This window comes from Humulus lupulus, chromosome 6 (genome assembly GCF_963169125.1).
Source record: "Humulus lupulus chromosome 6, drHumLupu1.1, whole genome shotgun sequence".
NCBI lineage: Eukaryota > Viridiplantae > Streptophyta > Magnoliopsida > Rosales > Cannabaceae > Humulus > Humulus lupulus.
Genome location: NC_084798.1, coordinates 158709999 through 158782087, shown reverse-complemented (window position 1 = coordinate 158782087; position 72089 = coordinate 158709999). Strand labels below are relative to the sequence as shown.

The 72089-nt window shown below is 35.7% G+C and overlaps 1 protein-coding gene across 3 annotated transcripts; it reads left to right on the top strand.

Annotated features, from left to right (window-relative positions):
* Positions 1-44550: 44550 nt before the first annotated feature.
* Positions 44551-47475, top strand: LOC133782648 (probable disease resistance protein At1g52660). Of its 3 annotated transcripts, XR_009870645.1 has the most exons (4): positions 44551-44709; positions 44850-44900; positions 45120-46367; positions 46913-47475. XR_009870645.1 is itself a non-coding variant. In XM_062221981.1 (2 exons), the coding sequence occupies exon 2, from the start codon at positions 45163-45165 to the stop codon at positions 46315-46317; it is 1155 nt and encodes a 384-aa protein (XP_062077965.1). In that variant the 5' UTR covers positions 44758-44900; positions 45120-45162; the 3' UTR covers positions 46318-46530. The 3 variants fall into 3 exon arrangements, 1 of the variants encoding a protein (XP_062077965.1); XR_009870644.1 differs by lacking the exon at positions 44551-44709 and having other exon boundaries at positions 44758-44900; XM_062221981.1 differs by lacking the exons at positions 44551-44709; positions 46913-47475 and having other exon boundaries at positions 44758-44900; positions 45120-46530.
* The last annotated feature ends 24614 nt before the right edge of the window (positions 47476-72089 follow it).

Below are 72089 nucleotides of genomic sequence, written 5' to 3'. Positions count from 1 at the left end.
GAACGTGAAAATGGAATTTCTGGAATCAGCGTGGATGGATTCTCTTCGCCCTCGAGCAGTTGGGCCAAGAGTTCATCTTCGATAGGTCTTTCTCCCCCCAAGGGTCTTGCATATGAACTGCAAACAGACAATGGAGGAGATAAGACACAATCCGCGAAGTAGTGGGAGGAATTGGGATAACGTTGCTTGTGCCTAAATAACCAGCAGCCTCCTAGTCCTACACTAACTTCAACGTGGGTAGTTTAAAAGACGGATAGAAACAAAAAGGAAAGAAAAATGTTTTCTGAAAAGAACTTTTTCGACTCCTGAAGGGCGGGAAAAAATTTCGGTTTTTTCACCTGGCTTAAAGGTTGAATCTTTCGTCAACCTAACGTCCTAAATCAGAGATTCTATATATCAAGGTATCGACCTAACCTATACAAGGCATAAAAACACACTTTTACCTAGCAATAGATGGCTTATACCAAGAAACTCTTAAAACCCTATTCAAGAACGCAGAGGTCACAGAGTACAGAAATGGCATGCATGGCGTAATAGAAAGCTTAGAGAATGAAGTTCTTACCTGGGCGAAAATGGAGAGTTGGAGAAAGATGGAAACTTGAATCAGAAGACCTGCGGCAAGACGTCGGACTGGTTTTCGAAGCTCTGAAATCTGGTGCAAGTTCTTGAAAATATTGACAAAGGTGATGGGTAAAAATTTCTTAAAAGAGAAGAAAAGCCTATTTATAGGGATCGAAGGGACAGCCAAAAGGCAGTAATCATCACTTCCCACTTTCAAAACGTGGGGAAGTGTATAAGCCGTCAAATTTCCTTTTTGGAAACCGAAAAGGCTTGATTAGACATAATTATATCACGGTTTTCGAAAATGCACGGGGATTCTGACAAACATCATGGGAATATGAACGGTTGTTCCCTTAAGTTTCTTTATTGCTGGTTGCACTAAAAAAACTTGGGGGGCAAATGTTATCCCAAAAATCAAGAAGTGAATGACTTGGCAGGCATTAATTACACGTGGCTGACATCTGGCATAATCTGTGCTCGACTATCGACCAGGAAGATATTCAGTATCATGCGATCGGTTTCTTTATACGACCAGCCTAGTCATATGCACATAATACGCGGAGGAGATCTTAGGCAGTTATGATGGAATCCGAAATTATCTCCCATGATTTCCTGAGTATCCGATTATTTAGGAAATAATATCTGTAACAAATCAATGTAAATCTTCCCTGAGCTTATAAATAGAAGAAGAGGGCTCAGGGAAGGGGGGTCTTTTTTTCCTTTTCTTTTCTGACTTCTAGATCACTTGAGATTAGAATTATCAAAGGAGTCATATTGTATTGTTCTTCAGAGGTTGGTGAAACTCATTGAACCCTAGTTCTTTGATCACTCCTTTGGATCTTACATCAATAACAATCTAAGTGGACGTAGGTTATTACCAGATCCTAGGGTCGAACCACTATAAAATATTGTGTTCTTATTATTTTCGTCATCACGTTCTTTTCAACGCATTCATCCACGTCAAGCGTATTTTGACTCCGTGTCAGTTGCCCAAAATCAAGGTCAACAAGTATGTTGATAGTTGATAGTAGATTATATTATATTATATGTTTAAATTAAGTTTAATTAAATTTTATTTAAGTTATAAAATATATGATTTTATTATTTTTAAATAATTATCATTGTAAAATATCTCAAAAATATCCTATTTTAATTTGTTTAATTATTTATCTATTAAATTTTATTTAAGTTTAAGTCATGCTTACATTCTACAATTAAATATAAGAATATTCTGTTAAATATAAGAATATTCCATTAAAGTTAGCGGAAATGAAATAAAAACTGTTAAAACCAAGAACTTTTGTTATCTTCACACTTTTTATATAGAAGATACACACACACATATATATATATATAAACTTGGTACATTTGCTTAATTTTAAAGTTGTAAACATGCTTATTCAACACATGTATTTTTTTTTATTATCATATAAATTTTAAATAAATAAACAATATCATAAAAATAAATAAAAGATATTTAATATAATGTATGACATAAATGTATTAAAGAAATGAAAATGGACTTTTAATGCATATAAGGGGATTGTATTTAAAAAAAAATGAGTAATGATATGTGCATCCAAAATATACACTCAAACATTACACACAGTGATGTGGCAGTTTAGTCTAGCCAATCAAATTTATTAAAACTGGGACTCACTGTTTTAAAAAGCAGTGACACGTCACTGTGTGTAATGTTTTGGTGCTTATTTTGGGTGCACATATCATTACTCTTAAAAAATACACTATCACTATATGAGTCTCATTTTGGTCCTACTATTTATCGTAGTACCCAAAATACCCCTGCCATTTGTTCCGACTCTCTCTCTCTCGGTCTCTCTATATTCCCTCTCATTCTCGGTCCCGAACCAAAAAAACTCTCAAAACCCACATTTGAATCCGTCGCAACCCAACGAAATCGGAGAAGAGAAGCATTGTCGGAGAAGGTCTTCAGAACTAGCACTTGAACATCAGACTGGAAGCACCCAGAGGCAACCAAACAACTCCAATGTAGGCGAAACAACTCCCAAGTACGTGAATGTGAGGGTTTTCTTTTTAATCTGCAATGTCTGGTTTTTTGTTGATGTTTTGTTCATATGATAGATTGGGGCTGGGTAATTAAGAAATCTGAGTTTTTTTTTCAAAAATTTTGACCTGCCTCGATAGATCTTGATATATTATGATTTTTCCTTGCCTCGATAGGCCTCAATGAAAAAAAAAAGTGTATAATAAACTCATATGATATCCATAAAAATATCAGGCATAAATTATTTTTTTCTTTTTTCTTTTTTCTTTTTAATTTTCTCCTTGTATTTATTAAATAAATACTAATATATAGTCTTTTAAAAATAAATTAATATCTTTTCAAAAATAAATAATTAATTAAATTTACACTAACTTTTTAAATAAGAAAAGTTAATTTTCTTAGGTAGATCTTAAAAAAATTGTGTGACTCAAAATATATATTTTAATTAAAAAACTACATCATTATTCATTTAAAAAGTACAGAAAAAAATGAAAAATAATAAACAATAAACAATTAATAGAAAAAAGTTAAAATAATTTTTTAATTCTCAAAAAATATATACACAGTTTTTTATAATTTGTATGGTTTATATAAATACATATTTAAAGTATTTTTGTTTTGTTCAGTTTTTTCTCTTCGGGAAAGGTTTTTTTTTTTTCTTTTTTTTTTTATCCAAACAGAGTTTTATATATGTATATGGTATTGCACTTAGCAGGCTATTTGCATGTCCATAACAATTCTTATAGTTCTTTTTTTTATCAAAAGTAGAAGGTGAGGGGGCTCTGGCTCACATATTGCCTTGTGCTGCTTAGTAGAGTAGCACTGAAGTGTGTGGCAACCAAGCTTTTATCTGATCGAGTTATGATCAAGTTCATGGTTGAATAGTTTTTCGTTTTTTGCTCTCAAAATAATGAAATTTATCAGAACTCGATCAAATAAATACTTATATCAATATTCTCTACAAATATTATATTTAACACAACGTTGGCATAGATATATATTTACATGGCTACATGACATATATATAAAATACAATAATATTTTAAAAGAAATTAAATAATAGAAATAAAATAAGAATAGAAAAATCATAGTGTAGATAGTAGTATACATCCATCAACTTTTTATAGTTTCTAATGTATCTAGCAATGTCCTTTGGTAAATTTTATGAAGAAAAAAAAGCTTCAATCACTTGATAAAAAACAAACTATCACACAAATTTATAAAAAAAAAAATTATATGTATGCCTTTATTATTTTTCAAATAAATATGATTTAATTATTTAAATTATCATAAATCTTTAAAATATCATATTTTAATTAATTTATTTTTGTTTAAATTTATGTTTATATATTATATGTTTAATATAATATTAAGTTTAAGTAATATTAAATTTTATTTAAATTATAAAATGTATGGTTTATTATTTTTCAATAATTATCATTGTAAAATATCTCAAAAATATCCAATTTTAATTTGTTTAATTATTTATTTATTTAAGTTTATGTCATGTTTACAATCTACCGTTAAATATAAGAATATTCTATTAAATATAAGAATATTCTGTTAAAGTTAAAAAAATCGTTAAAACTAAGAATTTCCGTTATCTACACATATGTTATAAAGAAGAGATATATTGTTAGAAAATATATATTATTCAATGGAAATGGTAAAACCAAAGATACAACATCTATGAATAGACAAGATAGTAAATAAATAAGTGTTACAACTCTATTGCAACAATACAAATAAATAAAAATAGAATATGATAGATATATTGATAATACAACTCAAAACATAACAATACAAATAAATATATAAGATAGAAGCAAAAAATAAAAGAGGTGGAAGGACAAAATAATAAGAAGAACAATAGATAAACTCTCACACTCACACAACCAATAAACTCTCACACTCACACAACCAAAGTGTAGAATAGTGATGATCACCAATTTGAATAAGGTTCAAGACCTTTGTCCAAAAGCTTATTTCCCTTATTCTTTAAGCACTAATGGATATCTCAAGGAAATAACTCTCTGGAATTATCAAGCTTCTATAGTGTATTTTCCAGCCAAGTGCTTTGTTGATGGAAAATTGTGTATCTTACAAGTGAGAATTAGGCTCCTATTTATAGAGTTTTGAGATACCCTTTGAATTTCAAATTCCACCAACCCCATGGTTGTTACCAATATGTTTAATTGGATATTTATGGAATTAAAAAAAATGAGTTTTGGGAGTTACATGTGGTGTTAGAACCGTTCAAGATGGAAAAAAGAAGTTGGAGTTGGCTGTCAGCATCCTTGGCCGCGTCCAGAGATGTTCCGGGTCGTGACCACTGACCCTCATGCTGCGACTAGGGATAATCAGTGGCCGCGGCCACAGTCAATTTTAGCCTCTAAAAATTCAGTTTTCCCAAAATGTCTCAAACCCTTTCCCACATGATTTTGTAACCTCCATACACCTAATGAGAGTTAAAAACATATCTCCAACAACCATATTACATAATGACTCAATGAAATTCAAACACCAATGTGTAACTCTCAATCTACACATTATTGGATAATATTTGGGAGTTACAAATTTGTAACTGATTTTGTAACTCCAAAATATGTTACATTTCAGCACACACGTGTGTCTAATTTTGTAACTCTCAATAATATGTTACAATGTATGACAAATCACATTTATGTGACAAATTATTTAATCTAACATTATATTATTTAAAATAAAATAATATATATCATGCATCGAAATGTGTAAGATTGTTGTATGCTTTTCATATATATTCCTTGTGCGAAGCACTAGATACACTTTAGAATTTTCTTGACGCGTATTTGGAATCTTTATAATGTTGTATATCTCTTCTATATAAAAAGTATGTAGATAACAGAAATTCTTAGTTTTAACAATTTTTTATTTTTTTTCCGTTAACTTTAACAAAATATTCTTATATTTAACATAATATTCCGATATTTAACACTAGATTGTAAGCATGACTTAAACTTAAATAAAATTTAATAAATAAACAAATAAACAAATTAAAATAGGATATTTTTTAGATATTGACTTAAACTTAAATAAAATTAAATAAATAAATAATTAAACAAATTAAAATATAATATTTTTGAGATATTTTACAATGATAATTATTTAAAAATAATAAAACCATACATTTTTAAAAAAAGTTCAACTTAAAAAAAATAATTAAAATAAACTAATTTACAAAGTAGCTAAGTTTACCATCGCTAGCTCGACTTAGTGCTTCATTCATCAACATATATCGGGTCAATGAGGTGAATCACAACAACTTGTTCTTTCTCCATTGATTCGATATATGGTTTTAATCTCTGACCATTCTCCTCGAAAGACTTTCCGGTACTTGGACTTACAACTTCGATCGCTCCATGAGGAAAAGCCTTGGTGACAGTGAACGGACCTAACCATCGAGACTTCAACTTCCCAGGAAAATTTTAAGGCAATAGTGATACATGAGAACTTTCTGACCTTCCACAAAACTCTTTTGAAGAATATGTTTGTCATGAAAAGCTTTGGTTTTCTCCTTGTAGATTCTTGAGCTCTCATATGTTTCATTACATATTTCTTCTAGCTCATGCAATTGAAGCATTCGTTATTGTCCTGCAGTAACCATGTCCATGTTGCACTTCTTCACAGCCCACCAAGCCTTATGCTCCATCTCTACCGGTAGATGGCAAGACTTTCCATACACCAACCGATACAGTGACATACTGATAGGTGTTTTATATGTCGTACGATAAGCCCACAAGGCATCATCAAGCCTTGTACTCCAATCTTTCCTGTTTGAATTTACGGTCTTCTCAAGAATCAATTTGATTTCATGATTATAAACCTCCACTTGCCCGTTGGCTTGTAAATTATAAGCAACTGTCACCTTGTGAGTTACACTATAGCGTTGAAACAATGCTTCTATACTCTTGTTACAAAAATGAGTGCCTCGATCACTAAGTATAGCCTTGGGTACCAAAGCGCACAAAAATGTTGGAGCGAATGAAATCCACCACTGTTTTTGAATTATTTGTTCTATTTGCAATTGCTTCTACCCATTTAGACACATAATCCACTGCTAAAGGAATGTATTCATAGCTAAAAGAATATGAGAACGGGCCCATTAAATCCATACCCCAAACATAAAAAATCTCAAGAATTAAATTAGGAGTTTGAGGCATTTGATCCTTGGTCGTTATGTTACCAACTCGTTGACAACGATCACATGTCTTACAATAAGTATAAGAATCTTTGAAAATTGTGGGCCAATAGAAACCGTTGTCAAATATCTTACGAGTTGTCCTCTTGGGTTCGAAGTGTCCACCACAAGCATACGCGTGACAAAAAGCAATGATGGAATGAAATTCAGACTCAGGGACACACCTTCGAATGATTTGATATGTACAATGCTTCCAAAGATAAGGTTCGTCCCATATGTAGTGGCGAGCATCATGCTTGATTTTATTCCATTGTGCTTGTGTGAGATCACTTGGTAACTCCTTTGACGCAAGGTAGTTGACAATGTCGGCATACCAAGGAATAACTTCTTGCATGGTGAGAACTTGCTCATTAGGAAATTTTTCATCCATGGGCAAATTATCTTCATCTCGAATAAGACGACTCAAGTGGTCTGCCACCAAATTCTCCAAGTCAAACTCTTGATGAAGTAGAATCCATTGAATCAGTCGAGGCTTGGCTTCTTTCTTTGCCAATAAATAGCGAAGAGCAGCATGGTTGCATAAGCAATCACTTTAATTCTAATCAAATATGACCGAAACTTTTCCAAGGCAAAAATGACCACCAAGATCTATTTTTCAGTGGTGGAATAATTAAGTTGAGCATCATTAAGAGTGTGAGAAGCATAGTATTTAACATGAGGAAGCCTGTCATCTCACTACCCAAGAACAGCACCCATGACATAGTTACTTGCATCACACATAAGTTCAAAAGGCAACTCCCAATTCGGTGGCTAAATTATAGGAGCTGTAGTCAAAGACTCTTTTAATAAATTGAAAGCCACTAAACACTTTTCATTAAACTCAGACTTTACATCTTTTTGAAGAAGGTTGCATAGTGGTGTGGAGATTTTAGAGAAATCCTTGATAAATCTCCGATAGAACCTGACATGCCCAAGGAATGATCTCACTTCTTTCACACTAGTCGGAGGTGGTAGAGAACGAATTAAATCAATCTTTGCCTTCAACCTCTATTCCCTTGACTAAAATCACATGACCCAAAACTATACCTTAATTTACCATAAAATGATATTTTTCCCAATTAAGCACAAGGTTAGTTTCAATACACCGCTGGAGTACCAAAGTGAGATTATGAAGGCATCGATCAAAAGAGTCACCATAAACACTAAAATCATTCATAAAAATCTCAATGATGTTTTCAATATATTCTGAAAAAATGCTCATCATATATCGCTGAAAAATGGCAGGAGCATTACATAACCCAAATGGCATACATCGAAAAGCGAATGTACCAAAAGGGCATGTGAATGTTGTCTTCTCTTGATCTTCAGGAGCAATAACAATATGATTATATCCCGAATAACCGTCAAGAAAACAATAATAAGGATGACCTGCTAACCTCTCAAGCATTTGATCAATGAAAGGTAATGGAAAGTAATATTTACGAGTTGCCGCATTCAACTTGCGGTAGTCTATACAAACCCACCACCCAGTTTGCATTCTTGTTGGCACCGACTCGTTTTCTTCGTTCTTTACCACTGTGATTTCAGACTTCTTTGGCACTAACTGAACTGGACTCACCCATTGACTGTCTGAAATTGAGTAAATAATACCCACACTAAGGAGCTTCAGTATCTCCTTTTTCACAACCTCCATCATAGGGGGATTTAATCTCTGTTGTGCCTCACGTGTTGGTTTAGACCATTCTTCAAGTAAAATTCGGTGCATGCACATAGAAGGGATAATCCCCTTAATATCAGCAATAGACCACCCAATGGCTGTTTTATAATCCCGAAGCACTCTTATCAATTTTTCTTCTTGAAATTGGTTAAGATTTCTTGCAATTATAACTGGAAGTGTCTCGTTCTTCCCCAAGTAAACATATCTGAGATGCTCCGGAAGTGGCTTCAATTCAAGTGTGGGAGCTTGAACAATTGATGGCTGCAATTTCTCATTAGAAATCGATAAATACATAAATGAAACCTTCTTAAAAGTCTTGTCAAAACCACTATTGAGTGCGGTTATGACATCCATGATCTCATCAGAAAAATCTTCATCGGTCAACACAAGATGCTCTCTCAATGCAACCTCCAAGCAGTCTTCATTATGCAAATCTAAGACTCGTTGAGAAAGGATATCCAACACATCAAGAGAGTAAACAACATGTACATCACTTGGATACCTCATAGCCTCAAAAATATTGAATCGAATTGTCTCCCCATCAAATTCCATGGTCAATGTACCGTCATGCACATCAATCTTGGTTCTTGCAGTTTTCATGAATGCTCTTCCCAATAAAATTGGAGTGGAGTATGGAATGGATTCATCTTCCATATCAAGAACATAGAAATATGCTGGAAACACCAATTTATTCACTTGAACTAAAACATCTTCTATTACACCCCTAGGATAAGCATTCGACCTATCAGCAAGTTGAATAATCACCCCTGTTTCTTCAAGTGGACCGAGATTCAATGAAGCATAAATGGAGAATGGCATGACATTTCTAGAGGCTCCAAAATCCAACATACAAAGCTCAATTCTTTTATTACCAATAGTGCAAGGGATAGTAAAAGTACTAGGATCCTTACACTTTGGTGGAAGCTTCTTTTGAAGAACTGCATAAACATTGTCCCCCACACTAACTTTTCATTACCCCTCAACTTACGCTTATTAGTAAAAAATTCTTTCAATAACTTGGCATAGCGCGACACTTGTTTAATAGGGTCAAGAAGAGGATTATTCACTTCTACCTTGCAGAGTGTATCAAGAATTTCCTTGTCAACCTCTTCCTTTTTAGTCTGTTTGGGAAAGGAGGTGGGGTGACAAAAGTAGGCTTAGGGGTTGGTTGTGTAGGGTTAGTTGGCTTTGGAGGCACATCTTCATCAACCGAGTAATCAACTTGTGGCTTGGATGACAATTTACTAGGCATTGGAGGACTAGATGGATCATGTTGCTTCCCGCTTCTCAAAGTTACTGCACTAGCATTCTCCTTGGGATTCATCTCAGGTTGTGAAGGCAATTTATTAGACATATGAGCTTCCAACCTGGTATATGATGTTGTTAGGAGTGTGTCCTAAAAGCATGTAAAGACATTTGTTTTTTTTAATGAATAAATAAATACAATAGTTTATTATTATTGTTATATTTAGATTGTTAAATTATTGTTTGAATAATTTTGAAAATATCAGAAAAATTCCATATTCATTATTGAGAATGTGATCTTGTATTAGTACGAGAGAATTAAGATCACATGAATGAATAAAAATAGTCAACAACAACAAATTAAAGTTATGGAATTCTTTAATTGGAGTTGTAAGTACGGTTTACTGAGTATCATAATGATACAAATAATCTAGATTCGGATTATTGATGTGGAAAGACATCTCGGTAAAGGTGCTTTATATAATATGATTATATATGACATGGACCGATATGAATTAGAGTCTTTATCCAAAAACCATTTAACAATAAAGACTTGTAATTCATATCATAATTGATGATCATTTATAGATCAATCTAAATCCTGAGTGTTCATGAACTCCTGTTCATGTTTATTAAATCTTTTGATTCATTCGTTAAGGTCTCTTCAAAGAATGAGGCTAATGACTTTTGTTTTGGAGATTTAATATCATGGATGGCTGGGAACATGTATCAACAATACGGAATCTAATCTTTCCTAACGGATCGTATATTAGTTCCCTTAAGGGTTAATTATCGAACTGAATGATTTTGAGCTCAAATCTATAATTAGATTATAGATTAATTATTCACTAGTGAATTAATGGTACTTAAGGAATAATAAGTAAATTAGAAAGGTTACATGGTAATTCTTCCATTCTAATTTATGAACTAATTAATTAGAGGGTTGAACTATTGTAAGATGCTTATATCAATGGACGACTTAAGAAAAAGATTTCTGTAAAAGTATATCTATAACATAAAGAGTGCAATTCTGAATTTATAGTGGAGTAATATCATAATTAATAAATTAACTATTATAATTAAAGAGTTTAATTATTTAGTTTCAATTTATTGGAGCTTAATGTTATAGGTCCATGGTCCCCGAAATGGCTCAAACAATCACTGTCATAGGCAAATACAAAAAATGGGCAATAATGACTTATGTGATAAGTAAAATATTTTTCTATGTATCAAACATAATTATTGTTTAATTATGTGTAATTAATTAATTAATTATTTGATTTAACAAAAATATAATTAATTTTAAATTAATTTATTTTTGGGATTTTTGGTATTTAAATAATAATAAAAATTGGGAAAAATCACATGCCATCACAGGCATGTGGTACACGTGTGGCACAGTGCACAGGCACTGTGCTACACGCATAAGAGAGTTTACTCAGTCTCTTGATTCCACAATTTTAGTTATTTAAATATTAAATAAATAATGAGATATTTTAATATGATTAAAATATTATTATTTAAACAAAAATCTGATAACTGGTCAGTTATTTTGAATTTGTTTAAAATAACAAATATTTTAATATATTGGATATTATTAAATATTGGATAACATTTTTTCACAGAACGTAACTTTTCAGGGATAGAAAACTATCTAGGAATCTCTCTCAGAGAAAGATAGCAGTGACAAAAACTAAAGTCATTGTTCTTCACAAAACCTAGGTCCAAACTTTATCAGATCTCATGTGTTGAGAACATCTGATAAATAGTTATTGCCTATTATTTGTATAGCGAGCCCACACTCGTTCTTTGTGTGCCTGAGAACATTTTGGAAGATCTTGGTGTGAGATCTCAAGGAATTTAGCCATACGAAAAGATAGCAGCAAGGAAGGACCTGAGGTAATTTTTCTGTTCATGTCCTTGATTCAATATATATATATGCATGTGAAGAAGTAGATCTAGAAATCTTATGGGATTAAACTAACAATTTGATTGTTTTTCCGCTGCGTATAATCTCTGATTTGATCAATAAAGACCAACAGATGTTGCTAGTTGTCCCACCTGATTCTCCAAACTTTTGATGGAAGCTTGGGTAGTTTGCTGGAACTAAAGAGTATTTGTAGCAATTGCATTGATTAAATCTTCAGTAGAGAGTTTGGCACTTGATCGTGGAGCAGTTTGCGGTGCTTGTGATGGTCTAGGTACAAAATTATGTTGAGACCACTGTTGAAAAGTGAAATCAGGTGGTCTCGTAGATGTAGACCGTGGAGTAACTTCTTGTTGATTCCCATAACGAAGATTTTGATGATCACGCCAGCCAGGATTATAAATTTGTGAAAAAGGTTCATAGTACATCTAGCGTAATTGACCTGGGAAATTTCTTACAACATTAATACCCTCAGTCTCTCCCTTAAATAGAGTAGGGCAAGTATCAATAGCATGCCCCACAACCTGACATATTCCACATGGCCGCACCTGTTGGCCTAAAGCAAGTTGTTGTACCACTGCAGTTAATTGAGCCAATTGTTGACCAAGCTGATTAGCATTAGAAGTGCTCACTTCATTAACTGATTTGGGTGGTGGATTAGGATCTTGGCAAATGTCAAACTATTGTGAGTTGGCAGCCATATTAGAAATCTATTGGCGAATGCCACAAATTTCCTTCCTTATACTACCAACCTTAGATGTTGGGAAGTAACGATCCAAGAACATTGTATTCATTTCATTCCAGGTATTAACAGTTCCAGGAGGAAGGTAATATAGCCATTCCTTTGCACCGCCCTTCAAAGAAAATGGAAACGATCTTAATTTAATTTGCTCTTCAGTTACTAACGTTGGTTTCATACTAGAGCAGACTATGTGAAACTCTGTCAGATGTTTATTCAGAACCTCTCCTGGTAGCCCATGAAAAGATGGTAATAAATGTATGAGGGCCAACTTGAGTTCAAAGTTAACGTCCAACGCCGGATATTGAATACACAGAGGTTGATGGTCTAGATTCGGCACCGCCAACTCTTTCAACGTCCTTTCCTGAGCCATCTGAAACTTAACTGATGTTTCAGAGTCAGAATTGTCGTCAGATGGTAATGGTATTTGTACTGGATTGACTTTCTTTGAAGGTTGAAAGAGTGGATTGTCTGTGATAGTCCTTGAAGAGCGGGACGACGATGTCTCAAGATATTGCTTTATGGCTTGTAGTCTTTCATGAGTATCGTCACCAAACATATACACCTGCAATCAAAAAAATTAAACGAGTGAGTATGTAGTTAATTAAATTGAATAATAAAAAAAACTTACAATAGTCATTGGCAACAATGCCAAAAATTTGATGTGTGTCGTATACCACAACAAATTTAATAATTATTTTTCTTTCAATACTTCCAATTATTTTAGTATAAGAGCAAGCACAGGTCAAACTCATGAGGACTATCGTTCACTTTATTATTCAATAATTAGCACTAAGACTTAAAAGGGAGATTTAGATTTCGAACTCAAAATAAAATAACATAAACTACAAAGCAAATAAATATTGATATTATGATATTAAAGAACAGTTAAAGGTTAATCTCCACCCTCAACAATCATTCTCAATCACTAATAATAAATATTATTCAAATTTCTCAATTAAACTATTAACCCTGCAGATAACGTTGAAGTAGACAATTATCCCAGTCTCTCTATTACAAGTAATCAAGGCGAAGCGCTCAATAATTAACTCTTTTAGCTAAGCAATAAATCTATGAAGCTTACATTCTATTTAACTTAGGTAATGCATTAAGTTCTATGGAGATAAGTTAATGTAGGCAATAAATTAATGAAGCATATAATTCATTTAACCTAGGTTCTATTTTTCATCACAATCAACAATTCTTTTGACATTACCATCAATTGCAATTTATCACATACACTTAGAATCCTAAACTATTAGGTGATTAGTAATTCTAAGATGACAATTGAATAATGTAAAATCTTAATTAGTTGGCCACCTAACAAGAAAACACAAAATTCATAACATTCAATTGGAAAGATAGAAATAATTTAATATTGAGAGAAATTAAAGAATAATACTCATTATCAATAATCAAGAATTCATGTCTTGGGTTTTGAATTAACCCTTAACCTAAAAAAAACCTACTCCATAATAGTAATCATAATCATAAACATAATTATAATTAAAATTAAAGAGATTAAGGGAAGAAAAGAAACTAGATTGATGAACAATAGTATTGTAGTGTTGTAGTCTTCTCTCCAGCCCTTTCTCAGTCATTTTCTCTAAAAAAAATCGTGATAAAACTTAATCTCAAATTAACCCTAATAATCTTTTATAGTCTCATTTAAATTATATTTAAAATGTAATTAAAAATATGAATATAGTGTCGCAGGCCGCGGCCTGAATTTCTGTGTGTCACGGCCTAAAACAGAATATGAACAAAATTGGTCACACAGGTCGCGGCCTGAAAAATCTGGGCAACGGCCCAACGTCGCTTTTATACACAGCAGGCAGCAGCCTAAAAAATCTGGGCAGTGACCCGTTTGGAACATAAAATTTGAAACGTCAATTCCAATTAAAGTATCGCAGCCTGAATTTTATGGGTCACGACCTATCTTCAATTTCTTCAATTCTCGACCTTAGATAGCTTGTATGCTACCGCCATTCAACATTTCAATCCCGAAAGCCTGGAATGCTCCTAAAACTTCATTTTAACCTCATCTCATCGAGTCTTTTTCAATCTATGATTCATAAACTACACTTGCCATCAAAATGCCAAATTTATCATCATAAAATACAATGTAGAAAATACGTTGTAGAGTCACGAAATTAAGTTAAAACTACTAAAAAATGCTATCACAACACCAGCCAAGCACAGAAAAACTTATCAAATATTAATACAAAAATGACATTATCAGTTTTATAACTTAAATAAAATTTAAGTAAACTTAAATTTAAACTTCACGTATTAGAATAATATCATATTAAATATATAATATAATATAATCTACTATCAACTAGCAACAAACTTAACTTTAAACTCCACGTATAATATTAATATTATATGAAACATATAATATGTAATCTCTTGTTGTCACTGCCGAATTCAAAAAACTAGAACAAACATAAACTTAAACAAAAATTAATTAATTAATCAAAATAGTTGATGCATGTATGCTACTCTACACTATGACTTTTTCTATTCTTATTTTTATTTTTATTATTAATTTCTTTTTAAATATTATTGTAATTTATACACATATGTCATGTAGCCATGTAAATATATAACTATGTCAATGTTGTATTTAGATGTCATATATGTAGAGATTATTGATATAAATATTTATATATACTATAGAACTATAATTCATTCTATTATATATATATATTTTATAAAAAAAAAGTGAATGAATTTTTATTAAAATTATAGACAATATTTTTCCCTAATTTTTTTAATACATTTATGTCATACATTATATTAAACATCTTTTATTTATTTTTATGATATTTTTTATTCATTTAAAATTTATATGATAATTAAAAAATATAATAAAAATAAATACATGTTTGAATAAACATATTTACAACTTTAAAATTAAGTAAACGTGCATTGGATGTTGCTTCTACCTAGTATATATCTCTTCTATATAATAAGTGTGTAGATAACGGAAATTCTTGGTTTTAACAATTTTTTTTTTTTTTAAGGTTAACTTTAACGGAATATTCTTATATTTAACAAAATATTCGTATATTTAACAGTAGTTTCTAAACAATTAAACTTAAATAAAATAAAATAAATAATTAAAAAAAATTAAAATAGAATATTTTTGAGATATTTTACAATGATAATTATTTTAAAATAATTAATAATTAAATAAATTAAAAATAAGATATTTTAAAGATATTTTACAATAATAATTATTTTTAAATAATAAATAATTAAACAAATTAAAATATGATATTTTTTAGATGTTTTACAATGATAAATATTTAAAAATAATAAAATCATATGTTTTATAACTTAAATAAACATTTAATTAAACTTAAACTCACTTATTAAAATAATATCATATTAAATATATAATATAATCTACTGTGAATTAGCAACAAATTATTTTTTAAAAAAAAACTAGAAAGAAACTTAAATTTAAAATCCACCTATAATATTTAATATTACATTAAACATATAATATATAATCTCTTATTGTCACTCCCAAATTCGTAAATTAGAACAAACATAAACTTAAATAAAAATAAATAAATTATTTAATTAAAATAAGATATTTATTTCAAAATTTATATGACATTAATATAAATTTAATAAAAATAATTAATAAATCCTATAAATAAAACTAAACAAACGTGGATATTGCACGTTGCAGCTTGTATCTAGTATATATATAAATGTGTGTAAAAATATCCACTTTTAAATGTTTATTAGTTTTGAGGGATTAATTAAAGTTACATACATAAGTTATACCTTGTCCTTAACATGTGCATTTTAATGTTCTGTGCAGGCATGCACTTCGGTTTAACCAAAAAGAACAAGAGATATGAAAATTAGTGCCATTATTAATGCCACACACATTGAAAAATGAAAACCCTTGTACATACTTTAATCTAATATTCTCCATCATTAAAATATATCTATGGACATATATATATATTAATGAGTTGAAACATTAATCAAATTTATGAAGAAAAAAATATGTAATTCAACCTAGCTATTTGACTGTATACACTTTTAATGAAAAAAATTATTCAACTACTTTGTAAGCAATGTGAATTTTTTTCAAGTTGATATTTTATAACCCACTTTAAAGTCAATAATCTTTAAAATAAAGATACTATGTGCAACCAAAAATAGTGTCGGATGGGAATAATAAAGTAGGTGTGCTATAAAAATAGACTAATTAGAACATGAAATATTAGCTTGTGTATAAGACATCGGTCGTATTCTCATACTTGTGAGTTATAGTCGATTATATACTTGGATAGTTTATTTCTCTAACATTAATTCAAGGGATAGTCTTGGAACTCATTTTCCTTTTTGTATAATATATGAACTATATGTATGGTATCACATTAAGAAAGAGGAAATAAATTGGATACATTACTAAAATATGGTTAAATTTAAAAAAAAAAAAAAAAAGAATTGGTCAAATAGTGTGCCAAACGAAGTGCCAAGCACATGTTAAAAGTTGTGTTAAAGTTGATACACAATATAACATGATACATATTTTGCATCACTATAAATACTACGTTTTTTTTATTTGTTTTTATGTCATTTTTATTATTTTAATATTATTTTTTTATAATTAGCATTAAATGCTAGACTTTTTATCATATTATTTTATTATTATTATTTTTAACTATTAATAATAAAATAAAAAGGATTTTTTTTTTATATTTTCAATAAATATCAAATGAGTACTAATGAAAAATTAATTATTGTATCAGTTTTTTCAATTGTGTATTGGAACTTAATACTAAAAATTATAACAAATATATTATATATTAATTTTTTTTACCAAATATAGCATAATATTTTCATATCTCATTAGAGATTGTCTAACAATATGTGATTAGAGTAGAATAGAGCTATAAACAAAAATAATTTTGCATGATATTATTATAAGATTAAAAATCTCGTAAAATAATAAACTTTGGTACCCGTACGTAGTTTTTACGTTGATTATAGATGAATTTTTCATGCTAGCTAGTCAAGAAGATTATTGAATTGACCTAAAGTTAATATTAAACTTACTTCATCATTGTAGTAGTGAAATAAGAATCTGTGTCCATATATATAATTAATAACATTAATTACAACGCCCAAGAACATAAATAATATGGCCTATATATATATAGTAGCTGGTGTAGTAAATTATAACTGTATTAATTAAATCAGCCGTCTAAAAAATAAAATAAAATACATCTGAAAATAAATAAATAACTATATGTACTATTGTACCTAGTTAAACATATATAAGTCAAAAGTTGAGACTTGATCACTTCTTCTGTTATATCTCTCCTAGCTAGTCTAAATCTACAAGCCCCGACAAAAATTATATACAATTTTAAAATATTGTATCTCTTTGCTGCCTTCTTGATAATTATTTTTCTCTATCTACCGTCTTTGATATTTTTTTTATTTGTCAATTATTTAATTGTTTATTTTTTAAATTTATTTTGCACTTTAATTTAATTTTAATAATTCTAAGTAAAATAATATCTTATAATTTAGACAGCTAGTTAAAAATTTAGACAAGTAGTCGAAAAATTCAAATAGTTGATCGAAAATTTTAGACAGATAATCGACAAATTTAGACAACTGAATTTTAGATGAATGTCATTATTTTGTAAAAAATTATAAAAAAATAAATCAGAGTGTAAAATCACTAAAAAAAAATTGACTATTTTCACCAATTTTTCATTTAATTTATACTTTTTTTTTCTCAGCTGGAAAATATATTACTGTTTTCCATTGAAAAAGAAAAGGAAAAATAAAAATAGTCCCTTTCTTCGGGAGTGAAACTTTTCCCTGAAATGAAACTAAAGTAATTATTAAGTATGTATGCATGTGTTATATGAAAATACTAGTCAAAAGTACTATACAAACAGCCTTACAGATATATATGAATCGTAATATATGTTCTATATCACTTGCTTTAGGCTTTTTCAATTAAAGTCCACGTAGGTTTCACATCTATACGATCATTGTTTAGTTCATTCTTTTATTTTATATTATATGCTTAATTTGGTCTAAGGTTTATCTCATTGTTACTCTTGATGATCTTGATTTTAACGAAATTTTTTTACAATATATTTTTATATAATTGGCTAGTGAAATCTGACCCAATTGATAGGTCCAAACCCATGATTATGTATGCATGTGTTGGCGTCCAATATTTCTCCAGAAACAAGATTAGGATGATGACAAGGGCTCAAAAATATCAGTGTACTCACAACAATTATTAATTCTATTTATTTTTTCTTTTTATCAAAACGTTTATTAAATAATATAATAAGGTTTTTGTTAATTTGGTCCGACAGTTTGGACCTAACTAATCTATACATATATCGATCCAAGTAGTCGTAAGATAATACCTAACACTTGACTTTTGCTTAGTAGGAGTCTCTTAAATTATGAAGAAGAAAACAGTACTGAGAGGAATTTGACACTAAATTCCAACTACTTAATTTAAAGCAAGGAATTTAAAGAAGTTGTCAAAATAAGGAGCTCTCTTATAAATATATGACTCAAATAGCCATCCTACAATATATTTCAACTATTATTTTTTAGTGGATTTTGGGTTGGAAAAGTGTATACAGCTGTAATCTATAGAGAACTTGGGCAGTTGTTTATTATTAATTTTAAGCGTGTGGATGGAATTCATGGAAACTCATAGGAACTTTCTTTCAGTCCTTTGGAATGATTACAATATACTATAGCTCTCGTCTAGTGGAGTGTGTCTCATTATATTTTGACACAAAGCTAAGTTTAGGGAGGGAGTTTTGATAATTATAATAATTATTATTATAATAGGAACGAATATTTGTTTTTTTTCCGTAAGGTTTTTGACAGTATATACTAAGAAAAGATAAAAACTTAAAAATTCATCAAAAAAATAAATGGTAAATAAAACATAGAAAGAAATATACAAACATATTAAAAAAAATAACAAGAAGAATCTACAATACAACTTCAAATAAAAGGTAGCAACAAAACAATACTAGATACGAACCAAAATAGAGGATGGAAATTCACGGCTATCACTGATTACTGTTCACCCAACACCATAAAATGGGTACCACTATAGTATTGATTAAAATAATCACTATTTGTAGATATTTTTAGTAGTTTTGGTACATAAATAAACCGCAACTATTTTTTTTACATAATAGTATATAATATAGTTACAGGAGACCTCTCACAAATTTTCAAGAAAATCTAAATAGTTTAAGATGTCGAAATCAAGGTTGAAACAGCTTATTGCATGCATGTTTGTTTTAATATTTATGAGTGTGTGTATTAGGTTGTTTAAATCATGATTTTGTCTTAAATTATCCTGAATTTCTTGAAAATTTGAAAGTAGCCTCTTCTAATTACATTAAACGTCATCATATAAAAAAAAATAGAATTACAACTTATCCATAAACAAAAAACACTAAAAGAGAAGTTTACATAAATACTGGAAAAAGTAGATGAGTTTTTATATTTATTGGCAAAAAAGAAATGCTACAAAATATGGTGAATTTTTTTAAAAAAAAATCAATTGAAACATGGGAATCCCATAAAATATAAAAAATAAATTATCATATTTTTATACAAAACTTTCTCACACTTTCTCATTCTCTCATTTCTCTCTCACATTTGACTCTTCTCATTTTCTCATTTCTCAATCTCTCATTCCCCCACTTGGCTCTTTCTTCTCAGCCCTCCGCCGAAGACACACCTCCGCCCTCCGCCAGAGACGCAGCCCCCCACCCCCGGACGATGATGCAGCTCCACCGCCCTTTGGTTCTTCTTCTTCTTCTTCTTCTTCTTCTTCTTCTTCTGCTGCTGCTGCTATTGGTTTTAATGTTATTATTTTGGTTGTTCTTATTGCTCTTATTCTTTTTCACATTTGATTTTGCATTTAAATCTAATTTTTCACTTTAGATATGCATTTTTTTCTTCCATCCCTAACTGTATCTGGTTATCATCACGAGTTGTTTAGATCTTATTTTCTTTCTAGGTCTAGATAAGTAACCAGTTACCATCGTATCTGATTTTTTTTTTCAAACCTAGCTGTAACCAGCTACGATTATCATCATTTTAGATTTTTTGTTTGGATCCTATTTGTTTTCAGGTCTGGCTAGGTAATCGGTTACCATCGCAACTAGTTTTTTTCATATATATTTTTTTTCAAACCTAATTGTAACTAGTTACCTTCATGATCAATTTAGTTTATTTTTTTTATATCAGTTTTTTTCTCCAAATCTCACTAAGTTACTAGTTACAATTCAACTCGTATTTTGATAATAGTACATTACTAAAAAATCAAAATTATTTTTATAGTTGTAACCAGTTACTACAACATCACTTAAAAAAAATAAAACTGATTTTTATAGATATAACTAGTTATCACACATCACTAAAAAAAATTTAACAGTGGCAAATTATCACTACCACAAAAAAAATTCAAAATTGTTCTGATAGTGGTAACTAGTTACAGCGGAAAAAATGTTAATTGAAGAAGATAAAAAATAGAAGAAAACAAGAAAACAAAACGTTTTTTAATGTCTGAACAAACAATAAATTAAAAACAATACCTACAATTACTGAAATACCCTCACAAAAATTCAAAATTAGCCAAAATAATCTTATATAATTAAATATGGTAAAACTAATAAATTATTACACAAATATGGGAAAACAAATCCCATAAAATATACGAAAACATAAAATACCATATAAAATGCACAAAAAAATGTTATATTTATCAAAGTTTAAAATTTTTTCCCATATTTCATGAAAATCCCTCATACTAAAAATATATGTGGGCAGTGATTTAAACAGGGCCGACCCTAAGCTAAGGCGGGTTAGGCCTGTGCCTAGGGCCCCCTTTGCCCAATGGCTCATTTTTTAAAAATTCTTTTGAAAAATACCATAGCCATTTAGAAACTTCATACAAAAAGAGTCTCTAACCGTTAATATTTCCTAAGGCTCAATCCTATTCAAGGCCAACTCTGGATTTAAAACAATCCCTAGTGTGATTAAATTTTAAATCAAGTATTGTCATCTAGCAACACTTGAAATAAGTTAGATTGAATAAACTTATTACACTATTTAAGTGTGCAACAAATTTCATATTTTATTATTATTATTATTATTATTATTATTATTATTTTCTAAATAAGGAGATTGTTGGCACTTGTATATGTGTGTGGCTACACTACATCCATGATTACCATAACGTAGGGCACATTCATACAAGTCTTTATTCCTTCCTAGTATTCCCAGTAATTTAGGATACTTCTTCTTCTTCTTCTTTTTTAAGGGAAGGATACTCCTAATTAAGTACACATTATTACCACCATATATGTCACATTCACTAACAATTTACTCAACTGTCTCTTAACTTTCCAATGTTAAGACTATGAACTTCGATTACATTACTATCTTCCCAACACCAACATATAATACACATTTCGGAGTGTGTCTACAGAGAAAGTATTGGCTTGTTATTTCATGTGAATTATTGGGACAAATTAATTAATTTGGGAAAATGTTTTAATATATATATATATATATAACATTATCGCTATTAATAAAATAAATACAGATGTTTTTAGTGTATCAATATGTCACATTGTAATAAGTGATATACATTTATTTAGAAATTTGTTGGCCACCTTCAATTTAAACTCATTACCAAGTTGATTTCCATAAATACTTAAATAGTAAAATAATGACATATAATATTTTGTACACAAAAAATAAGTGAGAGCATTTTTGTCTTTTTTAAAAAAAATAACTTAAAATAGGAAATTAATAGCAACAAAATCAATACAAGAAAAACATTTTAATTTGCTAGACTCGCCCTCAAAAATCACATAATAAGAAAGTATAGCATTTCATAAAAATGTTAATAGTTATGAGATATTAAGATATTAAGATATTTAAACATAATTGATCATATTTAAGTTTGATAGCATTTTTTTTACATAACTTTAGTAGTAATTTAAAAATGCCACTAGGATTTCTATATATATTTTTTAAGGGGAATTAGAATTTCTATTTTAAAGCATTTTAGTCATTTGTATAAATTTTAGTTGCACAATTTTAAGATGTCGCAATAGATAAATTTTAGTGGGCTTTTGAAAATATAGAAGAGTCCATGCTAAGCACAGAATAAGTAACTATTAATTCTCAACACAGTTTAGATTTTAGGGGAATTTTCATTTTTATGGTATTTTATACCAAAATTTGGGTCAAATTTTGCAAAAATATAGAGACCCAAAATTTAAGGGAAAATTTAACTGAAAACACGAAATTCTTGGGAATTAAATGACAGAAAAAAATAATAATAAACAAACTGTTATAAATATTATATATATGGATGTCTATAATAATGAAGAATCAATAGGTTACCTAAAGTATTATATCAACATTAATTCTTGATTGTATTCAGAGTAGTTACCGATTTCTTTAGGGCTTGTGTATCTGTATAAATAGGGGTCCTTCCTCTATTGAAATAACATACAAGAGTTTAACTCTCTCTTTTCATCTCTCTATTTCTCTGTCAATTTCTTTTCTTTATATTTTACATTTCAGTATTCTTAATAGTTTTATAACACGTTATCAGCACGGATCTCTAACTATCATTATTTGTAAGTTCAAATTCTTATCATAAATCTTTAGTCTTAATCATTCGTTGAATCTGAACTAGATGATTCAATCTTCAACCACCATCTTGTGTTAATAACAAAATTCATTATCAAGCCTCTAGTCGTCATGGTTTATTGAGGTAAAAATATTTTATTGTGAATGTATGTTTATATGATTACCATACTATATATATATATTGATCATAAAAAAATGTATATGTGAGTTGTTATTTTACCATTGTTATAGTAATAGATGGTTTAATGTCTTGTTATCGTAAATATGATTATATTCATATGTATGTGTTCTTACTATCTCACATATTTAATATTGATTTCTCTATAGTATTTATTTTATAGTTATTTACAAATGATTAGATTAGAATTTGTAAAGTTCCAATGTCTATGGCATATTGAAAAAAAATTATAGATCCTTGAGATAATTATCTCTTCCATATATCCTAAAGATTATACAAAAGTAATATTATTCATTAAGATATATAAAAGAAACATAACTGCTAAAGAGTTGTGATATTTTAGCGAAATTCTCTGAAGTGAATATTTCACATATTTGTCAATCATATGAAATTTATGAACACAATTAAAAAAAAACATTGAAATGTATTATGATTGATGCAGTTGGTGACTGATTTTTTCAAGTTCCAAAAATTTTAAGAAAATTGCATCAAAACATTAAAATATAAAATAATGATAAACAAGATTGAAAAAACAAATATGAAGAGAATAAACTAATTCAGGTGTAACTACCTTTGATATTGACAATAAAGAAGTTAACATGTATGAAGAGAATAGTTGACATATGAGTGTTTATTGTACAATAAAGAAGTTAACATGTATATCAATTTTGTTTACATTTAAATATTATTCCCTAAAGAGAATGATAAATTTCATTTTAAAGAGTATTGATATTATTAGTCATGTTATTATATATGCAATACCAATATGTTATTATTAGTCATGTTATTATATATGTCTTGCGAGAAGCAAGTATGGTCTTTTCAATGTTATTTTTTGAAGTGAATGATTCATTACTTATGTCAATTATTCATTGCACATTCCTAGAAGTGAATATCTAATTATTAGTATTATAGTGAACTTTGTCATTGATTAAAATGTAATTTAACTTTACATTCCTCAAAGTATTATTAAGTCACAAAGATTATTTGAAAAGATTCTTGAAGAAACATTAACACAATATATTGCTAGCTAAAGTTAAACATATTTTATATACTAGTTGTACAATTTCTATATAATTGTGAATGTGGCAAAAAATGACTTATAATATGTACCGGTTGTACATTTAATTATATAATATATCAAGTCATAAGAATAATGAATGATTTATTTCATTAATAAATTTGACCACTTGTTGGAAAGAAATGAAAAAGAAAAATAAGTGATATATTCATATTATGATTATATCTATTTGGCTACAACAAACATGATTATTATCATTGTGCATTAACTTGAATGAATACTAACTTTAGATTTGAAAAATAATTGTGCTTTTAAGTAAGCACACCATTGGATAGATAAAATTGTTAAATATAATGTTGTTGAACATAATATATTACAAAAATCAAATGGAGAAATTTGATTCTTGAAGAATCAATGCTATTATATATTTTGAAGGATATTAAAATTATTTCATTATCTAGTATATAAACAAAAATGAAACTTTTATAGCAGCTATATATATGTTGAAAATTTTAGTGAAATACAAAGTATAATGAACTTCAGAAAGTATAGTGAACTTGAAGTTTATTAATTGAATTATTAATCATATGCAATGAAATGTATAAATTTCCCTAAATTTAGATGAAGAACCAAAATATTCTTTTTATTATTAATTCTTATATGGTGCTCATGAAAATATGTATATATATTTTGCATATGGGAAGTGAAAATAAATTTGAATATCTTACATTTTTAAAAGAAAAATATATATATTTCAACTAGTTTTCAAATGTTCTGTTTATAAATATTTTAACTTGTTTAGTTTTATTGTTAAATTTTTTACTTCATATATATCATTTATAAAAGTGCCACTCATTAGAATGTTAGTGTATTCATTTCTCAAATTTTTTCATAATTATTTATAAGTTGAAATTATATTTCTTCTTAAAATTATTTTGCTATATAGTTATATATATTTTTTTGTCCAAAATGTATGAGAAAAAAATTTATATTATTTTGATAATGAGTATTTAATTATATTCACTTTGCATTCTTGAATCATTGTTGGATTTTTATTGCATAATTTCTTATCGATGTGATAAGGTCGTATGATCATGAACTTACAAGAATTATAAGATTGTATATTTTCAACTATACACATATATATATATATGACTCATTCTTGAAAATGAAATATGTTCGTAATTGGGATTTTATTGAACTTGAAGTTCAATGACCCAATAATATATATGAGTTTGAACAAATATTAATTTATTGTGATATATTGAAATCCCTACAAGTTGTATTATTTTTTTTAAAATATTCTCTCGATCAGGGGGAGATAAATGCAGTTGGATAAATGAATATTTTGAAAAATGATCCTTGCACAAAATAAGAACTAGAAGTTCAAAATGATAAAATCATACATATATGTATGCCAACTACAAATCAATATTATTTAAATTAAGTCAGAGTGAGTCTAATAACACTTGAAGCGTAAGTGAATAAAGTAAAAATTATGAAAACAAATGTTCATTTGGTTCGTCCTGAAGATGTTGTAAGTAAGAGACACTCATGAAGATACCTTAATGTTATAAAGTATTGATAATTTGAACATTAAATATGAATTCCGTTTTTAGTAATTACCAAATTAATTAAACCATGTGAATTAATTAAAGTGCAGCATGGTAATTAAATGTTTAAACAGATTTCAGTACTGTCGGGACAGAATCCAAACTTGCCACGACAGAAACTGAACACAATAAAAAGACAGTGCAAAAACAATAAAGAACGCAATGAATTTTTACAAGGTTCAGACACCCTTTCGGATAACCTACTCCTTGGGGCCACGCCCAGAGAATAAAATCAATTAATAAAGAATCACAAGTACAAAATATTGACTTAAACAAAACAAGACTCCCTCTTGAGATTTGTCGCAACTTTGTTGTACTTCTCTTCACTAATCTGATCTTGATTGAAACGCTCAACTCCTTGAACTCCCTTCAATGGCCAGCGAGTGCTTGCATCCTCCCGATCCAAGGCTTGTCAAAATCTTCTCCTGAAGACTATAAAAGTTGTGTTCAAATTACAATGTGTATTCACTCATGAACATGGTATAAACTCACCACAAAAAACTAAATACTCTTTTTTTCACATGATCACGTGAATACTATGATCTTGAATACAAATAAGGAACTCTCACAAATATTACAATACACTCACAAATTATGTACCTAAGAGTTCACTTTTTCTCAAAGTCTTAGAGACCTATTTATAGAGTCAATTTCGTATCATAAAAGCTGAGAATGAATCTCATAATAAAGGCAATAATATTTGAAGATATTCTTAATTGATGAAGAATTGCCTTTTTTAGAAGATGCTGATCCGACGGATATGATTTTGGTGGAGACAGCTAATACATGTGCTAGATCAAAATGCTTAAGATAGAAATAATAATTAATGACAGCAAAGATTCAGTTTCCTGAATTTTATAATCTTGAGCTGCACGAAAATATACAGTCAAATATTCCATAAATGACTTTGAGTAAGTACTGAATATTTGCAAGATATAACTTCCCTATATAATCAAATTGTGATAATATAAAGCTAAATAAGGAAGCTAAATAATCCGAAAATCACAAGAAAGGGAAAGTGAATTCCAAAAATCACAATAAAGGGAAACAAAAATTGATCTTTTAATTAAAAAGATAAAAATATGCCAATTTTAGGATTTACAAAATAAACATGGTACTCCTAAAGAGACTCCTTAAAGAAGTTATAGGCATAACAAAGTTGATAATAATTAAAGCCCTTGAAGTGGTTATATAGGTACCTATAAATAATATACATGTTTGACAAGTATGTTGAAAATAATAAGATCTCTTTAAGTTACGTCAATATGGGAGGAAATTATCATATTATGAATTATTGTCGACAATACAAAATATTTGCATATGCAATAAACTAATATGAGATAGCAAGGATCATGATATTAAACGGGTCGAGAATTATCGATGTATATATAATTTTGGCAAAAATCATATGACGCAATCCAGGTAGTATAAATTTACTCACATAAAGTTAAGTAAAACCTGTAAGGGTAAAAATAAATATTTGTACAAGAAAAGGTAATTCTAATGAGAATTTTGTATATTTGCACACAAATGAATTATTGTACAAAATTTGCATAGACAAGAGAATGATTAAATGAAGGCATATACATATTGTTATGAGAAAATATAATCAAGATTTGATTATAGCCTGAAGTATATATGTTTTATAAGAATTGATATGTGTCATATAAACGTTGCAACACAAATTATTTATTTGGAGCTCCTAGTAATATGAGAATTTAAAATATGCCTTACCGTAAAAATTCCATAAGAATTTAACATGTCTTATGAGATATAAATTCAAAGTCGCGCACATTATACAATAAAGATCTTTGTCTGGATTAAAGACATGTAGGTGAATAATTATTTGAAATTACAAGTATGATTGTCTATGTAATGTGAATTCGTAAATAATACATTGTAAAAAGATCTTGAAGAGCTCCTGATTATTTTATAAACTATTGAAGAAATATTTCTTATTTCATCTTGTAGATTGGGAATTATTAAATATATTCTTTGTTTATAGATTAAATTATGAGTAGAGAAGCCTCAAATAACTTCGTATGCATAAAGAATCATAATGTATATGGTCACTTGATGTAGAAATTAAAGAACATATAATGAGAATGCAACAAATATATGGTCTCGAAGTACCATCTTTGTTGCAAATGAAAATTGATCGAAGATATTCATTCATGTGATCATATTTAAATTTCAAATTTTGGATTGAACATAGTCATAGATAATGAATATCCATAAATATGATGCATAATATAACATTATTGATATGATATGATAATAAACAGGGTTATATACATGATTGATTTAATATGTTGGATAAATATTCATATTCCATTCTACATATATGCTCTAGAAGAGTTATAGTAAATATGTGATTATAGATAATTTATGGTGATTTATAATTACAATGAAAATCATATGAGATATTTGATCACTAAAGTTAATATGGATATATGCACGAGGGGGAGATATATACGTGTTACACTCTTTTTCCCTTAGTTCAGGTTTTGTCCCACTGGGTTTTCCTGACAAGGTTTTTAACGAGGCAACTTAAATCATGGTGAGATACTTGCAATTCATGAGGCATGGGGAAAATGTGTGATTGAGATCAACGAAACAACATATTTGAGGAACATGTTGATTATCACCCGATAAAGAAATACCAACAATTCTCTATAAAGATATGATGCATGTATTGCTCAACTGAAAGGATAATACCTTAAAGGAGATAGATTTAAATACATTTCACCGCAGTTCTTCTTCACACATGATCTTCAAAAGAGTGGTAATTTTATGTTCATCAAATTCGATCAAGCGACAATCTTCCAGACTTATTTACAAAGTCATTACCAACATCAACGTTCGAGAAGATGGTACATAAGATCATAATGCGTCGATTAAAGGATCTTCAAGAGCGTCGAAATGAGGGGAAGTAAATATACATTGCACTCTCTTCCCCTTGGTCGAGTTTTTGTCCTACTGGGTTTTTCTATCAAGGTTTTTAATGAGGCAGTTTTCATGGACATCCAAGGGGGAGTGTTATTAATATTATATATATGGATGTCTATAATAATGAAGAATCACTAGGTTACCCAAAGTATTATATCAACATTAATTCTTGATTGTATTCAGAGTAGTTACCGATTTCCTTAGGGCTTATGTATCTGTATAAATAGGGGTCCTTCCTCTATTGAAATAATATACAAGAGTTTAACTCTCTCTTTTCATCTCTCTATTTCTATGCCAATTTATTTTCTTTATATTTTACATTTCAGTATTCTTAATAGTTTTATAATACAAACCTTATAAAACCATTTTTTTTTTTCAGAAAACAAAGGACAAATTCGACCAATGCTGGGACCTTCTCTTCTTCTTCCTCGCCTTTTCTGCTTCTTCTTCTCTCTGAGTTTTTTTTTTTCGTTGACGAAGGAGTCAAAGCTGTGAGAATGCCGAGGGAATGAGGGGTCTAGACCTTGATTAAGTAGTCGAGTCCAGCATCAACAAGGGCGGCATGGAGAGTTTCCATGACGGGGACAAGGGAGGCAATTAGGAGCGTGTTTTCGGTCTATTACTCTTCATCATTGTTATTAGGTATCTTCTGTTACTCTTTATTGTTCCTTTTTCTTATGTATTTTGATTAATACATATAAAAATGAACAATAAAGAGTAATTGAATTTGATATTTGAAGATATATATAAAATGTACGTAATTGAGCAACCTTTTACAATCTATTGTGGTGCCAAACTCCTTTTTTTTCTTTCTCATTTTTAGTGATTAACTATCTTCTATCTAAGCAATCCCCAAATATCTATATATCTAAGTATTTATGAAGTTTGAGTGGCTATTTGAACTCTTAGTTTAGTTTTGCTGTTATGATTTCATTTGCAGATTGATTTAAAGTTTTGAAGAGGTATTTTCCTCCATATTATGGAATTTGTGATTCAAATTATATGTGTACAGATGGAAAGGAAAGATTTGTTCTTATAATTGTCTCAACTCACCAAGAGTTTTAGTGCACCTTCAAACTATATCCCGGGGAACATTCAGATCTCTTTGTTTGATTTAGCTAATGGTTTATGAATGAGAACATAGTGAATGGAATGAATATTTGACATATTTGCTTTATACTATCATGGTACATCATCAACCATTAATTTTGAACCATGCCTAGCTAAGTGTGGATGCCAAAAATCCACCAAGAAAAAAATCCCCAGTAAATGGTTAAAATACGCACCTAGTCACATTATCAGGCTCAGACCTGTAAGTCTTGTGAAACCGGGAGATTATCCCAAGGGAAGCATCACCTTGTGGGCTGTGAAGTATGGCCTTGTTAGGCTAGGAGGCCAAGGTACGGGTCACAAGGGGCCAAGCGCATCAAGGGCCTCGCGCCATGCACCCCTCGACCACGCACAAGGGTCTCACTATGCGAGGCTTCCCTTCCCCCGCATGCGAGGCTACCCTTCCCTCGCATGCGCCTGCCAAGGCCACAAGGGTCTCACTATGCGAGGCTACCCTTCCCCCGCATGCGAGGCTACCCTTCCCCCACATGCGCCTGCCAAGGCCACAAGGGTCCCACTATGCGAGGCTGCCCTTCCCCTGCATGCGAGGCTACCCTTCCCCCGCATGCGCCTGCCAAGGCCACAAGGGTCCCACTATGCGAGGCTGCCCTTCCCCCGCATGCGAGGCTACCCTTCCCCCGCATGCGCCTGCCAAGGCCACAAGGGTCTCACTATGCGAGGCTGCCCTTCCCCCGCATGCGAGGCTACCTTTCCCCTGCATCCGCCTGCCAAGGCCACAAGGGTCTCACTATGCGAGGCTGCCCTCACCTGCGCGCCTCGCGACCCAGATGCGCGCCAATGCCTCGCACAGCAAGACACACCTCACCATGCTCATGTGCGTCTCGCGAGGTAGGACCACACTAAGGAGCCTAGTACCACCATCGTCTTGTGGCCCTCATGCAACCCCATCACACCTTGTGAGACCCATGTCCGAGCCTCGTGAATGCCCGGGTCATACATGGGTACTCACTTAGGCACCAAGGGTCTTGCCTTGTGAGACCCATCCCCATTCCTCGTGAATGCCCAAGTCATGCCTGGATACTCGCTTAGGCACCAAGGATCTTGCCTTGTGAGACCCATCCCCAAGCCTCGTACATGCCTATTTCCAGGCCTCCTACTTGGAGGTAAGGACGGGATAAAAGAAGTATGGATCGACACTTACTAAAATATAAAGAAACCTAGAGAAGATATTTAGGTAAAGGGGACCACTAGGGATGAGATAAATGTACGAGCACGGGATGTACAACCCTGAAAAAGGGCAAAGGCATGACTCTGACATCTGTGTCCTACAAGTAGTGGAGGTACGGATTTGTACAGAGAGTGGAAGCACTACATGCATACCTCTGACTATGTACCAGGCCGACACCATAACCTTCTGCTCCACCACGACCTGTGCCACTACCCTGGCAATGTACCTCTGTACAATCTTGTCCCCTGGGACCACAATGTATGGGGAGCCATTAGAGCTCCAGTATAAATAGGTCATCACCCCTCTAGAAAGGAGGTTGGAAAATTGATTGTATGCTAAGGCTGTTAAGTAATATACAATTTCGACTCCATTGCAGTTCTACACATTTACTCTTTCAAGTTTTCTCCATCTTCTTCTGAGATACCTTTGGCAATATAGTCTTAGTTTTCTAACCTTATATCGTTGACGAGATTTCACCGTCAACACTAAGGTTGTGGCCAAACACCAACAATATTGATGTTATTGTGACAAGAACCATGTCACAAAATATTCCTACCCTTGACTATTATAGCAATGGTCTCCCTTTCCCCCTTGTTTGTACCATGTATGTGTTAGGAAAACTTATACAAAATCTTTATTTATTTTCATATATATCTAATATTAAACAAATTAATATGAGATGGCCTAGAACATGTTTCTAAAATTGAATTTAAAGAGAAACAAAGATAAGAATACTTACAGTATACGCAGCGGAATGAAAAAGTCATTCCTTCAGTTTCTCTAACTCTTGTATCCTTTCTGTCGCAGAGTATTATCAAGAAACTGAACTGTTCTTCTAATTTCTTCACAGTCTTCCAATGTATCATTAGAATCACCTCGACTAGTGTGGGAAATTCTCAACACATGAGATAGATACAGAGAGAAGAAGAGAAAATAACAAAGAGGCTTAGAAAATGACTTGTGTTTAGAGATAATCTAAAACCTATCAAAAAATCTGACTTGTGACTTGTTAAACTTGTCTCTAGACTTCTCTCTAAGCACTCCTTTTATAGACTCAATTAGGCCATTTAATTTAATTGAAAAATCAATAAAATAATAGCCAATTTGTAGCCCTAGGTCGAAATTATTATGGGCTTTAGGCCCCGTGAAATTTCTCATTTGATTATAAGCCCATTGGACTTTAAATTATTATTTTCTATTGATTTAATTATTTAAATATTTTATCAAATTAATTATTTATAATTTGAACCATGATTTAAACTTATTTATTAATTTAGATACCAATTTATCTTAATTAATAAATCTGCCATAATTTCTCTTTTCTTCTAAAAAATACATAACTCTGTGAAACTATCCAAAATTGACCTGGTCAACTTTGATAATTCTAATTGATAATTAAATCAATTAATTGAGACTATCTAGATGATTTTATCCAAGGTACAATGTGGACCATGGGCCTATGAAATCAAGCTCCAATAAGTTATCATAAATCTAACAAATAAATTTACTAACTTATTAATTCCTTGTGACTCCACTATAGACTTGGAATTGCACTCTTGAATTCATAGAACGCTCTATAACAAATATAGATACGCTATTAATTATCCATTGTTACAACCATAATTGTCACTTAATCCTCTATAGACGGTCTACAATGAGATATGACTAAAATACCATTTTACCACTCATTGTATTTTATCCTTAAAACACTTAGTTCCTTGTAAATGATATTTCAGTAAACTAATTTAATTACTAAAATGAGATCTCTATCATTTAACACCTTGAACCAAACTAAAAGGAAACCATTGTTTCATTTCTTCATCAGAAGCTATAGATGTTCATATCTATGATTAACACTCTCACTCAATTATACTACCGAGTTCCCAAGATGTAAGTATGGGCTAGTCCGTATGGTAAGCTAGTAACGAACAAGTCAAGGAACTCAAATAATACAATTAGTTAGAATACTAACCACTCAGAATTGAGATTGAATTGACCTATGGTCAACTATATAATATGACTATAATAGATAATAACGGTATGTTTACTTATCTTATCAACTGTCAATATCGGTCTTGTCCGATGTAACAAATACATCCGATCTTATCTACTTTGCTAATGTTCTGGAAAAGAACATAACACTGTAATGTGTAAGTAGATCATATAGTAGGTTGGCAAGTCAGTGTAAATCTTGTGCACTGACTAATCCTAGGACTAACTTATTTTGAACATATAATCATATTTATATTCCACTATGATTACGTCACTATAAATACGATTAGCTATATGCTCAGGATTTAATAGAAGTTTATATTAAACAAATAATCAGGAAAATAAAACATGTGAGCAAAGTGATTGACCAAGTCAAAAAATGATTTTTTTTTATTTTATTGATAATAAAATGAGATTACAAAGAATTTGAGTTTTAATTAGGACATAAAACCCCCAACAATATGCTTCTTCTGAGTGTTACTTTGGCCTGAATTTGAACCCTCTTTATAAACCAACCCAAGTTTCTTATACCATCATTCCCACCATTGCTTATTTTGAGTTCCTGCCTGTGAATAGAAAAAAATGACAATATTGGTAATTCCATCTCTGACCTGGATATACCCCTCCACTAAGAGTTGGTTGACCTTGTTAACGCCAAATTTGGAGAAGAATATGAGCTTGTTGTCACCACTTATTCAGGTAAGACTCTTAAATATTTACCATTTATATATATAAGTGTGTTTATGTATATACATACAAGTCATTGGAAATTGTAAATACTATTCGGAAACATGCATATACGTTTTTACCTGGAGAAACAACCATGCGGTATCAGACCGTCCCTTATATTTTTCACAAAAAGTTAATATATTATATATTTAATATAATTTTTAGTACTATATTCTAATGTACAATTGTAAAAATTATTGTAAAATTTAATATTTCATTAATCATAATTTATTATTTATTGAAAATACTAGGCATAAGCAACATACAATGCACGTTTGCTTAGTTTTAAAATTGTAAACATTGTCTATAATTTTAATAAAAAAATTGTTCACTTGTTTTTTAAATATATATATATATAATAGAATGAATTATAATTCTATAGTATATATAAATATTTATATCAATAATCTCACATCTAAACACAACATTGACACATATATATATCTACATGACTACATGACATATATATAAAATGCAATAATATTTAAAAAGAAATTAATAATAAAAATAAAATAAGAATAGAAAAATTATAGCATGGACAGTAGTATATATACATCAATTATTTTTAATTTATAATATATCTCACAATGTCATTTGGTGAATTGATGAAGAAAAAAACTTCAATCACTTAATAAAAAATAAACTATTATACAAATTTATAAGATAAAAAAATGATATGTATGTCTTTATTATTTTTAAATAAGTATGATTTAATTATTTAAATTATCATAAAATATCTTATTTTAATTAATTTATTTATTTTTGTTTAAGTTTATGTTTGTTCTAGATTTTGAATTTAGCAGTAACAACAAAAGCTAATATATTATATGTTTAATATAATAATAACTTTAATTTTAAATAAATTTTATTTAAGTTATAAAATATATAGTTTTATTATTTTTAAATAATTTGTACGCCCTGATTTTCCCACGGGCTGATTAGCAAGCCGAGCTGCGGACTAATCTTGATTAGTCTCATGGACGCCCCCAAGACCAGAGCTTCTGTCATTAGCTCGAGGAAGCCCCAAGGGCTCGCCTTCATTGCCCAAGACTGGAGCAGGGACTCTGAAGGCCGAAGGTCGAGTCAAGTATGCAGATCATGGTACGAGCTGGATATGGAGGCTATGACCCGTTATGAAGTCAACACACGCAAGGTAAACGTGCATATATCAGGCATCACGTGTCTGATATGCCCCTGACTTCTTGGACACGCAGCAGGAACGTGCGTATTCAGACACCCACGACTGGGTTGGGCCGTGCGGCCCATTATCTCCTTACCTATCGATTTGACCACACTTATGTGTCAGGTTTAGGAATTAATCATGAATGTCACAGAATTGATATGACAGGCAAGAGGGTCACGGGATGACCTTCTTACCAACGTCCAGGTGCCTTCTCCTATAAATATGGAGACCCTGGGAGTTGATAGGGGTTGGTTGAATGATCTCTTGTAAGAAACACTCTGTAATCAAATACCCAGTATATATCAATAATAGTGACTAGTGGAGTAGAAGGATTTTAACCTTTGAACCACTTAAAAACCGTGTCTTGAGTCACCTTTTCATTCTCTAAGATCATATATCTGTTACGGTTCTACATTTAGCACTAATCCCTTTCTCTTCTTCTCTTAATTATCTGTTGGCGAAGAACCGCGGCAACATAATTATTATTGTAAAATATCTCAAAAATAACTTATTTTAATTTTTTTAACCATTTATTTAATTATATGTTTAATATAATATTAAGTTTAAGTTTAATTAAATTTTATTTAAGTTATAAAATATATAGTTTTTTATTTTTAAATAATTATCATTGTTATCCCCAAAAATTGGAGATCGATGACGTGGCAATAGAGGTGACAAGTGGCAGTGCATGGTCCGTAAACGACACGTTAATAGTCAATAAATATGTTGGCTCCTCAGAGTTGTGATAAAGTGATCTGGCTTAGGAGTGACCTGGTAGATCAATGAAGAGTTTTGATTGGCCAGTCAAGTGTCATGACCGACCAGGCATGACCTTATCCGACCAGTCATATGATTGTCTGCCTAGGCATGACCTTGTCTGCCCAGTCATGACCATGTCCGACCAGTCATGACCATGTCCGACCAGTCATGACCTGTCGGCCCAGCCAAGTGCATGTCTGCCCAGTTAAGTGCGTGTTTGCCCAGTGAAGGTTTGGATGACCAGACTGAATGTGATATGGATCGACTAGACAGAGCAGGACTACGTCAAGATTCCCAGAAACGGCTTCAACAAGAATCGGTCTTGGCATACGCGGGAATCTCTCAATTTATCACACAAATTTAGTGTATTGTTATATTATGAATATTATTGTGATTTTAATATAATGAGAATAATAAAATGTCCCGATTATGGGGGATATCATCTGTACGATCCTGAGCCTATAAATACAAGGATTATGGCATCATAAAAGGGACTTTGGGACTTTTGGATTTTTGAACTTTTGATCCGAATTTTCTAGAGAGAGAGAGTACTTGTATTTGAGAGAATTCTTGTATTCTTGTAATCTGCACTGAAGAAACTCAGTTGACTCAAGTTCATCTGATCTTGAGTGCATGTCTATAATCACAACTCTAAGTGGATTAGGCTATTACCATCACATTGGGGCTGAACCACTATAAAATCGTCTATGTCGTTTATTTTCTCTTGAAGGTTTTATCATTTTTGACGTTCACACGTCGTTGGCCAAAAACGCGGTCAACATTTTGGTGCTTTCATTGAGAGCCTGAAGAGAAAGACAGACGGTCCCTGAAGTATTATGGCGCCTAAGAGCACCAATGCGGCCTCCAAGAAGACAGGCTCCTCTAAAGAGCCTGCTAGATCAGAAGGTCCTGGCCCACAAGACCATGAGACTGAGCCTAGGGTCATGCTCGAGGATATGACTCCAGAAGTCGAAGAACTCCAGGAAGCCATGGGGGCCTTCCAGGAGGAGATGGTACAATTCCACGCCAGACAGGAGGCTTTCGCTGAAGAGATGGCTAAGCAGAAAGCTGCGTTAGAGCAGCAAAGGCGCGAAATGGAGGCCAGGAGCGAAGAGCTCAGACAACAATAGGAGGAGGTCAACCGGAGACATCGTGAAGTAGCACTTGCTCTAGAAGCAGCTACCCAATTGGCCCAAGCCAATGCTCAATCCGCAGCACAAGCAGCCACCCAGGGAGCAAGAAATAATAACGATGGTCGGAGGACCACTGACAGAGCTGATTCTCGAGGACCGGGCAGAAGCAGGAGTAACCCCCCTGGTAGGGAAGATGATGGGGACTGATCCAGAATTGCCTCGATGCAAAGGGAGCACTCTAGAACCCCCTCCAGGAGCCACCGATCAGAAACTTCAAGGTCAGGAAGTCACAGATCGGGAAGTAAGAAGACCCCACCCAGGCAGGATCAGACCAAGACTCCTCGAGAGAAGAGGACTTCACAATTCAAAGATGGGCATGGTCGTGATGAGGCTGATAGTCATCACACCGACCAGTCAAAGGAAAAGGAGGGCAATGACCAACAAGGAGGAAAAGACTGCCCGGGGCGTACCGAAAGGCCTCCACTGCACCCCGGCCAGCAACGTAGTGGGAGAGAGCAAGTCCCGCATAGTAAGCCCTCTAAAAAATCGAAAAGTACGATGTTTGATCGGGCAGGAGAGCATGCTTCCCGGAGGGATCTGAGGGACGTTATCACCAACAAGAGGAGGACCGTCCCGGTCGAAGGGAAAAATCTGGACCGCCCTGCCAGTCAAGTAGAAATACTTGACGATGGCGCGCCAGATGGTAATGCCCGACCAGGCGGTCAAGATCTTGGAACTTCATCAGTTGCACCAGCCATCCAAGCCCAGCTTGGCATGCTAATAGCTGCAGTGCAAGGTTTGTCAAAACGACCTTCCGGGATAGATGTGATAGACCACCGAAGTGGCAGCCCATTTTGTGCCCGGATTAGAGCAGCCCAACCACCGGAAAAATATAAAGCACCGGTTCTGCCAGTATATACAGAAAAGGCAGATCCCATCAGACATGTTGGGAAATTCGAGGACCAGATGGAATTGCTCGGAGTAAGTGACGATTATCGGTGTAGAGTATTATCGGATACTGCCCAGGAATGGTATTGGAAGTTTAAGCCAAACTCCATTACCTCTTGGGAAGCATTCAGGAAGGAGTTTTGTAGACAATTCAACACTGCCCGGACTCCACCAGTTTATGCCAACCACTTGGCAGATATCAAACAAGGAAAAGATGAGTCTCTAAAGAATTATACACAGAGATTCATGAGAGAAGCCAATAGCGCAACTGCTGTAGGAGACGAGGGGAAGATGATTGCCATATCTGCTGGGATAACTTATCGGAGCCCTTTGTGGGACAGTATACATAGAAATCCAATTTCAACACTTCAACAATTTCTTGACCGGGCGGACAAGTATATGAAATTGGATGATGCAATAGAGAAAGAGGAGAATGGCATAAATAATCCGGGCGGATCAATTGACTCTGGTGGAAGGAAACGTGGAAATAACGGGTCTGACCACCATGAGGAAAAGAAAGCAAAGTTGAATTCAAATGAAAAGCCAACCAAGTATGAGCCTTAATTCACTAACTACACCACTCTCTTGACCAGCCGAGCGGAGATATATCTTGCTAGTCATGAAGAGGTTCCCTACAAGAAACCTCCACCCATCAGGAAAGAGATGAGGAAGAGAGACATGAATAAGTTTTGTCGTTTCCATGGAGATTATGGTCACGACACGAATGAATGCAATCACCTCAAAGTCGAGATAGAATTTCTTCTCTGGTCGGGCAAGTTGAGAAAGTACCGGGCAGAGACACCCCAGGGAGAAGGAGGCAGCAGCAATCCTGGTTTCAAGCGACAAAGATCTCCACCCTTGCAGCCCGGATCTATGGACTTTACCTTAGACACTATATGTGGAGGTCCACACTTGGCTGAGGAAAGCAACGAAGCAAAGGAGAAGTATGCTGAGCGGGAGTGCTAGGATCAAAGACCACTGGAGTGGCAAGCATTGGAGGATATATTATTTCTAAATACCGCTTTCAGAGTGGTAGCTTGATTTTGAGTTGTTTGACTTGTTATTTAAGTTTGGTTTATGAGCTGGTTATTTGCTAACCAGTCATTTTATTTTTGAACAATTTTGGTTGTTTAAGACTCGTTATTAGACATGTTTTGTCCTTTTTAATTTACGAGTAATAAAAGAGACTACGCGCAGCGTGGTCGATTCTTGCTACAAATATGCATGTGTGTTAGTTATCCGAACAGTGTTCAACTGGTCGGTAAAATTGGACAGTGTTCAACTGGTCGATACGTTCAAGCAGTGTTCAACTGCTCGAATATTTTCCATATATTCTATGTGTTTCACGAGTAATTAACTGCTCGAACAGATTCGGTCAAGTAGCAAGTGCCTAAGGATCTTTCAACCCTCGATCACCTGGGGGGCACATGGGGTATACTGGTATATAATTTAACACAGGCAATAAGAGCACGAGTTAATATATCTGTTTTTAGGCTGACTTGTAAATTTTCGAAGTCCAAAAAGGCCATTAAGCTAACTTGTTTGACAAAGCTTAAGTAACTTGGAATTTTTTTAAAATTTCAAGTTAGAAGCAGATATTCGTGTGACAATAAATATTATGCTCATAAAATGTTAGAGCAATAAGAGTGTGAGAAAGTATACTTAGTATGGACTTATGAAATGTCTAGAATTTCTAAGTTAGAAAACTAAGTACTCATGCGAAAATATAAGGCATACATCAGAGCGACTTTACTATTCACAAAAAACTTATAACTTTTTAAGTCTAAAAAAGACTTAGAATGTTTTTAAGTTAACAAAGAAAAGTAAAGTATAAATGCCAACAGCTCAGCTTCACAAGAATAAAGAGCAAACTACTAGTCGGGTACAAGGTTTAGCTAATCAGGTGCAAAGTTTTCCTGGTCTGAAGAGCAGATACAACTTCCCTGGTCGGCTAAGCATGTATCACAGATCGAGTAAGAAACTCTGTTGTTTAGAATAAATAACATTGAAGAGTCCCTGGAGTGAATCAAACAAACATAAGTCGATAAATGTAAAGGAAAAATATTTGTTACTACTCAGAAATTATTTTATTGGGTAGTAAAAATATTTTTTATCCCTTAGAAAAAACATGTGTGAAGGAAAAAATAAAAGGCAAAAATTTGGTGCCTGGTGTGAGTAGTGTCCGAGGAACTAGGCCTAGGAGTTTGGTGCCTAAGGCGCGGCGTCCGAGTAGCTGCCCTTTGATGTCCGAGCGGAGGCACGCGTGTCCAACCAGCCAGAGTACGTGTCCAAGGCATGTGTGCATTCAAATGGATGCGCATCCGAGGAGGAGAAGGCTGTGTCCGAGCGGATTAGGGTTGTGTCCGAGCGGCTATGTCCAAGCAGCATTCGTCCGTCCGAGCAGCACACATCCGAGGAGCCATGGTGCCGAGGTGTGTGTCCAAGGTTGTCCGAGGGGCCTAGTTCAAGCCAAAGCTAGCATCCGGTCGGATGCATCTTGAGGCCAAGGGGCTAGTGTATGGTCCGATCGGACCATACTTTTTACACAAAAGAAAGAGCCATAGCCAAACGGCCATACCCCATGTCCCATACCCAAACCTCACCATAAACCCATTCCGAAAAGCAAAGCCCTAAATTCCATCTAGCACAAACACCATTTCTCATCCAAAACACATACTGCAACAAGATCAAAAAATAGGATTTGAAGAAATCAAAAGACAAGTTCAGTCGTGGGTTTACGTGAAAGTTATCGACCGGATAGGAGCTTTTGAATGACCTCAAGAACATTTTGCTAGAAGAAAAGTTTATCATACGAGAAAATCGTATAATAAACTTGGGGGGCAAATGTTATCCCCAAAAATTGGAGATCGATGACGTGGCAATAGAGGTGATAAGTGGCAGTGCATGGTTCGTAAACGACACGTTAATAGTCAATAAATATGTTGGCTCCTCAGAGTTGTGATAAAGTGATCTGGCTTAGGAGTGACCTGGTAGATCAATGAAGAGTTTTGACTGGCCAGTCAAGTGTCATGACCGACCAAGCATGACCTTGTCCGACTAGTCATATGATTGTCTACCCAGGCATGATCTTGTCTACCCAGTTATGACCTGTCGGCCCAGCCAAGTGCATGTCTGCCCAGCCAAGTGCATGTTTAGTGCGTGTCTGCCCAGTGAAGGTTTGGCCGACCAGACTGAATGTGATATGGATCGACTAGAAAGAGCAGGACTACGTTAAGATTCCCAGAAACGGCTTCAACAAGAATCGGTCTTGGCATACGCGGGAATCTCTCAATTTATCACACAAATTTAGTGTATTGTTATATTATGAATATTATTGTAATTTTAATATAATGAGAATAATAAAATATCCCGATTATGGGGGATATCATCTGTACGATCCTGAGCCTATAAATACAAGGCTTATGGCATCATAAAAGGGACTTTGGGACTTTTGGATTTTTGAACTTTTGATCCGAATTTTCTAGAGAGAGAGAGTACTTGTATTTGAGAGAATTCTTGTATTCTTGTAATCTGCACTGAAGAAACTCAGTTGACTCAGGTTCATCTGATCTTGAGTGCAGGTCTATAATCACAACTGTAAGTGGATTAGGCTATTACCATCACATTGAGGCTAAACCACTATAAAATCGTCTGTGTCGTTTATTTTCTCTTGAATGTTTTATCGTTTTTTACGTTCACACGTCGTTGGCAAAAAACGCGGTCAACAATCATTATAAAATATCTCAAAAATATCTTATTTTAATTTGTTTAATTATTTATTTATTGAAGTTTAAGTCATGTTTACTGTTAAATATAAGAATATTCCGTTAAAGTTAACCCAAAAAAATAAAAAAAAAACTATTAAAACTAAGAATTTCCGTTATCTACACACTTTTTATATAGAAGAGATATAAAAAAATCATTTTATTTATATTTTATTATTGATAGTATAAGAAAATAATAAAATAATAAAGTAAAATTATAGCATTTAATGCAAATAGATAAAAATAATACTAAAATAATAAAAATGACATAAAAGTAAATAAAAATATATAAGTTTTTTGCAAAGTAAGCTATATTTTAACAATGTATCACCAATCTGACCCTCCATTAGAGATGCGCTTAGACCTTATATAATGTGTATATAAAATTATGTTATATGCTTGAATAGCTAATTAATTAATCTCTATGGTTGATCTGTTGCAGGAATTTACTGTCGAGTTGGAGATATAATTATGTGTTGCATGATTAATTAATCTAATAATGAGAATGGACTATTTCAATATTTGTATATTTATATGCAAGGGCAAATAAAATGTGTCAAAGCAATATCTACTTTATATTTCTATTTTGCTAATAATACCTAGGGGTGCACAAAAAAATCGCTAATCCGCCCCACCAGCCAAACTCATCAAAATACGTCCACTTTGAACCCACCCATTAAAAAATCCATCGAAATTGGGTTGGGTTGAACCCAACCCACCACAAAATGGGTTGAGTATGGGTTGCAATAATATAAGGAGGGTCAAACCCGCACCCGCTACTTTTTTTTTTGTATATACACTTTTAGTAATAATCTAAATCTAAAAATACAACCGATAGAGGGCTTATTAAAAATTATAAAGTTTGTGACCCTTTTAATATGTCTGATGAAGATATTGAATTTTTGGATATGAATCGTTGTGTTCTTTATACTTATATATATATATATATGGTAGTCCAAAGATTTCGCTTTTTTTAATGAAAGCTTTCGTTGCTATGAGATTTATGGTGATAACTTAGGAATTGTATATAAAAACTTGTTTAGGAAAATAGATAAAAAAAAAAAGAATAGTGTTGCTTGTAATAATGGTTTAATATTAGTGAAATTTTTCATAACAAAACTCAAACTGTTAAAATTATTAATGTGTGGATTGATGAGTTCAATACCATTTATAATTTGTATAATTTAGATAATTATTATAATGTATTTTGTAAAGTTTTAGATTCAAGTTTGAGATACTATAATATTTTATCAAGTTATTATTCATGATGACATTGATGAGTAAAGATGATATAAGTTTGAACTTTATAGTCTGCAGTTTTTTGTTTTTTTTTTAAATATCATAACTTGATAATTTTGACATTTAAATCAACTCAATCCCCCCACAAAACTACATAAATCCCCCAGAAAAAACCGCCCAACCGCACACTTATTGGGCAATTATGGGTTGCATTTTTCTCAAACCGCCAAATAAAAAAAAACCGCACAGACCGCCCAACCCGCCCGTCGTGCACCCTTAATAATATCTACTTGATATTTATTAAAAGGTAACATATGATAGCGGGTACCCATAATATAGATAAGATAGTCATATGTTATATTGATAGTAACCAGTTACTCTTAACATGGATAATTGGTTACCCTTAAGATAGTAACATGTTATATGGATGGTAACTGGTTACCTATAATATATGTAACTGGTTACCCCTGAGATGGTAACAAGTTACCTGATCATCCAAATCTAAAAAAAAAAAAATCAGATGTGAAAAGTGAAAGGTAATCAATCAAGTAACTGGTTACAATCTAAAAAAAATGTATATAATAAATAAAAAAACTAATAAAAACAAATTCTTATTACAAAAAAAAATCTTTACGAAACAACATTGTAAAATTTATATAATATTAATATAAACAAAATCAATGAAGCTAAAAAATAATAATCAAATTACAAAAATACCTTTCCAATTTAATAAAATTTGATTAAGAGTAAAATTATGACATAAACAAATTTTTGTAAAAAAAAAAGGGAAAATAAACCAATAAAATTGAAGATTCTTTTTTAAAAAAAAGGAGAAATTATAATAAATGACCCAAAATATTGTCATCAAGAAGTTAATATCCCCCTTTTAAAAATTGTAGAGAAATTACCCTTTTACATTGTTGATTATCTAAATTGTCATTTTTTATTATTTATTTATTTATTTAGAAGCGTATGTCTTTTATATAGTAATACATGTATATTAATTTTGTTTAATTAGTTTTTATTTTAAAGTTATATTGATTTTTTAAGTTTTTATAGGTTATTGGTATATTATTTTCCAACTAGTGTATATATTTTTTGTGGTGTGATATATATTTTTTTATGATAGTTTCTATCTTATTATACATAATGATTGTATATAATTTTGTATCATGGTAAATACATTTTAATGGTAGTATATAATTTTGTTAGCATAGTATATATATTTTTTACTAATAATTTTGTATGTTTTGTTATATTATTTTTGAACTCAGTATATGTATTTTGTACTATGGTATATAATTCAACAATCCATAAAAAATGAAAAAAAAAATCAAAATAACTTTAAAATAAAAACTAATATACATATACCATAATTTAAAATATTAGAATAAAATATTAATTTACTAAATGACATATTTGGTAATATGTAATATTAAAAATATGGTAAAATTACTATATCCATTAAAGTCATTTTGCAACCAGCAGCATTACCAAATAACAATGGTCCACCATTTTCTGGGCCTGGATTATTCAAGACTAAGAGTCTCAAACCAAAGTGGCTGCTAGGGGCTTCAATAATTCAGTTGTGTTGTGTCAAATTCACCATGTCATCCTTCTGAAAATCTGTTCTTGGGTTGGGCTTCCACCTTTATTTGGGTTCAGAACCATCGTTTGTTTACTATTGTTAATGAATGTAATGTAGTGAAACACCCCTGGACAATCCTTGAAAATGGGTGGAAGTTTCCAGCTTCTTACTTGGTTCTTTCCATGCTTTGAGGAGGAAATGGGGTGAGTTGACCTTCTAAATCCTTCTATTTTCTCTATATGACTCATTTGGATCATGAAACTTTGAGTAAATTATGAGCTAAAATAGTACTACTAACACCACCCCTTTTTTTATTTCTGATCTTCATGGATTTTGTAAGCAGATATAGCTAGGAGGAATAAATATTATTGTTGCTTACCTTGCCCTTTCAGAGGTACTTGAACGTTTCTTCCTTGCTTTAATTATTATTATTTATTTTTTATTGTCTAGCTGAAATTAGATTTTGATTATAAGTTACTTATCAATTATCATATTAAAATTTTAATAGTATGATCATTTTAAGATTTTGGATATAGATTTTGTGTTCTTGAATAGTTTAATTGGAAATCTCATGAATAGGCGCTGATTTGTAAAATGCTTGTTGTTTGAACAGAAGAAATACAAAATTTTGAAACTCTATGTGAAAATCAGCATCAATGGTTATGGAATTTTGGGCACTTTTGTTAGGAGGGGTTTATTTCCTTGAAAAAGTACCTGCAAAAGTTGAATTGGTTAAGCAATTATGGGCATACATTCTATTCTATCCTGAATGGAAAAATTATCTCAAAGAAGCTGATGATAAAGTAAATTTTCTCGAAAGGAAACAAGAAAAATTGAATTGTCTAGAGGAAGACACTAAAGAGAAACTAAAAGACGCAGAGTTAAAATCCGGAAAGAAGCGAAAGAGAGAGGTTGATACTTGGTTGAGAAATGTTGTGATGAAGAGGAAAGAAGTTGAAGACATAAAACAACAACATGCTAAAAGAAAATACTTCTTACAACCATGGTTGGGAAATCGTATTGATAGGAATCTTGAAGAGATGCAACAGCTTTGTGAGCAAGGCCAATTTTCTGAGGGTTTATTTCTTGATGTGATTCCAACTTATGGAGAGCAATTCGTGACAGGACCTTTGGTTGGTCAAATCTCAAACCTGGAAACAATTGGTCAATGGTTGAAATGTCTCCAAGTGTCAAGAATTGGAGTTTATGGTAAAAAGGGAGTTGGGAAAACAGCCATCTTGACTCATATCCATAATGAACTCATCCAAAGTAAGACTTTTGATTGTGTTTTTTGGGTAAGTGCACCAGAGAAGTGTACTACTCACAAATTGCAGGATGTTATAGCAAGACAATTTGGGTTAAGTCTCTCTGATGAAGAAGACACAAAGATAAGGGCTGCCAAGTTGCATAAAGCAATGACACAAAGAAAGAAATGTGTCATTATCTTGGATGGTATTGGGACACCTTTCAAAAATGAAGATGGGATTCCTACACAACTAGATGATAAAAGCAAATTGATTCTGTGTACTGAAAGCTTGAGGAACTGCCAGCGGATGCAATGTCAGACTAGTCTTGAAATAAAGCCACTTTCAAATGACGATGCCATGACCTTGTTTAAGAAAAAAGTTTCCTCTAGCGAACCTCTTGAACCAAAGATTGAAGAGATTATGGATCAGATTGTCCAACATTGTCAAGGCTTGCCTCAGAAGATTGTAGAACAAGCTGAGATACTGAAGGGAGTGGATGACATAACTGAGTGGAGGAATGCATTGGCAGAAATGACAGAGTCTAGAAATGAGTCATCTGATTGATTTGATTACTTCAGCCAAGGATTAAGTTCTATGCTTGAAAACTAGAAAAGGTAACAGGACATTTAAATGTTATTGTATGTTGACCAAGGTTCTTTTTTTCTTTATGGGTTATGGTAGTTGAGTATACTGAGAAGAAAAAAAGTAATGGAATTGTACTCGTTACCGAACTTTGTTGTTGTTTTTTTTCTTCATTGAAAGTAATTATTCATCTAAGCCAAGGTCTCTTAGTTTATCCCTTTTATTGGAATTGGTGACGCTCAAACAAAACACTAGAATTAATTCCTTCCTTCCTAGAACTCCATCCCACTAATTAAGTACATATTATTTCCATCATCTTCATGCATGACACATTCATTTACAAGTTACTTAACTGTCTCTTAATTTGACTAAGAACTTTTATTTATTTTACTATCTTCCCAACACAAACTTCAAGATATATAAAGTACAGGCTTGTTATCATGTGAATTATTGGGTCAAATTAATTAATGAGAAATTTACAAATCTTCACCGCAAAAACCAAAATTATTTCTTTTATGCAATTTAACGGGAATTTTATCATTTTTACAATTCGTACTTTTTTATTTCATTTTTACAGACTCCCTCGGCACTGGTGGGAAGATATGCGAAGTAGAAGAATCACCCGGGGAATTTTGGGACTCGATTCGGCGATTGGCGGGGCGGAGAATCAAGATGACACCGTTCGTAACCCAAGTGAGCGACCCAATAATTTGCTGGAATTTCAAGAGGCGTAAGCATAACCATGAAACCACCGGCTGGGTCGTCGAGATTTTTGAGACATTCTGTCCAAGTCCGTTGGTCTAGCTCCTTCGTTCGATGGCTAGATCACATAACAACCAACTCCCACCGTTCTTGTTCTATTTGCTAGTCGAAGCTTCTGCCACCTCCACCAAATTCACTATGATTGTACGGTGACGACCGGTACCGTGAACGTGAACAAGTGTTATATTATTTTATAATATAATGTTTTAGATTAAATAAATAAGACAAATTGTCTTACATATTTTAACATATATAAAAGAGACGTATAATATTTGAAAATATGTGAATATTCAAATATTTGGAAATATATAAATATTCAAATATGTAACATATTTGATGTTAAAAATTCAGTTACAATTTTGTAACTTCCAAATATTACCTTATTGTGTAGATTTGTTATTACACAATTTTGAGTTGAATTTCTTAAATTCATAAGTGAAATGGTTGTTGGAGACTTAGTTTTAATCCCAACAATGTGTTTGGGGGTTTCAAAATTAATTGGGAGTGATTTAGAAATGTTTGGAAAAACAGCACAACATTGTGTGCTGAAAATGGCCAGTGGCTGCAGCCAGAGGTATTGGTGGTTGCGACCTGGGGGACAGAGACCAGTGGCCGTGGCCACTGATACTCCTGGCTGTGGCCAGTATGGCTAGCAACCAAAATAGTTTTTCAGTTTTTTCCAATTTGAACGGTTCTAACCTTCTAAGTAACTCCAAAATCTCAATTTTAATTCCATAAACATCCAATTAAATATTGATAACAACCATGAGGGTTGGTAGAATTTGAAATTTAAAGAGTGTCTCTAAACTCTATAAATATGAGTCTATTGCTTACTTGTAAGACACAATTTTTCTATCAATTAGAGCACTTGGCTAGAAAACACCTAGAGACTTGATAATTCCAGAAAGTTATTTACAAAATTGTGAGAGTTTCCTTAGTGCTTGAGTTAGAGGGAAATAAGCTTTTGGACAAATGTTTCAAACCTTGTTTAAGTTGGTGATCCCCAACACTTTTCACTTTGGTTGTGTGAGTGAGAGTTTCTTGTTTTTTTTTGTTCTTGTTTTTACCTTTTCTACTATTTCTTTTCTTCTTTTTTTATATTTACTTGTATTTCTTGCTTAGAGTTGTAATCTTTTGTTTCAAACTCTATCACTTTATTTGTATGTTTTGTTTAGAGTTGTATTTCTTTATTCTCTTCTTCCAATTCTTCTCTTATTTATTTGTAATTTCAGTCATAGAGTTCTAATCTTATTTAATCAATCTTAGTTTATTTGTATTATTTTGTCTAGAGTTGTATGGTCTTTTTACCATTTCCATTGAGGCAATATATATTTTCATAACATTCAAAAGCATACCCCTTGTTTGTTTCAATGGAAGGTGAGACTATCAAAATCATTAAGCAAGACCTAGTGAGGTTGGATAGGTTTGATGAATCCAATTTCACTAGATGGCAAGACAAGGTGAAGTCTCTCTTGATCACTCTCAAGATCGCCTACATCCTAGAGTCCACCATTGAACCTCTCCCAACGCCATCCGACAAGGACACTCCCGATGTGGTGGAGAAAATAAGGAAAAGGGAGGAGGATAATCTCCTTTGTAGGGATCATATCCTCAACGCCCTTTCCGATAGGCTCTATGACCTCTACACCGAGACCAAGTCGGCAAAGGAGATATGAAATGCACTTGAGACAAAATTCAAGGCGGAAGAGGAAGGTACTAAAAGGTTTTTGATTTATCAATGTATTGATTTCAAGTTTTTGATGATAAACATATTCTTCCTCAAATACATGAGCTGCAAATAATTGTTAACAAATTGAAAGTTTTGAGGATTGAGCTTCCTAAGGCCTTTCAAGTTGGTGCTATAGTGGCAAAATTACCACCAACTTGGAGGAGCTATAGGAAAATAATCCTTCATAAAAATGAGAATTATTGTTTGGAGGAAATCCAAAAGCATATTCGAATCGAGGAGGAATCAATATGTAGAGATAAACTTGTGGATGGGTCTAATGGAGAGACTTCCAAAGCAAATGCGGTGTCACAACCAAAACATCCCAAAAACAAAGGGAAAGGCAAGAAGGGTAATGAGACATCATTGGGTCCAAAAACCAACCCAAACAAGTTTAGGGGCAAGAAAGATCCTTGATTTGTATGTAGGAAAGATGGTCACTATGCTAGAGAGTGTAGGCATAGAAAAGACGAACAAGGACCTAAGGTAAATGCAACTCAAGAGGAGAATATAGTTGCTACCCTTAGTGAGGTGAATGCGGTCCAAGGCAAGGTGAAGGGATGGTGGTATGACACATGTGCCACCGTCCATGTCACCTATGACAAATTATTGTTCAAGACCTTTGAAGAGTCAAAGGGCAACCATGAGATTCAAATGGGCAATGAGGGCAAATCCAATGTACTTGGCAAATGTACCATTGAAGTGTTTTTCACCTCCGGAAAGAAAGTAACATTAGTGAATGTGCTTTATGTTCTTGAAATGAGTAGAAACTTGGTAAGTGGTGATTTGCTTGGCAAGCCCAGCATTAAAGTAGTTTTTGAGTTCGGTAAACTTATTCTTACCAAATTCAATGTATTTTTGGGAAAGGGGTACTCTTGTGAGGGTATGGTTAATTTGTAAACCAATGATGTAACTTTCAATGTTATCAATAAAAATGTTAATTCCGCCTATATTGTTGTGTATGATTCTTTATTTTTGTGGCATCTTAGACTATCTCATATAGGTCTTTCAACCATGAAAAGAGTAGTAAAATGTTGTATGATTGCATGCAATATTAAAAACTATGGTAAACGTGAAACATGTGTTAAGGAAAAAATGATTAAGAAACTATTTCCTAGTGTAAAGAGATAACCTAATTTACTAGATTTAATCCATAGTGTTGTGAATTAAATAGTGTTTTAACTAGAGGTGATAAAATGTATTTTCTTACTTTTATAGATGATTTTAGTAGATATACCTAGGTGTTTCTTTTAAAGCATAAAGATGAGACTTTTGATGCTTTTAAAGTATATAAATTAGAAGTTGAAAATCAACTCAATAAAAAGATTAAGGTGCTAAGAAGTGATAGAGGAGGAAAGTACTTCTCTAGTGAATTCAATACATTTTGTGAAGAAAATGGTATAATTCATGAGTGCACCGCACCTTATACACCACAACACAATGGTGTTGCTGAAAGGAAAAATATGACTTATATATAGATGATAAATTCCATGTTGGTGTTTTCTAAGTTGAACTTCAACTTATGGGGTGAAGTGTTGTTAACCGCTTGTCACATTCTTAATCGAATACTGATGAAGAAAAATGAGATATCTCCAAATGAGTTATGGAAAGGAAGAAAACTCAACATAGGGTACTTCAAAGTGTGGGGGTGTCTTGCATATTGCAAGTGTTGACGCGGTTCTTCACCAACAGGTAATTAAGAAAATAAGAGAAATGGATTAGTGCTGAATAATGAACCGTAACAGATGAATGATCTTAAAATGGACTGATGACACAAATACGTTTTTAGGTGGTTCAAAGGTTAAAATCCTTCTACTCCACCAGCCAATATTATTGCTATATTTCTGGTGTTCTTTACAGGGTATTTCGTTACATAATAGAATCCAACCCCTTGCAACTCCCAGGATCTTCATATTTATAGGAGAGGGCACCTGGGAGTTGGTAAGGGGGGTCATCCCGTGACCTTCTGACCCATCATGTCACTTCTGTGACATTCATGATTAATTCCTAAAACCTGACAAAGGAAGTGTGTTCTAATCAATAGGTAAGAGGGATAATGGGCCACACGGCCCAACCCAGTCGTGGGTGCCTGAACACGCACGTTCATGCGGTGTGTCTGAGAATTTAGGGATATATCAGACACGTGATGTTTGATACATGCACGTTTACATTGCGTGGTTGACTTTATAAAGGGTCACAGCTTCCAACTCCAGCTCGTGCCTTGACCTGGATGCCTTCTTGACCTTCGGTCTTCAAATTCCTGACTCAGCCCTTAAATAATCTTGGTAAACCTTCGGTTACCTCGAGCTAAAGAGGCAGGACCTGACAACAGCAGCTCCGGCCACGTGGCTGATATAATTAGGCCATATCTCAGCTCGCTAATAGCCCGTGGAAAATCAGGGCGTACATTTGCCCCCCAAGCCTCTGCTCGTGGCACCCGACGTCATGTGGGGCCACAGTGGGGGCTTTTAGGCTTCTCCATGGACTCTCCATATTCCACCTATTATGCAGGCGCCGAATACATGGAGCATCGTGGTTGGTGACGGTACGTCTTTCGAGAACCGCATTAAATGGCCTAGCCTATACTCAGCCGTCGCTTCGCCTTTTGAGTGGAGAGCCTCAGATCCCACATCAGGGCAATCCAACGGCCCTCCTCACATGGCCTTTCACGTATATAAAAGGGGTGGCCACCTTACGCATGGGCCACCCGTTTATTTGAAAATTTTCTAAATTTCCCATCTTCTTCTCTCTTCTCACCCTCAAAAAACCCTATTTTTCTCCCGGTTACCGTTCCCATCATTCCAGAAGATCGAGTTCAAGGGCTCCTTTGAGGTTTTGGTACCTATTATCCCGTCGAGGCCCCAACCCAGACGACCCCTTCATCTCCCCCACAGCAAAACATTTCGTAAGTTTTCTGACTGTGCATGCTTTAAATTTTCTTTTCACTGTAGCCTAGGTAAATAGTTACTGTAGCTGCATGCAATATTCTGCTGGTTTCTGTGAGTATGGAGGGTGTAGGTTTTTATTTTAGGGCATCGATTGTAGAAGAAAGCCATTTAGGAGCATGGTTCATAGGGTACGTTTTCTGGGGAAATCTTCTGGGTAGGATTTTTTTTTGGTATGCTTGTTTAAAATATCCAGCATTTTGGGTGCAAAACCAGGTAGCTTAGGGGACACGCTTCACAGGCGGTTTTGCACTTCTTGCTTACTAAAACTTTCCTTCCAAGGCAAACTTTTATCCTGACCCTCCTGACACAAGAATTCCGAGTAATCGGGGATCTGTTGGGAGCACAGCCGCGTGTTCATAGAACCGCGTGGTCTCACTCTCCACGGACTGAGCTTACCACTGCCCGTGCAAAGGAAACACTTCTCTTCAGATTCTTTCTTATGTTTAGGTCGCCCTTTCTAAAATTTCTTCTTTTGTTCGCTAGGCGACCAGATGGGACCCAAGAAGAACGCTCCTAAGAAGACCCCAGGCAGCTTGTCCTCCCAACAATCCAAAGGAAAGGAGGTGATGACAGACTCCCCAATCCCCGTCTTCGGGCTGGCCGTGGAGCAGGAGCTCGATGTGGTGCCCGATGCTTTCTTCGAGGCCGAGAGGATCGTCTCGAAAATCACAGATCAGGAGAAAGTGAATAAAATATTCCTTTCCCACAACATCGAGCTAGGGAGGGGCGCCCTGATCGCCCGACCTCCCACAGAAGGTGAGCGGAGCTGCGCACCTCTCAACGAGGAATATGTGGCTTGGAGTGACGAGCACTTCAAGGCTAGGGCCTTCCTCCCGCTGGACCAATACTTTGCCGACTTCCTCAACTACGTGAAGTTGGCTCCTTTCCAGCTCCCCCCCAACTCCTACCGTTTGTTGGCGGGGTTGAGATATCTGTTCCTAAAACAGGAATGGGAGGTCCCCACTCTGGCGGACATCTTATATTTTTTCTGCCTCAATGCCAGCCTAGAGCAGTGGGGACGAGGCGACGGGTTCTACTACCTGACCCGCTTCCCAAACACGGCTATGGTCATCAAGCTGCCCAGCCACCCCAATGACTTCAAAGACCAGTTCTTTATATCCAAGGGGTTTCGCAACTGCGAACTTCATTACTTCAACCGTCCTCGTAAGTACCTTTTACTCTTAGCTCGTAAGTTAAGTATTGAATAGCTCCCCTTTATCAGTTTCTGACTTAGAATAATTCTGCAGCCATTTTCGCGAGGACAGACAAGTCTGTGATCCTTGAGAGTCAGTACGAGACACTGGCGGGTCTGCCCCCCAGTGAAAAGGACTATCTCCAGCTCGTGACAGACGAGACGATGTTGGCGTGCAAACTAATCTCTCTAGGCCAAACTTTGGCCCTGAGGAGACCCCGGGGGCTTCCCCCAGCTCGCGAGATGAGGCCCATCCCCGAGGAGGAGGCCGCGGGGGAAGGAGAGGACGAGGACGAGGAGGATGAGGTGCCCCTCGTAAGGACGAGGAGGAAGCAGGCACTGGAGGTCGCCCAAAGAACGGACGACGAGAGGATCTGGTCCGGAGCAGCCGCAGGTCCCTCTGGGCAAGGTAATCCTTACATATTCAGGGGCTTAGATAGGGCCACCGCTGATCCTCGGTTAGCTAGGTTTAATCCCAACCAGCCCGTCCAACGCCATCGAAACGACCCAGACCTTGACGTAACCCTACTCCAGTGTGTCGACCGGCTCGTGCTGGATTACGAGAGTAGCCGCCCTATGGGTACTGTAGTCGTAGACAACACCTTAGCCTTTAGGTCGGCCCTCTTTGAGGAGTATGGGACTAATCTCCGGTCGTGGCCCTCTCTTCGGGAGGGTACTGTAGCTCCAGGTCTTAGGCAGTATGTAGAAGAGTCTAGTCCCAAACCAAATTCGGACCCAGAACCTGTTCCAGCTCGTGAAGTCATTGTCTTGGATTCCCCCGCAGGAGCTCCGGGGCCAATGGTCGTGACCATAGATTCCTCTTCTAGCTCGGGGGGTAGGATCCCTTTCAATATATATACTTGAGTTCTGCTTTTCCCCCTTATTTTTGTTGTTCTTGCATAAATGCTTACTTGTATACTAATGTTGTCTTTGTTTTGCCAGAGGAAATGTCTCAGCCCGGGAACAAAGACCTGCGAGCTATGTTCACCGGAGGGAACTCTTTTGCTGGGGCCTCTGGGCCCAAAATGAAGAAGCTCCGGGTGGCGAAGAAAGCCGCTAGGACACCATCCAATTCCCCTGTAAAGGGGAAAGACCAGACCCCAGCTACCCAGGCCAAGGTACCTCCACCTCCTGCTGCAGTGGAGAAGATGCCCCCGCCCCCTCCACGAGCTCCCGCCTTTGTTCGGGATATGGAGGCGGAGCCCGGGATTTTGGCAACTGCAGCCCCCGAGGTGCACATTCCGGTAAACCCCCAGGCCTTGGAGAAAATTCCTGACGTCTTTCGGGGGACGGTGTACGAGACGGTGACCTACACCGTCGACCACTACTACGGCGCCACCGAAAGGGACCTGCGGGCGATCGAAACAAGGCGCCCGGAGAGCGTGATGGAGTCTTCACTGGGAATGGCTCTAACGGTAAGCTGGCTTTACATTTTGTACTCTTTGGTTATCATGCATCGCACGTTCTTTCCTTTTTTTCCTAAGGCAGTTGCCTCTTTGCTTTGTAGGGTGCCTTGGCTCTTCACCGGAGCATATCCAGGTCCAAGGCTCGCCTCGAGGACATGAGGGGCGAGCATCAGGCTGTTTTGGCTGCCCAGAAGAATACCTTGGCGGCCCTGAAAACTGCCCAAAAGCAGGAACAGGAGGCCAAGGATGCCTTGGCGACCGCATGGGCTGAGCTGGACGTGTCCCACCCCAAGCTGAAGGAGGCCGAGGCTAACAAGGCCGCCCTAGCCGCTGTAACGGCCGAACTCGAGGAGGCCAGGACTGCCCGAGCCGCGCTAGATTTTGCAAAAAATGAGGCCGAGGAGGCTAAGGCCACCTTGGAAAAGGAGAAGGCGGCTTCCAGCTCCGCCATGGAGGACATGCTATACCACTGCTGGGTCTTCAACCCGGACGGCGACTTCTCCTTCCTAGGAGCGGATGTCTGGGAGCCCTTCCTGGAGGGGTTTGAAGCTCGTCTTCAGCAAGAGGCGCCCTCTGAGATCGGGGAGACCTCCACAGCGGTTGAGCAGGAGGGCGAGATGGCGACCTCAACGGAGCAGCCCGGTGGGGCCTAGGGCATTTCTTTTTGAACACTTTTATTATTATTATTTTTTGTAACTTTTGTATGAGGTTTTTCCACCTCGAGAAAATTGTCTTTATCCATTTTTGCTTCTATACACTTCGGTAATAGTCTTAGTTTGTTTTTCTTTTTGTTGGTGCTATGATTGATACTTTTATACTTTTCTTAGGAAAAACATGTTAACCAATCTTGACCCAACTTCTAAGATAAGTCCCGGTTGCATTCCGGACATTGCATTAAAAACTTAGTTCGTGTTAACCTCTTATTGATATCTCGTGCTTTTTAAGAAAAACAACGATCAATCAATTTGAATTAACTTCTAAGTTTTAGGACCTGGTTATGTCCAGGGCGTTAGTTTGAAAACTTAGTTCGCGTTAATTTTTATCAATATCTCATACTTTTTATGAAAAAACATCGATCAATCAATTTGAATTAACTTCTAAGTTTTAGGACCTGGTTATGTCCAGGACGTTAGTTTGAAAACTTAGTTCATGTTAATTCTTTACTAATATCTTGTGCTTTTTAAGAAAAATACCGATTAATCAATTTGAATCAACTTCTAAGTTTTGAGCCGACCTGGTTATATCCAGGATAGGACTTAGTTCGCGTTAATCCTTTATCAATATCTCGTATTTTTTAAGAAAAACATCGATCAATCAATTTGAATTAACTTCTAAGTTTTGAGCCGACCTGGTTATATCCAGGATAGGACTTAGTACGCGTTAATCCTTTATCAATATCTCGTGTTTTTTAAGAAAAACATCGATCAATCAATTTGAATTAACTTCTAAGTTTTTAAGGCGACCTGGTTATATCCAGGCACCATATGCCCCCCAAGTAACTAGGAAAGGGTCTTTCGTGGTTACTTGAGATTACACCCACAAATATACACAATAATAAACAAAGATTTAATTCTTATTGCTAAAAAAAAGTGGCCTTTAAGCCTTACAAGGGTGCTACTGATAATATTTCTTCAAATGGATGGCATTCCAGGTTCGTGGGACTGCTTCCCCATTGAGCCGAGCTAATTTGTAAGTTCCTTCCTTAATGACCTCGGTGATTTGATATGGCCCTTCCCAGTTCGGTCCCAATACTCCATCTTTGGGATCCTTACCGGCTAAGAAGACTCTCCTGAGGACCAGGTCGCCAATGCTAAAGGCGCGTTTTTTTGACCTTTGAGTTGAAATAACGAGTGATTTTTTGCTGGTAATGCGCGAGCTGAAGCTGCGAATCTTCTCGTCTTTCATCAATCAGGTAGAGGCAGGCGCAAAGTAGTTCGTGGTTGCGGTCCTGGTCATATGCCTGGACTCTATGCGAAGATACCTTAATCTCGACAGGGAGGACTGCCTCACTCCCAAAAGTCAGGGAGAAAGGAGTATGACCCGTAGGAGTCCGATGCGAGGTCCGGTATGCCCACAGAACCTGGGGGAGCTGTTCTGGCCAGACCCCCTTGGCTTCGTCTAGTCTCTTCTTAAGGCTCGCCTTTAGCGTCTTATTGACAGCCTCGACCTGGCCATTTGCCTGGGGATAGGCCACGGATGAGAAGTTTTTCACAATTCCATACCTTTCGCAAAATTCGGTGAAGAGGTCGCTGTCAAACTGAGTCCCATTGTCGAATACGATTTTCTTGGGCAGCCCGAATCAGCAGATAATGCTCTTGACCACGAAGTCGAGGACTTTCTTGGAAGTTATTGTTGCCAAAGGTTCTGCCTCAGCCCACTTCATGAAGTAGTCGATGGCCACCACAGCGTAGCGGACCCCGCCCTTTCCAGTAGGGAGGGCGCCAACCAAGTCGATTCCCCATACCGCAAATGGCCACGGGGACGAGATCATCTTCAGCTCGACTGGGGGAGCTCAGGCAACTATGACGAATCGCTAGCACTTGTCACATTTCTTGACATACGAGATCGAGTCCTTTGACAGAGTGGGCCAATAATACCCTTACCTTAAGACTTTTAGGGCCAAGCTTTGCCCCCCAATGTGATCCCCGCAAAAACCCTCGTGCACTTCCTGCAGGATGGTCTTTGCTTCGCCTGGCAGAACACATCATAGGAGAGGTAGGGAATGCCCACGTCAGTACAACACCCCATCTACTATCGTATACCTTGGAGCCTGGTACAGTACCCGCCGTGCGTCATTACGCCCCTCGGGTAACTTTCCTTTGGTGAGATACTCGAGGAGGGGGGTCATCCAGGTCGGTCTGGCGTCAATCATCTCGACCTCCGCCCCGACCTCTTCTATGCTTGGTTTCTCCAGGAACTCTACCAGTACTAACCCTAAAGCCTCTGTCTCCCCAGAGGTAGCGAGCTTGGCGAGGGCGTCTGCGTTAGCGTTCTGCTCTTGAGGTATCTGCTCGATTGAGCCTCGTTCAAACGCGGACAGTTCGAATTTTACCTTGGCTAGGTAAGCAGCCATCTTGGCACCCCGTGCTTGATACTCACCTAGCACCTGGTTTACCACAAGCTGGGAATCGCTGAAGCACTGAACGGAGCTGGCCCTCTTCGTATTTGGCCTCGTTGTTGGAGACCTTGAATCCGAATCTCAGCGCCAAGTGGAATCTATGCCCTTCTGGGGATATCAAAATGATTCCAGCCCCGGAGCCGTTCTCATTAGATGAGCCATACATGAAGATCTTCCATGACGCCTGGGTCGAGGTGACCTGGGGTGACCCTTCCACAGGATCCTCCCTGAATCCTGTGCACTCTGCCACAAAATCGGCTAGGGCCTGACTCTTTATAGTAGTTCGGGGGGTGTACAAAATCTCGAACTGACTGAGCTCGATAGCCCATTTCAACAAGCGTCCCAATGCTTCAGGTTTTTGCAAAACCTGCCTTAAAGGTTGATCGGTCATGAAGTGTATTGAGTAGGATTGGAAATACGGCCTGAGCTTCCGGGAGGCCATGATAAGACAGAACGCCAACTTTTCCATCAACGGGTATCGGGATTCGGCCCCGAGAAGTCTCTTGCTGATGTAGTAGACCGATTTTTGAACCCGGTCTTCTTCTCGGACCAATACGGCACTAGCTGCATCTTTTGTGACAGCTAGGTAAAGGAAAAGAGGCTCTCCTGCCTTTGGTTTGGACAATACGGGCGGCTCGGCCAGATGTGCCTTCAGGTCGAGGAAAGCACTTTCGCACTCCTCTGTCCATTCGAACTTCTTATTTCCTTGGAGCAGGTTGTAGAATGGCAGGCACTTGTCGGTGGATTTTGAAATAAATCGATTAAGGGCTGCCACCCTTCCTGTCAGGCCTTGAACGTCCTTATACGACCTGGGTGAGGGAAGCTCGAACAATGACCTGATCTTATCGGGGTTTGCCTCGATTCCTCTAGTGTTGACAATGAAACCCAGGAATTTTCCAGACGCGACCCCGAAAGTGCACTTCTGAGGGTTAAGCCTCATGTCGTATTCTCTTAGTATCTTGAAGCATTCTTCCAGGTCAGAAACATGGTTATCGACAGTCTTTGACTTGACCAGCATGTCATCAACGTACACTTCCATGTTCTGCCCGATCTGGTAGGCAAACATCCTGTTTACCAATCTCTGGTATGTAGCACCGGCGTTCTTCAGTCCGAACGGCATGACCTTGTAATAATAGACGTTAGTTGGGGTCATGAAACTGGTGTGCTCCTGGTTCGCCGGGTTCATGGCGATCTGATTATAGCCTGAGTACGCGTCCATAAAGGACATGAGCTCGTGCCCCGCCGTGGCATCCACCAATTGGTCGATCCTTGGCAAGGGAAAACAATCTTTGGAGCAAGCTTTATTCAGATCGGAGAAGTCGATGCAGGTCCGCCATTTCCCTTTGGGCTTCGGGACCAGCACGGGATTGGTGACCCAAACCGGAAACTTGGCTTCACGGATAAAGCCGCATTTCTTGAGCTGGGCTACTTCTTCTTCTAAGGCCTCAGCCCGAGTTTTTCCCAGGCGCCTCTGTTTCTGGGACTTTGCAGGAACGCTCTTATCCAAATGAAGGGTGTGCATGATGACATTTGGACTGATTCCCACCATGTCCTTGTGTGACCATGTGAACACATCCAGGTTATCCTGCAGAAATTTGATCAGCTCCGCCTTCCTCTTGCCACAGAGGTTTTTCCCGAGCTTAACCATCCGTGAGGGATTTTGCGGATCGATATTTACTTCCTCGAGCTCTTCAATAGCTTGGAGCTCGGACTTGTCCTCACCTATTCGGGGGTCAATATCCTCACTTAGGACGATACTTTCCCCTTCGGCGCTCTGAGGTTTTTCAATCTCAGGATTAGTCAAAGGTTACTGAGATTCCTCTTCTCCACCTTGGACGGCCATCGTTAGCTGCCCGGGTTTCGATTTTCCCTTCATGGAAATGCTATAGAATTCCCTGGCAGCAAGATGATCGCCACGGACCGTGCATATCCCTGTGGAAGAAGGGAATTTCAGCGCGAGGTGGCGAACAGAGGTGATGGCTTCAAAAGCTATAAGTATAGGTCGACCCAAAATGGCATTGTATGCAGCGGGGCAGTCGATGACCACAAACTCAAGGAGTTTTAAGACTGTCTGAGGTCCCTCTCCTAAGGTGATCACCAGCTCGATCGTCCCTATAGCCGCTGATCCTTCTCCCGAGAAACCATACAGCATCATGGAGGTCGCTTTCAGCTCGGCGACAGTCAAACCCATCTTCTCCAGCGTGGACCGGAATAGAAGGTTTACCGAGCTCCCATTATCGATTAGTACTCTCCTAACCCTTCAATTAGAGAGCTGCACTGCTACGACCAGAGGGTCGTTATGAGGGAACTGAACGTGGCTAGCATCTTCTTCAGTAAAAATGATTGGTTGCCTTTCCAATCGCTGCTGCTTTGGAAGATGCTGCTCGGGGACGAACTCTACTCCATTATGAGCCTTGAGTTCGTTGACGTACCTCTTTTGCGAACCCCTGCTCGTGCCAGCGAAATGAGGACCTCCAGAGATTGTGGATATCTCTCCTCCTATCACTGGAGGAGGGACGTCTTGATCTACCCGAGACCCGGGCTGACTGATCGGGACTTCCGGAGCAGGTCGGCTTGCTGGAACCCTGTTCCGTGCATACTGAGCCAAGGGGCCGGCTCTGATGAGAGTCTCGATCTCATCTTTTCAGGTGTCTACAATCATCGGTATTGTGGCCAACGTCGTTGTGGAAACGGCAAAACTTGGAGGTGTCTCGCTTCCCCTTCTGGTGCTTTAACGGCTCCGACTTCTTTCAGGGGAGGCGAGCAGAGTTTGCTAGGAAGATGTTCTCCCTAGAGTGGGTGAGCTCCGTATAAGTCACGTAGACCGGCTTAAATTTTTCTACGGACTTATTCTTCTTTGGGTCGTGCTGGTTGCCCTCGCCGTTCCCCTTTCTCTTGCCTCCACCGAATTGGTTATTCTGTCTAACATTCTGGGTCACTGTCACGACCTCCGTTCCCACTCCAGCTGGTTGCTCAGGGACCTGGTTGGTTCCTGCAGCTAAGGCTTGGGCCTCCTCCAAGTTGATCCACCCCTGGGCCCTATTTAGGAATTCGTTTACTGAGCTGACTCCCTTCCTTTGTATTTTATTCCAGAGTCCCCCTCCGATGAGGATCCCAGTCCTCAAAGCCATGAGCTTGGAGCTGTCATCTGCGTGTTTGGCCCGAGCAGCGACGTTCGCGAACCTGCTCAGGTAAGCCTTCAAAGGCTCATCGGGTTGTTGCCTCACGTTAGCCAGGGAGTTGGCCTTGACGCGGGCAGCCTGGGAGGCTCGGAATGCTTTTTTGAAGTCAGCAGAGAAAATTTTCCAGGAGCTGATTGACTGCTTCTTGTTTTGTTTGAACCACTGTCTGGCCGGCCCAGTCAGTGTGGAGGGAAATATCAGACACCTCAGCTCGGGGCCAATGTTGTGGGCCATCATCAGGGTATTGAACATACCCAGATGATCTGACGGATCTCTGTCTCCGTTGAATTTGGACAGGTGCGGCATACGGAAACCGGGCGGGTATGTCGTTGCTGCTATGCTGGGGGCGAAGAGCTCAAGCTCGCCCCCCGAATCATATTCGTCTTTTTCTTTCTCCGACAGGAGCTTCCTCATTAGATCCTCCATCTGAGCCAGGCGCTCAAGGGTTTTGTCCTGATCTACTTGGTTATTCCGGAGCTATTGAACAGCTCCGGATCCATTGTATACGTTTGGTGGGTTATTGCCCCTCCTATCTTGAGATAGGTTATTTGGGACATTCCCGCCGTTACGTACCTCGGACAGGTCTCCCCCTGAGCGAGCATGGCTGCCACCTCCAACTGGGTCTCCCCTATTAGAGTTAAGGCGATCTCGCAGGTCACCCCTCGGGGTGGCTTGAGGACTTTCCGCCGAGCTTAGGAGTTGACGCAGGTCTCCGCCAGAAAGGTCACTTCAGCGACTTCCGGTCCAGTAGCTCCCGTTAGAGAAGCTCGGAGCCCGCCTCTGGGGGTGAGGATCCGGGCTTCCTCTGGGTGCCCTGCCACGATGGGAAGGTCCTGCGGATGGCGGGTTTCTCCTGCTGCTCCCATAAGCTGGAATATCCCGGATAGGCCGGGAAGGAGACGGATATCTTATCGGTAAAGGAGGATGTTTGACCAGGGATGCAATCCTGGTTCCGTCAGGGCGGATCAGGTTAGGTAGGGGTCTTTCGGCCCTGCCAACTTACGGGCCTTGCGCCTGGCGATCTGGACGGGGCGCAGGACGGCTAGCCGGGACGGGCTGTCGCTGTGAGCCCTCCCCGGATCTCCTTCTAGAATTCCCTCGAGCCCTCCTAGGCGCGCTCAAGGCTGGCAGTGAGCTGGGAGTTGAAGTTCGGACCGAGCGGCTATACTGTTGTTCGGCTCTGGGTAGTTCTTCGAAGTTTGCCTCTCGGCGGTGCGATAAGGGAGTAGAGTTGGACGTCGGAGGTCTGACCGAGCGGCTAGGCCTGGACCGATTATCCCGGCGGGACTTATGAGTCTCGCCTTGCCTCTTTCTGACGTTAGCATCGGTTGTAAGAGGGGGTAGTCGGACCAACACCTCCTTAATCTGCTGACTAGCTTTCGCCAGCTGACTCCTCAGCTGAGCATTCTCCATCTCTACCGCCGTGTAAAAATCTAGGTTTGGATTAGGTGGCCGGGGTGCCGAACTTCCAGTGTCATCCTGGCCTATTGGCTGTTTGCCCGGCCACTGTTGAACTTCAAGGTTTTGCTCACCAGAGATGGCGGCATGATGAGCCTCTTGCCCATCATGTTGTTCCGCCTCATTACCGTGTCTTGATCGAGTGGTCACCATAGTTGGATGTTTGCGATATCACCAATCTAACTAGCTCTCAATGAAAGCACCAAACTGTTGACGCAGTTCTTCGCCAACATGTAATTAAGAAAATAAGAGAAAGGGATTAGTGATGAATAATGAACCGAAATAGATGAATGATCTTAAAATGGACTGATGACACAAATATGTTTTTAGGTGGTTTAAAGGTTAAATTCCTTCTACTCCACCAGCCAATATTATTGCTATATTTCTGGTATTCTTTACAGGGTATTTCGTCACACAATAGAATCCAACCCCTTGCAACTCCCAGGATCTCCATATTTATAGGAGAGGGCACCTGGGAGTTGGTAAGGGGGGTCATCCCGTGACCTTCTGACCCATCATGTCACTTCTGTAACGTTCATGATTAATTCCTAAAACCTGACAAATGAAGTGTGGTCTAATCAATAGGTAAGGGGGATAACGGGCCGCACGGCCCAACCCAGTCGTGGGTGCCTAAACACGCACGTTCATGCGGCGTGTCCGAGAATTCAGGGATATATCAGACACGTGATGTCTGATACATGCACGTTTACATTGTGTGGTTGACTTTATAAAGGGTCACAGCTTCCAACTCCAGCTTGTGCCTCGACCTGGATGCCTTCTTGACCTTCGGTCTTCATATTCCTGACTCGGCCCTTAAATAATCTTGGTAAACCTTCAGTTACCTCGAGCTAAAGAGGCAGGACCTGACAACAGCAACTCCGGCCACGTGGCTGATATAATTAGGCCTTATCTCAGCTCACTAATAGCCCGTGGAAAATCAGGGCGTACAGCAAGAAAAATGAACCTAATAGAACAAAGTTAGGTTCAAGAGCCATAAAGTGTGATTTTTTTGGTTATGCCAACAATAGTAAAGCTTATAAGCTATTAGACTTGGAGTCTAATGTTGTGATTGAATCCAGAGAAGTTGAATTCTTTGAAAACATGTTATGTGACAACAATTCTCAAGCTTCAACATCTCTAAAGGAGAACTTGTTATATGAGAACAATTCTCAAGCATCTACATCCAAAAATGATTCTCAAGAGGAGAATTCTCAAAGGAATGTAGAGCAATCCATTAAATTTAGAAGAATTCAAAGGGTTAGAAAGGAGAAAAGTTTAGGATTAGATGAGATAGATTCTCAACGAATTTCTTTCTACATGATAGAAGGAAATAGAGAGGAAGTCATTATGAAAATTCCTATTGTACTTCTCGTTGAGGATGATCCTAAGACCTATAGAGAAGCCATGCAGTCAAGAGATAATGCACTTTGGAAAGAAGCCATCAATGATGAGATGGATTCCATCCTTTCCAACAACACTTGGGAATTGGTAGACCTCCCACCGGGGTCTAAGACAATTGGGTGTAAGTGGGTATTTAGGAGAAAATACCACACTGACGGCACTATCCAAACCTTTAAAGCTAGATTAGTAGCTAAAGGGTTTAGACAAAAAGAGGGTATCGATTATTTCGATACCTATGTGCCTATTGAAAGAACAACTTCTATAATAATTTTGTTCGCTTTGGCTTCTATACATAACTTGTATGTTCATCAAATGGATGTCAAGACGACATTCCTTAATGGTGACCTCAATGAGGAGGTCTATATGGAACAACCCAAAGGGTTTGTCCTACCAAGATATGAACATAAAGTATGCAGACTTGTAAAATCCTTATATGGATTGAAACAAGCTCCTAAGCATTGGCATGAGAAATTTGATCAAGCCATCATGTCTAATGGTTTCAGGCAAAACAATGGAGATAAGTGTTTGTATTCCAAAACTTGTAAGGGATTTGTGATAATTGTTTGCTTATATGTGGATGACATGCTTATTCTAAGTAATAACATAAGGGATAAGAGAAACAAAGAGGTTTCTATCATCAACCTTCAAGATGAAAGATCTTGGATAAGTTGACAACATACTTGGTATCAAAGTGAAGAAACATAGTGGGGGGTTTTACGTTGAGGTAAGCCCACTATATTGAGAAAGTGTTAAACAAATTTAACCATCTCAAGGTTAAAGATGCCAATACTCCATTCGATCATAGTTTAAAACTAGAGAAGAATGAATGAAGAGTGGTGGCTCAATTGGAGTACGCAAGTGCTATAGGGAGTCTTATGTACACTGCCCAATGTACTAGACCTGATATAGCATTTGTGGTAAGTAAGCTTAGTAGGTTTACAAGTAATCCAAGTGTGGATCACTGAAAGGCTATTGGGAAAGTCCTAGGTTGTCTCAAGAAAACCAAAGGACTAAGCCTTCACTACTCCAAATTTACTTCAATCTTAGAAGGATATACAGATGCAAGTTGGATATCCAATCTTGGGGAAAACATGTCCACCACTGGTTGGGTATTTACACTTGGTGGGGGTGCAATTTCTTGGGGTTCCAAGAAACAAACCTGTATATATCATTCCACTATGGAAGCATAGTTCATAGCTCTAGTTGCTACCAGCAAAGAGGCCGAATGGTTAAGGGATCTTTTGATGGAGATACCCCTAATCAAGAAGAATGTATCGACTATATCGATACATTGTGATAGCCAAGCAACATTGGTTAGAGCATACAACGAAGTGTATAATGGGAAGTCTAGATACATTAGTCTAAGACATGGATATGTAAGAGAATTGATTTAAAGAGGAGTCATCTCAATATCCTATGTAAGAACAAGTGAAAACTTGGCAGATCCTTTCACTAAGCCACTAATGAGAGATTTAGTGGCTACATCATCTCGAGGGACGGGACTTAAACTCCCTAAAGAGGTTCACAATTGATGGTAACCTATCTTAACACTAGTTATTTAACTAGTGTTAGGTTCAATAGGTAATAACAAGTCAATCAAGTGAATATTAGTTGTACTCAAAATAGTCTCATCTGAGATGTTGAGTACTTGTGAGTTACCAAAATTGAGGGTTAAAACCGAGAGGTTTTTTAATAGAATTCAGTCTTGTGAAGACAAGTATTTTTGGTAACAAAATACTTTAAGAGTTCTCCCTATATGGACCTAGGGGTGGTGCCGCCTCTCATGAGAATTTGGAGTATTATCAAGAACGTCCATGAATGGAAAGTGCACATGGCCATTAACGGTGCAAAGCGAGACATAGAGGTCTCAAGTAAAAATGACAAAGGTGTGTGTGTTATCATGGAAAGATGGTTTAATGCCTAGTGCAACCAAATTTTCAACAAATTTTGTGATAATTACACTATAGTAAAATTCAAGTTGAAAAACACTTTACTTTATGCACCAATGCAATGGCTTCTATAAGAGAGAGTTATTGTTTAATCAACTGGGGGATGTGTTACATTTTAAATTATAATGTTGATTGATCAAATAAGTGTTACAATAGATAACTATTTAATATAGTGGGGGAATGTTATATTATTTTATAATATAATATTTTAGATTAAATAAATGTGACAAAGAATGTCACATATTGAAACATATAAAAAAGAGTTACAATACTTGGATATAAGTGAATATTCAAATATGTGACATATTTGGTGTTACAAATTCAGTTACAAATTTGTAACTTCCAAATATTGCCCATTATTGTGTAGATTTGTTGTTACACAATTTTGAGTTGAATTTATTAAAGCCATAAGAAAAATGGCTATTGGAGACTTAGTTTTAACCCCAATAATGTATTTGGGGGTTACAAATCAATTGGGAGTGATTTGGAACCATTTGGAAAAATAGCACAAAATTGTGTGCTGAAAATGGCCAGTGGCCGCGACCAGAGGTATTGGTGGCCGTGGCCTGGGGGACAGTGACTAGTGGTCGCGGCCACTGATACTCCTGGAGGCACGGCCAGTGTGGCTAACAGCCAAAATGGTTTTTCAGTTTTTTCCTATTTGCTTGGTTCTAACCTTCTAAGTAACTCCCAAATCTCAATTTAATTCCATAAACATCCAATTAAACATTGATAACAACCATGGGGGTTGGTGGAATTTGAAATTCAAAGGGTGTCTCTAAACTCTATAAATAGGAGCCTATTGCTCACTTGTAGGACACAATTTTTCTATCCATTAGAGCACTTGGCTAGAAAACACATAGATGCTTGATAATTCCAGAAAATTATTTCCAAAATTGCGAGAGTTCCCTTAGTGCTTGAGTTAGGGGGAAATAAGCTTTTGGACTAATGTTTCAAACCTTGTTCAAGTTGGTGATCCCCTACACTCTTCACTTTGGTTGTGTGAGTGAGAGTTTCTTGTTTTTTTTGTTCTTGTTCTTAACTTTTCTACTATTTATTTTCTTATTATTCTTATTTTTTTTATATTTACTTGTATTTCTTGCTTAGAGTTGTAATCTTTTCTTTTCTTTTGTTTCAAACACTATCACTTTATTTGTATGTTTTGTTTAGAGTTGTATTTCTTTATTCTCTTCTTCTAATTCTTCTCTTATTTATTTGTAATTTCAGTCATAGAGTTGCAATCTTATTTAATCAATCTTAGTTTATTTGTATTATTTTTTCTAGAGTTGTAAGGTCTTTTTACCATTTTCATTGAAGCAATATATATTTTCCTAACAACAACCATATGGGAATCATCGTTTTTGTTCTATTTGCTAGGCGTCAGTGTACGATGAACTGACTCGTCGTGATTCCCACATGGTTGTTGTTTGGGTCTTCGAACTATGTTTTCCAACGGTTGTGTCTCCAACTCGATCCCCACGAGTGTATGTAATCTTCGTTGCATAAGTTTATTATCATGGCTAGCTATGGACCTTGTCTCACGGCGTTTATATGAACTGAATATGGTCGACTATGATAAAAAAAGAAGTGTGCTATAAGCGAAGAGTGTATTGGTTTTTGATGGTCAGAATTTAACATCAACTAATATTATATATATATACAATTTTAGTTTTTTTTTTTTGAAAAATCCAGTGTTAAATTTTTCGATGTTATTTTTGGGTAGCTGCAATGAGTTGCACTATGTTGTTGTGAGGTTGTTGTTATGTTGCGTTTAAGTTGTTTTTTTAAATGCAGGAATGAGTTTTTTGATGTTTTTTTTAGTTTTTTTGGTAGCTGCAATGGATTGCATTGTGTTGTTGTAAGGTTTTTGTCATGTTGTTGTTAAATTGCTTTTCTAATGTTATTTTTTGTGGGTTGATGTCTTGTGTAAATCATATTTTTGTAATTTTGAAACTTTAAAATCGTATTTTTGAAAACATGAGTTAGTAAAAATGTAAAAAAAATAAAATATGAGGGGACCGTATAAAAATCATTAAAAAAATGGGTATTTAGGAATGGTAAATTCCCATTTGGTACCCTGTCTTTTATCGAAATACAAATTTGGTACCCTCTATTTTGGATAATTATTAATCGATACTCCATATTTGCAAAAACTACATACTTTGGTACCCTATGCGTGTCCAAATTTCTAATATTCCTATATTGCCCTCATTTTAATGATTTATTTAATATTTATTTGGTTTTTTATTTTTAAATGATTTAAAGTTATTTTTTTAAAATTAATTAAAATAATTAAAACCTTGAAAATAATTTTATTAATTAAATTATTTAAATCTATTTTTCCTAAATTTATTAATAGAGATTGGAGAGAACATTCACATTATCTCTCTCTACTTTTCCGTCACCGACCCTAGAAGCTTTTGTTCTTCATTGATCTCCTTGGCTTGTGTCTGTGCAGGTGATGAGGGAGGTTAGATCTATCATCGACTATGGGGAAGGGTTCTTTGTTTTTTTATGGTGGTCTGGTGGGGTGGTTCAGGTCTGAAGGTAGTACGATGGGGAGTTTCATTTCTGGAGGTGTAGCAGAGGGTCGTTCAGATTTGGTGTAGGGCGACGGGTTTGGTGGTTTCTGGATTCTCAAGAGGTCGTACAGCGGGGTGGGTTGGACGATAATCCCTCCTTCTCTCGCTTCTCCTTTCCTCTATTTTATAAATTTAAATGTTATAAAATATTATTATTATAATAATAATAATAATATATAAAGTAGAATAAATATTTAGTAATTATATTAATATAAATTCAAATGTTATAAAATATCATTATTATAATAATATATAATCTTGATTTTTGTTAAAATTTTTATCACTTATATTTAAAAAGAAAACATGTTATATATTTTTTTATTACTTAATCTTACTTATATAAATATATTTATATTAAATAACAACGAACATTATAAATACATTACATGTAAGTGTCGTATGTGTATAAATAGTATGACTGTGTAACTACATAAGAAATTATGATAACATTTCCCTTTTATCAACAGTAAACAAGCTTCTTCTCCAATTATTAATGCATGATTTGAATAATATCATAAATATTTTGTACGTTAAATAAGATAGTTTGTGATATAAAATGTTATCATATATATATTTTAAATCATATATCTTATGTCATTATTTTATATATATATTTTTTTATTTATTTGAAATTTATATGACAATCATAAAAACTTATTAAATTTAAGCAAATATGCAGTGTCTTTTGCTTGCACCTAGTATATATATATATATAGGACAATTTTTCTATAGGGGTTTCACTTTAAGTCCTACCAGTAGGACTCTCAGTGTTTCTCGACCCATGAATAGTTTCAGCGCGATTTTTTTATGAACGTGTATATTGAAGCTATTCAGAGCATCTTGCAAATTTTTAGAAAATTATGAATAGTTTACAGTACCGAAAACTAGGTTCAAACATGTTGCTTTCCATGCGCATAAAAAAAATTAGTCACGTGTGCAACAACATGTTTGAACTTAGTTTTCGGTAATGTAAACTATTCAGAATTTTCTGAAAATTTGTAGGATGCTCTAAATAGCTACTATATACACAATCATAAAAAAAAATCGCGCCGAAAATTGTTCACAGGTCGAGAACAATGAGAGCCCCACCTGTAGGGCTTAAAGTAAATTCCCTATAGGAGAATTCTCCTATATATATGTTTGATACTATGAATAATATTATAGAATAAATAACATTTTTGCTCCCGTGAACTTTTAACACTACCATATTGTGTCCCCTAAAATATGTGGTCTGTTAAAATTCCCCTCTGAACTATTGATACTATCAGATCGTGCCCCTATTACGATTTGCATAAAATAATTAACATTTTTACTCTCCAAACGTTAACAACTACAAAATTGTGCCCCCTTTAATTATAAAAATTTAAAAAAATATATTTTCTTATAAATTCTTACAAAATTAAAAAAAAATCAATAAAAGAGTAAAATTATTTAAAATTCATTTTAAATACATTTAAGTTTAAAAATGTTGACCCTCGTTTTAGTCAACTGACACGGAGTCAAATGCTTGGTGTGACAGAAAGTATTGAAATAGATCTAATGGAAAGAAAAGTAAACGACACAACAAATTATAGTGGTTCGGCCCCACGAATTGGTAATGACCTACGTCCACTTAAGTTATTATTGATATTGATTCTCAAAGGAGTGATCAAAGAACTAGGGTTCTTCGAGTTTCACAAGCCTTCGAGGGTTAGGAAATACAATCGAAAGATAATAGCTAAGATTATCTTCTAAAGCATAAAACAAAATCAACCAAAAGTCCCTCCCTTGAGCTATTTCTTCTCTATTTATAGGCTCAAGGAGGATTACATGAATTAGTTACAGATATTCTTTCCTAAATAATCGGATCATCAGGTATCATGGGAGACAATCTCGGATATGATTACAATTTTACAAGATTATCTCAAAATATACGAGTACACGACCGAGCTGGTCGTATATAAAACCCCAATGCCGTGTCAGGGGAATCTTCCTGGTCGATGGTCGAATAGAACCTCTGCCAGGTGTCAGCCACGTGTTTAAAAATGTTTGCCACGCCATCCATACCTGCTTTTTGGATAACATTTGCCCCCCCAAGTTTATTTATTACGACCAGCAATAAATAAACTTTAAGGAAAATGACTCTTCGATTACCCCACCAAATCTGTCAGAGTAGTTCGTGCCTCCTCGGAAAAAGTGACCTACCCACGTCCAATCATACCTTTTTGGTTCCCAAGAAAACCTATGATGACTATCACTCTTCCCCATGCTTCGAAAAAAGGGGAACTTATGATTACCTTTTTTTTTCCATATCTCAAGCAATATATATAGCTTCTAGAATTTCCTTTTCACCTTTCACAAGCTATTTTTCTGCCAAGAACTCTTCCAAGAACCCTTCCAAGAACCCCCAAGTTAGAACCCAGAATTTCATTGAAGACCATCCTTCGTCGTTCCAGGAATCAGCTGTTCGCACACCTACACTCAGAATTTCTCCAAGACTTCACAATCTTCGTATAGGTAAGCTTCAGAACTTTTGCACCCTTTATTTTGCTGTGCATGCCGATTTAAACTAGCTTTTTAGGTTCTGATATTACTCTGTGTTCTTGGGTAGAGATGCATGAAAATAGGGCATTTGTCGAGTGATGCTAGATATGGTAGTGTATATTTGCCTTTTAGGGGTCATAAATCAGTTTGATAGTTGAGATCATAAATTTAGGACGTAAAATTAAAGTAAAAATTCAATTTTTAGGCTAGTTGAAAAACTAGGTTTTTCCCGCCCTTACTGAAGTTGAAAAAGTTTTTTCAGAAAAAACTTTTTACTTTCACTTTTTGATATGTTTTTCAAATTGTTCGTATGAAAAATTTAGTTTTCGTTAGAATGCTGCTATATAAAAGTTAGACTTTTATACACGAGCAGCGTTATTCTAACCTACTTTTTAGGCTCTCCATCCTCACCTCCCCCCTTTTTCAGTTCGCAGCTTTTAATGCCAGATTTGTGGGGAGGTGAGAGGCCAATAGACGACGATCTACTTGCGCAGCTGCTCGAGGGCGAAGAACAGCTAGCCCAGTGCATCCACGAGATTCCTTTCTCCAGAATTTCTCCTCCCAGACCTCAACCAACTCCAGTTAGAATGGGTCGTGTTAAGTCCACCGCCCAAAAGAAGAAAAATCCAGAAAACCCTTCAAATCCTCCAGCCTGGCCTGACTCGCAGGCTGGGGTTCCCTCGACCAGTGGTCGAGAAAACATGGTTCCTGACCCTCACGTCCAAGTTAGGGCCCGTCCTCGGTATTCAGTTCTTCATGACGTCGAGTGGTACCTTTCCTCACTCAGCCAAGTAACCCCTAGGATGCTAGCCAAATACCTCAGAAAGTACGGCCTTACTGGGGTAACCCTCAAAATTCCTACTTCGGATCAGAGGGAGAATTTGCCCGGAGGCGTTTACAGCGCCTGGTCGAGGTATCACATAGAGGCTGGGGCTACCCTTCCTCTCCATCCATTCTTCCAGGGGGTGGCAAATTATTTTGGAGTCGCCCCTTTCCAAATTACACCAAATGGATATAGAATGCTTGCTGCACTCTATATCCTTTATAACCACAAGCAATGGCCAGAGCCTACCCCCCATGAGGTCAATTACCTTTTTGACCTTAAGTCCAACCTCCAACAATCTGGTACAGGGTTTTTTCACTTTTGTCACCAGGAGACCAACCGAACCTTCCTGAGTGACACAACCCACATTTCCAACGCGGGGAAATACAGTCAGGAGTATTTCCTTACGCCTGACATGGTCGCGAATAACCTGGCCTTCACTCGAGGAGGTAAAAGTCTTTTGCCACTGGTCGCTGTTTTTACTTAGCAATTTTCCCTGCATTTTTCTGAAACTTCTTGTGTTTTTCAGACCCATGGTTGCGACCAGACCCAACACCAGACATGGTGTTGAGGTCTGCCATGTTGGCCAATATGACGGACGTTGAGAAGAGCATCAAGTCCCTGGTCACCGAGGCCAATTTGAGGCTAGCTGGCCTCTTGGCCCCTCACCAGGATGTGAGGGAA

What these genes read in the sequence shown, in the direction of transcription:
- LOC133782648 (XM_062221981.1), top strand. Translation starts at nt 45,163, where the DNA reads ATGGTTATGGAATTTTGGGCACTTTTGTTAGGAGGGGTTTATTTCCTT.